Raw genomic sequence first — 72,089 nt, 5'->3', positions numbered from 1 at the left:
GAGCAATTTAGGCTCTCGCTGAAATGTACATTCACTCTTACACACTTCCACCTCTGGCATGAGCAAAGGCCACCAGCACTTGGGATATGAACCTGGAATGTCACCAGGTTCCAATCAAATTTCAGAATCTTAATTGTGTCAATTCTTGGTGTCAAACCCATATAGAAGGGTTTCAAATATATATATATATATATATGCATTTAAATCTAGCTGCTATATGCATTTAAATAGCAGAATTTAGTTTATAAATCACATTTAATAAAGTATATAAATTACAGTTTAATTGGAGAATGTCCTAAACCAAACTTCACTTCCCCAAAACATTGCAGAGAAAGTACAAAGACCGTAGCTCTAGCAACAAAACAGCCCCAGTACACATTTCTGCTGTTCTTTAATCTTTAGGTAGTAACCAAGACAGTTTCACTGCAGCCTTTGGTTTATGCTAACGAGACCAGTGGGAAAGAATCCACTGGTGAAGGGTCCTTGGTGGAACAGATACAGATGAGCTGGAGGAATAACCTCTTGTTCTAGAGGGTCTTGGACTAATCCAGCACACCACTAATGAGTCCATCACATTCCAACACTATTCCAAAAAAAAAAAGGCAGAATAAGACACTGCTGTCTGGTTGCTCAGAGATTATGAAATACAGAGCTCTGGGAAGGGTTTTTGCCAGATTACTGAGTAGCTTTGCTTTAGATAGTAACTTAGAATCCTTTTTGGCAGCAATTGTACGGCATAACGTACAGATGAGATGTGGCACACATTCCACCATATGGGCTAGAAAAAAGCAGATGTCTGGGGAATATCTTCAACTAAAAATATTGTGTCTTATCTGGCTAAGAGAATTGTAAATATTTTAAATGATACTCAGAATATTTAATTGCACTCTTTGAAATACTGGAATTTACATGCAAAATAAACTGACAATTAGATACAACACCTTGAAACTGCACTTTTCTGTGATTGCATTACAATAAAAATATATTCAATATGTGGGGGAGGGTGGGGGGGAAGAAGCAGAGATCTTCTGGAATATCTTCCACTAAGAACAGAGGTGAAGGGAAATTCTAATTTCATCCAAGACAGATTTTGGTTGCCTTCTGGAAGACAGCAAGAAAGACCTGATGAAGGAAACCAGGAGACCTCTTCCGAGTCTTCAGAAATGTCTGGGCTAAAATTAGTTGTTCTTGGAAGCCAGTTGCAGAGTCTTTGGGACACCATGACTTGACGAACATCACCCATGTGCTAATTTAGCAGACAGGAAAGATTTATCATGGAGGATACCAGAGTGAGTCATACTAGAAACTAAAAATCTCTTTCTACGTGGTGGTGCCTCTCAGAATCTGATTTCTTCCACCTGATTGCCTGAGGAGACCAGGCTCAGTTGTACATCAGACAATTCTAAATTTTTCACATGTCAAGTGGTATTTGTGCAAACAATAGAATTTGGACTCAGTCATTATTTGCTCAGGCAATGATCTGGTTTGCATGTGAAAGCCAATCTTTGTAGATAAAGGCATAGGACCAGAGATAGTTGTAGACCTCAAATAACCAAAAGCAATTGTAAATTCTTCCATTATTTCAACAAGTAATTTGGTTGAGAGGGACATTAAATACCTCTGCATCACATCTGGGGAGTAAGAGAAGAGCCACAGTGGCAGCTTTCTATGTGAATAGATACACTCCTGATTAATCAAAGTACCATGGTATCAAAGCATCCAGACCCCAACCACACCCCACAGGGAGTCATGGATGCAGCAAGACAATTCCCAGCAATGGGGACGTAACTAATCACCACAAACCCTTAACATGTACAGTCAGCAGTTTGTAAATCCATTTTCTCCTCCCCAAACTCATGTGTCCGTGGCTCAGATGGGGCTCAGGGGAAAAAAAAATGGCAGAGGGACCTCCTGAAACAGCTACTGCCCTCTTAAGTGTCGGGTCCTTTTACCAGAGCAAGGAGCCAGACAGAGAGTAGGCTCCATTGTGTTATTTTAGCCATACAATTTTGTCCATGTGGAGTTCCCTGCTCAAGAGCTCACTGCTGAGTATCTTCTACCCGGCTTGGATATATCCAGGATGAGAAGAACCCTTCCAGTCTCACTTCACCTCTCTCCAAAGCACCTCTCCTCATCAGGGAGCGCCAGCTACGACCTGCATCTTTTTGAGTTCAGAGGTTTCAGACAGGTGAAGCTACTGCTGCTTCAACGCGTTATAAAAGTACTCTATAAAATGAAAATATAAATATATTGGCTAAAAGAATTTTACAGCTCAGGGCTGCAGTTTAAGACATACTGTCACAAAAGTGCAGCAGCAGTGAAAAATATTGAATTAGTAGCGCAACTTCAGGACAGTAAAAAACAGGATTTAGTATGAAAATTACCCTCTCTTAAAAGGGAGAGATGCCTGCATTAGCTATGCTTTCTCTCCATAGACTAGAATTCCTCTGGTTTATTTGTTGTAGGAAACAGAGACAAAATTTAACTTTGGATTGCTGTTAAGATGGAACTTACACTTTCTTGAATTCTCCAGGTTCATCTGGTTGAGCCTTAACTGAGGACTTTGTGAACAATTTGCTTCCCCTCTTCCTCACCCTCAGACACAAGCATTTACCCCACTGGCCAAATATCCAAAGTTTGGGGAGCCAAAGAACATTTTTATTCCCAAACCTTCTGGAAAGGTGTGCAGATCATCATCAGAAAAGGTGCAGAGTAAGGTACAGGAAAGCCATTTTAATCCCTCTCGTTTCCCCCTCTATTCCATGATAACAGAACTGGTGATCACTCCTATTTCCTTCACCAAAACTCACGGGAACACAGACTTCAGCATTTAGAGATGACCCCTACCATTTCATCTTAAAATTCAGATCAAGCTCTCAGGACTGCCTGGAGACAGCTCACCCCAGACAGAGCTGCAGGGACGTAGGAGAAGCACAGCTGACATTATCCCATCCCATAAATGAAACCCTGGGAGTCAGCAGCGACTGCTCCTGCAGGCTCCCGGCACCCCTGTGGTCCTGCTGATGCATCCCAGTGTCCCAGGGATGCTTGGGAATGGAGGGTGAGATGGCATACACAAGCAGCTGCTCAGCCCCCCTTGGTGCTCTAAAGGGTGGTGAGCTTTGCTGGTGTGTGAGATTATTTCCTCAGTGGCAGCATCCAGTCTGGGCAATAATACCAATAAATCCAAGGCCAAAGCTCAGCAATTGAAAATTTGAATCTAGTGGCTGGCATGCAAATCCCCAGTGATGTTAGAGTCCTACATGCTGAGAATTTTAAACTTCCTGTACTAAAAGATACAAACTCACAAAAGAACACTACATTTGACCTAAAGCTGTAGAGAAGACTTCCAAAATTGATTAACAGTACTAAAATGATGAGGGTGTAGTAGGTTAAAAGTGTGTAATATCACAAAGTAGAAAACTTAGAAATATAAAAATAAATATGAAGCAAGATAGAAGTTTCAGAGTAAAGGTAAGTTGTTCTTCTTCACCTTCTTCTTCCTTCTTCTTCTTAAGTTTGAGTAATGTTTAGTAATTGGACAAAAAAGTCCACATTACAGGCTTCAAGGGATTAGTTATTAAGTTAAAAAAGGAAAATAATCTAAGTATTATTTCTTAATTAGATAGTTTGGTTGTAAAATACCTTGTAACAAGATATAGTTAACTTTTTTGTGCCTTACTAATAAAAAAACTACAAAACTCACAGCTGTGAGGCTGTTTCACTAATAAGAAATAATAGACACCTAAGTCCGAACATAAAACACCATCTCAAGTGGCTTCAATCCCAACCTCAACAAAAGTCAAAAATAAATACAAAAAACCCACACAGTGACACCTCATAATACTCAGGATAACAGGGAGACACAGATGAAAAGACAAATTCAACGCTGGAGAAAAAAAAAAAATCAAAATTAGGGAATGTCTTTCCACCCTCAGCTATGGAGCCTAGACCACTTCTAAAGAAAGAAGGTGAAGATACAGAAGTTGCAGATAATGATTTTTTTGGCTCAAAACAGAATCTCTCCATCAGGTATAATGGGATAAGAACATACAAACAAAGTACTTGGAGAACAAAAGCATAAGACAGAAACTAGAGAAAACTAAAGGAAGTAATGTCTCTATCCCAAAAAAATCTGAAATAAAAACAAAATAGATTCCAAAACTCGTAGAAATCTTGAGCAGGAAAGCAAAATCAATGTGATTTCAGAAACAATTTTTGTTTTCATTAAATAATTTCTTACTTGAAAATTTTTTGTCATTAAAAAATTGGCTGTTACAGAGGTTTTTCAGCTACTAAGATTAATACTGGACCCCTCTATACCTCTTTTACACAGTAATTTCACTGTGTTCTACACCAAATTCAAGAGGTACCTCAGACCCATTTTTGCGTTGTGTGACTTAACAAGCAATGTCATGATGTCCAGCAGAAAAGGGAATTTAACCTCTTTTGAGTTTCAGTGCAGATCACTGAATCATTACTGTTCTATTATGTTTTCAGGACAGTAAATTAATACTGTTTAAAACCACAAAGTCCATGAAAGCCAATTTGCTGCCTATGCCATTTCTTACTGCATTAAAAAGTCTCAAAAAGTAACTGCTGACACTCCTTAAGGAACTTTTTGCTGTTGGTAAGAAGCCAAACGCTCAGTCAGAAGCACCTTTACCCAGACCACTTTTTCCACTAAATGAGAAGTGATACACCCCATTAGCTTTCAGTTCAATTATTTGGCAACAGAAAAACTTCAATCTAAATCCACCTGCTCAGGAGGTGCCTAACAGAAGAATGGTATATGAATAAAAAAGGAGTGAAGGAAAATCAAAAACTGAAGGATGGCTCATACTATTCCTGTCCAAGAGCATCCTGTACCACTATTCTGCTCCATGTCACCTGCACAGCATCCGTGTGCTGGCCATCAATAAAGTGAAAAAACACCACAGGTCTGTCTTCCATAAACAATCCATTTGTAATCACAGATCTGGCTTCTGTTCCCTGCATGCTGGGTCACAGAGTTAGACCAAAAATCTGCACCCAGAATTGAGACACTGCAGGTCTTTTCAGAGCTGGCAGTTAGCTCCTTCTGCTCAGGAAGGAGCCATTTGTCAGGTGCAGAGTAGTTGATGTATGTCTGTTCTTTAACTTCAGGCACAGCTGAAACTTGAAGGTATTCAGAGCCAAAGAATGACTTTATTTGCACGTGAACTGCTACCCTGGCATCTGTGCAGACCTGGCTGATGGAGTGCAGCACACACATGCAGCCACTTTCTGCTGGCTCCAAGTTCTGAATTACTGGCACCACTTTTCCATGCCTGACACATTCCAAATGTACATGAAGGATGTGGCCACTGGGCTTTGATCCCTTTACCATCAAGTTATTTGCCTTCAACAGGGAATCTTGTTTCAAAATTCCTGATGGGAATCAGGCCAGGAAAGTTCTTATTCCTTCCCAATTCCTCAATTACCAGGTCCTTAGGCAAGGTGTACAAAGTCTTGCCCTCCCCATCCACCTGCTATGAAATTTGTGTTACACCACCACAGCCACCACTTCCCCAGTGCTTGGCCCCAGCTGTATCCCACGAAACACAGAAAATGTCCATTTTAACCCAGCTCTGGTCCCAGCACAGCACAGATTAACGGGATGGAAGGAAGGGCTGAGGAGCTCTGCTTTTCCTGTGGTCATCCAGTTTTTTTCCTGCAGTTCTCATTGCAGCAACAAAGGTATAAAGAGCTTTAATCACTGCATCTCAAAACACACAAGTTAGTACTTTCCCTGCTTCCAGACAGTAGATTAGTGCAGCCTTGCTGCCAAACATGATTAATAACTCTGCAAAGGCCTTTGTACTGTATGCAGTGTTTGCCAAAAATGGCAGGAATCAGAAAAGAGAGGATGTACTGCAATGACAGTTATTTCAGAACCAAATGACTGGTTTTTGTGATTAAAGAACAAACTCTATAACATGAAGAAAACTCAGTGACATAAGCTCTCCTCTAGTTCCCTCCTCCCCAGGCCCTATTACCCCTCCTCCTTTTAAGTGCTGCCTGGCATTCCTGAGATTAACTTCAGGGTTTTAAAATAAACACTTCCAAAAATAGTAAGAGGAAATGGTAATCTTGCAAAGTGGAGTTTGTTTGCTTATTTTCCAGAAACCAGCAGCCCTGCCTGCTTGAAACCCTTATTGCTCTGCACAGCAAGACACGAGAAGATAAATGACTTTCTGTATCAGCAAAGACCAAACGCTGCTGTTCTGGTGCAGAGGCTCAGGATCCAGGAAAAGAGAGCAACTCAGGGTTCAGGGCCTGGGGCATACCCCAACACAGAAGACAATCTCCTGTCTATCAGACCCCATTGATGCTTCATGAACAGGTTGGCTACTGCAAGCCCAAGGTGCTCCTCAGAGCCACAGAGGTTCCTGTCAGCATCAACACCAACTTCACCAGAAACATGCCCAAGAAATTTTTTCAGCTTAGTCTGTGAACACCAGTTATAGAGCTGTGAATACCCTCCACAGTCACATCCACATCCTCATTCCCAAACACTTCTGACCATTTAAACTCTGCCCCTCCCTGTGATCTCGATCTCAGCTCTGGCTGTCACACCGAGTAGGAGTTCATTACGCCTAGAGTGGGAAAAGGGCTGTGATGCCAGTCACTCCCTCCTCCAGGATATCCAGCAAGAAGGCAACAATCACTGCTACAGATGAGACAGATGGCAGTGAAAAATGTATGGTGACACTCCCTGGGAAAAGTGCAGCTTCCCAGTCCTGTAGTCAGCTGCCAAGGCCACTATCCCCCACACAATTCCTTCAGGCAGAATAATGGGAGTCAAAAACAAACACAAAAAAATTTGCAAGGGTTTCTTCAGATTGCAATTTCTAAATTGTCATGTTTCTGCCTCACTGTGAACACACAGTAGAACTCTGATAAGCTTGGATGTTGCTTGATAAGCATCAGAGTCTTTGGGATGGGGACTTGCATTTCTGTCTGAAGTCTAAATAACTGCACAATTAATTCTTCATCACATTCTGAGGCAGCAGAGAGGATCTGTTCTGTCAATGGAGCATCCCCATCTACTGTTGGAGAGTGGAAAGGGAGCAGCACAGCCCCCAGAAGGAAGCAAGGTGCAATCTGCCACCCAGCAGGGTTGTCAGGAGCCTCTGTCCAAAGGTTGAGAGCAATTGGAGAGAAACCTTGGGTTCCCACTCTGCTGTGGCCTTCACAGGAGCTCGAGTCCAGTATCTGTAATGAAAACAAATTTCTAGATGCCATAGTTTTTAAAAAGCAAAATTTTAGGAAAAAATTGGTACGTGAGCCAAGAAAAAGCATTGCTTTCCTAATCTTGCAAAGAATCTCAAATGATTGCCTAAGGAAATTTGAAGTCTCCATGTGGGATAGATGATGGTGACAGTTTAGATGCTAAAATACATTTAAATCTTTCACTGCTGGTGATGACGTTAAACATGCAGTAGCAAATAATTTTTAACTTTTTTTTTCATAATATTCATCAAGATTCAGATTTTTTTTTTAATTAAAAAAAAAATTAAATCTCCTGTTACTTAAGTTCCAAAGGGTTTCCAAAACGTATCTAATTGGAGATAAAGGATTTTAACCTTTTCATAGTTCTGAAGTTTACTGAATTCACACTCCTATCTTGGGTCATCTCCTAACTGACAAAGAGAACATAACAAATGATCATACTCAGTACTGCACAGCAAGGTATAGACTTAGCAGGGGACAAATGCAAAACTCAAATTAAGACATTAATAAACCTGCCTGTCAGAGAAGATGTGGAATGATTCCAGACTAAAAACTTCAACACAGCTTTCTAATTACAGATTATTCCTCATCATAGCAGCATGATGAAAACAATCTTGATAAAGTTACCTATTCATCAGCTAACTGTCATTTCCCTATAATAGTCATAATCCTGCTTTTTCAGAGAAAGCAGAAGCTCCATATCTACCATTCTATATTCTCTGATACAGAAATGAACAGAAACTTGAGGGCTGGATTTGGAGAAAATAAGTTATCAATCCCTTTTCTATGGCCCTTTTTTTACTCTGTGTGTGATGTAGAAATGGGCTAAAAATTAATGAGACTTCTCCCATGCTGCAGAAGTTAAGCACCCACTTTAAACAGCGTCCAAAGAAAAAAGATAATTGCTTGCAGACTTGGAAAAGCTTGCTAACTTCAAGGTTTTAATGCTGAGGGAAGACTGAAAGCAGCCTCAGAAGATGCCGTATTTTCATGACAGATTTAACTCAGATATTTTCTGAGTTTAGTCTTTAAAGTGACCCACTGTGATTCTGAGGCTGCAATAGCCATGCATGTGTACACAGCCACAGCTTGAAAAGGCATGAGAAGGAGAAATCCAAACACTGTTTTTAATTCATAGACAGCACTTAACTTGTTCCAAACCCATTGTGGAGTTCTGTGTTTGCATTTACATTTTCTTTCTCCTCTGCTTTATCATGCACTGCACTCATAAGAGAGAAAAAAAAAAAAAGAAAAAAGAAGAAAGTCAACCTAAATAATCTACATAAAGCTATCCCAAGGTCAGAAGATGACAAAGACTCATGGGTCAGATTTTTCACTCAATGCTCCCATCTCTCAAGGATGGAGGGTTTAAGGTTTAAGAAGATTCCTCCAAGTGCTCAAGGAACTTGCTTGTCCCTCCCATATTAAACCACAAAAGAGCGGGGATCTCCCTTCCACGTGTAAAATGGGAAACTGTAACCTTTCAGCAGAGGGTTGGAACTGGATGATCTTTAAGATCCTTTCCAACCCAAACCACTCTGGCATTCTGTGATCTGTCAGCATCCTGCCCTGAGCAGGAGTTTCCTGCAGCAGAAATCCTCACACAATCCTCCCACTCTCATAAATTACTGGCCAATTAAATTAGAGATGTACAGAGGTCCCAGGTGAGCCAACAGATCCACCCCTGGTCCTCAGGGAACACAGGACAGACTCTCTGCAGGTGTCTGTCCTGCAGCACTCCTTGAGCAGAGCCTCTCCTTAAAGACATTTCTAGATGACCCCATAGTAGAGAGGATTTGCATGAAAGGAAGGATACAGCACCAGAAAGGCTTTGATTCATCAAAAGTTACACAGGGACAGTCCCAGTGAAATTAATTTGTAACATTAAACACATGCATAAATGGTCACAGAATTTAGGCCTGAGAGACCAAGTGTTCACACAGCCTGGGAAAATCATATCCAGCAAAAGGATATCCTACTTTTGAATCAAAATAGGTTTCAATAAACTTAACAACTCCATATAAACATTCTCACAAGACTGTATCCATTTGGCTGCTGGAAAGATGCAAAAGGATTGAAATAGAATTGAAAATTATTATTATACCCCTGTGCTGTAAAAGTGATTGTTGAGAGCATCCAAGAAGTTGAGAAAATATTAAGTTTTATTAAACCCTGGGGAAAGTCAGGAGACCAGAAAACACTAGAACAATTGCACAAAGGTAATGAGAAATTCCTAGAAATGGAGGGGCTGGAAATCCAAGTTAGTGAGTGTTGGGCTAAAATGACCTAACGATCTCTCTCCACTGGCAAATAACAAAGGGCAAGGGGACAGTGTTCAAAGTTTCCTGAAAATTGAAACCTTTTTCTTCATTTCTTTTGGAAAAAAAAAAAAAAAGAAACCCAACAACTTTTTGCTCTAGGGGCAAAATGGGACTTTGCTATAGAAATGGCAAACTTCCAGCAGTGGCAAATTAAAAAAATAAGAGAGATGGTGAAAAATTTTCTAATTTTTCACTTAGAAAAGGAGAGAGGACCCTGAACCTATAGTGGAATACAGATACATATATATATACATAGATGCAGATATATATGGTCACAAGAGGCAGCCATCTAGGCACCTGCAAGGGGGCTGCAAACTCACAGAAACTATCTCAGAGTGCTTAATGTGGTTTTGACAAGCAATAATCCCACTTTAGCAAGAAACAGGCCATGGTGGAAGCAAGGACCAGAGAGAAGGGCTCCAGGCATAAGGCTGCATACAGGGGTGTTATGAAAAATATCATTAAAACCAGACAACAGATGCTTCCAGCACCGTGGGAGATGCCTTATGCAGCACAAAAGTCTCAGCAAGGAGGAGTTGCTATAAATGCCACACAGAACAAAGCCCTGAGCTCTGGAATATTCCCCAGTATCAGGTGCCTCTGTGCTGTGAGAGCACATGGCCAGCAAAGCAGAAAGGAGACTTTGTTCTTTGCAGAAAACTACCTCGCAGGCCATTTAAAACATAAAACATCAGCAAAGACCTGGGAGCAGCTGGGATACAATGACCCCCAGCTAACTGCAGAAAGCTGCAGGCAGACAGGTGAGGATGTCCTGATGGCAGGGATTTGGCAGCTTGTTAAACCCTGCCATCACTTCCCACATTAATCCAGACCACAAACACTTCCCCAGTTTTGCTAATGAATAATGAATTAATTCTCCTCTTGTTCTGAGTATTCTTAGGGGAATTCTTCATAAATCTGTAATTTATTAGATACACACTGCATTTCTTGATGAGAAACTCAGTCTTTTAAGGAAAAAAGTGATGGTCCTACTCTGCCTTAAGCCTGACTCAGATTGTGAGCCAGCCCCACCAATGCCCACCCTCACCACAGCTAATCTGTATGTGAATTCCAGTCTAGAGCACAGATAGCACAGATAGAATTTCTTTTGTTCCAGCAGCAGACTTATTTGATAAAATCTAAAACTTTGATGAAAGCAATTTCCTTGTGGGTGAGGATACTTTGCTATGTTGCACACTCTTCCCCCATCACCTAAGAGGTGGAGAGGGAAAGTCAGAGCAATTAGAAGTATGGAGATGTCAGCATGAATTAAATCACCATCAATAAGAATTGTCATGCTTGGCTTATATATTCTCATCTGACTTGAACTGGGCTTCTCCCCTGAAAAACAGAGCTACTGCTGCTCAAGGTTCATACAGGAGAATAATGGCAAAAACAGAGCACATTTATTCTGGAACACAGAGTGCTTTTAGGAATGAGAGAAAATTGGATCAAAACTAGAGGATTATTTTTTACAGCATCCTGTCGCTACCAACAGCAGGTACCAGCTGTTTCAACAGATGATACAACAGTGCTAAAGTCATAGAATAGCCTACCTACTGCAAAAAAAAAGAAAAAAAAAACCCTGTTTGATATGTAAACAAGTTCCATTCTATTATTTTTGCCCTGTCTGCTGTAATTCTGGTGGTCTCTATCAATGGTGTAGCTGTCCTGAATGACTCAGAAAAAGATCAAAAAATTATCTTGTCTGCATCCAGGGGAATGTGGGGTTTGATATATTAGGTGCACTGTGTAATATAACTAATGTTCTCAATAACTATAGCATTGTGTCAAACATGATTTCTCTGTAGGGAATGAAAAACTTCAAAACCAACAGCTGCAGCAGCAGAGCAAGACTGGTCTTCTAAATTACCAGAAAGAAAAGATTATGATGGATTCTGTGGGGTCATTCACCTTTAGGGAGCTCTGCTGGGCACATTAGATTTCACTAACCACACAGCCTGTGGCATTGCAAACATTAGTATTTATTGCTGCAAAAGCAGCATCAATGCTCATATTTACTGCAGTGGTAGTGACTACTGTGACCTCTAACAATTTCCACCAGCATTAGTGGGAGTGGCAGCTTTTCTTCCCCACATCAAGACAGGACCAATACAAATTTTCCCATTATTTTCATGGGGAAAAACTTTTATCAGTTATGTTGTGGGCAATGGGGAGGTTGGACCAAAAGCTTGATAGGCCCCTGCTCAGGGCATTTAAGCCACAATGGTTTTTTTGCCAGCCAAAACAATCCCCGGTTCTCCCTCCTCCACCCAGCACCTCACATTCCACCTCAGTGTTCCTGGCAGGGAGGACAGTTCTGGTGCAGCCTGATGGAAGAAGCCATTCTGAAAGGGGACGTGGACTCCTGCCAGCCCTGTTACTGCTTGGTTTCAAGAGGTTTTCAGCAGAATGAGTTTACAATGCTCAGCAGCTCAGTTTCAGAATATTTGGTTTATTTAGTGTGTTTTCACTGATGCATCAAAAGACAGGCACACTACCCACACATTTTCACCCCAGCTGATGGATGTTTCTTCTCTAGCCTGATCAGATCATCTTCCTTTTTTTTAAAAAGACACTATTCCTCAGTAGTGAAAGGCCAACTTCAACAATCTTTTTTTTTTGTCCCTTGTATCCCTATCTCTCTTTCTTTTCCAAGACTGCTATTCATCACCAGCAAGATTGTTAGGAGCCTGTAGACATTCTTCCAAAAATTTTTGATCAGTCCAACTTGTTCTACTCAGAGGTTTAAAAACAAAATTTCACCTGCCAGGTAGAAGTCACATAACCTTTAAAGGCACAGTAACATCACCCAAATTTGTTCCTTAAATCTCTTGGGGATTGTCACTTCATATCAGCTGCAGAACTGACTCACTTCACCTACAAACCTGACCTCAAAACCAACCTTTTTTTTTTTTCATTTCTTCCATTCAGGGATCTCAATGCACATTTTAACTCAGAGCTCTGCCCAGGTGAGGCCCTTTCTATGACCAAAGCACAACTCACATGTTCAACCACTCTGATGTCCCTTCCCTCCCTGCAGTCAGCCCCAGCAGCCTCCATCCCTGAGCTCCTGCAGGGTTGATATAGTCACCTTTACAAACCAATAAATGTTGTCATTCATGCAGAGTTTTAAGGCTCATACTGCAGATAACACTGACTTTTCATAAGTATTCACCTACAAGGAACATACTGAGATGGAGTTGATTTTAGTGTTCTCCTGCCTTGTTTCCCCTCTAGATTCTGCTCAGCATTTTGACACTTTCATTCAGTAATTAAAATGTCTTACAAAATAGAAACACCCCCAAGGTGCTTTTTATTAGCTCTGTTTCACAGGTTTATTATCCTGTACCAACAAAAACAAGTAACCCTGTGCTGTACTAATGATCAGGAAACATCTCTGGATAGATTTTTCCTAGAGCCCGGCAATAAGTACATGTGAGTATGGGTCACTTTGAAAATCTTTTCAAGATGTGTTTGAGTGTTTGACCAACAGAAGCATTTTCCTTGTATGAGAAATCCAAGCTACATTTGCACTGTAATCATAAAAAAAAAAAAAAAAAAAAAAAAGGGTCATAAATTTTGGAGAGTTTCTGAGCAAGTTCACAGGGAGATTGTCTTGCAAGCAGACAGGAACTGCTGATGGAATGGGATGTCCCTCATCACACACCTCACATTTCCCTGGCCTGTTTTCCTGGGTTGGTTGGGACTCCCTTCCTCAGTTCTGGTGTCTAACATGGTCATTTTGGATCTATCAGACATGACATGGAAAGAGGGAAAAAACCTCAGAGAAATTATCCAAATGACTGACCCATGCCTAATTCCATCCCTAAATAGGGAACAGCTTCTTCAGAGAGCAGAACGACACAGGCAGCCACCATTTCTCATTGAAAAATTTAGCCCTACCTCAAAGGCTTGGGAATAAGGAATCCATGGAGTTAGAGATGGTTTGACAACCAAGTACATTTCCTTAACAAGCCAATTTTTAATCATTTTGTTTTTCCTGTATTAAGTAGAAGACTATGGGGAAAGACAATACAGGATGCAAAAATAGGCATTTCTGCATATGCACATTCATTAAACTCAGGATCATAATGGAAGATAAGAGTCAGATCTGTTAGGAACAATTCTCACCACATGTAGGGATTGCACTGTCATTAAACACACATTTCAGCGGATAATCATGGTGGTTTGTTTCCTTTTGGGCAGACACTAAAAAATCAATGCAGTTATTTGTGCACCGTACAGCACATTCATATATTTGAGAATTTAATGGTAAATGTTGTAACATCAAAGTTTCATAAGTGTCAGGTTTGGGGTTTGCTTTGTTTTTAGTTCCTAGAAAGTTAAGAACACAAATATTGTTTTATTTCACTGAATATTGATAAAAGGCAATCCTCATTTGGAGTAATATGTCCAGGAATATCTGAATGACTGTGCTTTTCTTCCTCCAACAAGATCAAGTCAGTTTTTCCTGGAGATGTAACAAGAGCCTGAGAAACTGGAACAGTGGATGGGGCCTCATCAACTTAAAATTTTTCAGTGCCTGTTGTCTCCATAGGTGACAGGGTTTCCTGTGCTCTCTCTGCTACACGCTCTTCCACTCCTGCAGACGTGTCCTTTTCAACACTTTCCACTTGAAATTCTATTTCAGGATCTCCTCTAGCACTTCTTACATCCCTTTTCACTCCTGAAATGTCTACCATTACATCTCTCAGCTTTGCTGCAACATAAGCATCTGATCCCTTTCTTATGGACCATTCACACCCAGGCCTTTTTTTATTGAGTGTCTTGACTATTTTCTCCTATAATTTTCATTTCACCCACAATTTTTCCTATTTTAATTACTTCCTTTTGACTTTAAATGCCCAGATCTTCCTTTGGAAGACAAACAGCTATATATTTTGTTTCCCACCTGTATTAATTTCAGCTAATGAGCATTTAAATTCTACTCCTGCATTGTCTAATTCAGTAGATCTTTCTACTTTGGGGATCTCTATAGCCAGTGATTTGACTTTGTGCTCTTGAAGAGTCAGAGAACATGTAGGATTTTTTTTTTATAAACTGCTCTTTTTTTGTCATTTTTTGAAGCACTGATTTCTAATTTCTACAGCTCTGCCGAGAACATGGTGAATTGTGAATTATGCAGTTTTGTCCTTCAGCACAAGATGAGCTGTATCTGTACATATGGCTATACCTGGGTTTGGAATATTCACTCTAATCCCTGTTCTCTTTGCAGGTAATGAAATATCTTCTCCCATCTCTGGCAAGCTAACACCAGAACTCTTCATGTAATCTCCTCATTTTGGAACACTTCTTTTTCCAACTGTATTTGTGGTCGCTGCATATGGAAAGCAACTTAAGGAATATTTATTCCAACTTGTATTTTGGCACAAGGATCACCTACCTGAAGCTTTTCCAGACTTCTTTCAATATCAGCATCACCTTTTTTTTTCTGCCTTTAAGGATGTCCAGCCTAATGCAGGTATTCTGTATTTTGGCATTTAAAAATATCTTTGCAGTGCCTTGGTCTCAAATTCGACAGTTTTTATCTCCTATTCTCCTTTTAATTTGATTTCCTTCTCCTTGGGGTTCTCAACACCTCTCTCTTCTCCAGGATCTGACATATCAAATTTAAAGTTCTGATGTTGGAACTTGCACAGAAACGTCAGCAATTTCCAATGACAATTTTAGCTGGGCTTGCTCCACTTCTGGAAAGCAGAACTCAGGCTCTTTCCTTTTTCTTAGGGAGATTCCAGACTTTTACAAATTTCAATTTCATCTTTCTTCCAGCCAGAGAAAGATGATTATGATTCCTATTTCAGAGTTTCTCAGTTCAGCTGAAGCATCTCTTTTGGTTTTTGAATGATGTCTTCATCAGCAAAACTTGAATTTTTTTCTCTGGGAAGTTTCAGATTCCATTTTAGAACTGATGTCACTTTCTGACAGTTAGCTCTTACAGCAAGAAATTCTAAATTTTTGGTTTAGGTTTAATGTATTTTAACTATATATTCTGTGTCACCCACAGATATTTCATGAGATGGTGTTTTCTCTCCTGGCTCCAGGCTTCTTTGCTCCAAAGATCCATCTTCATTTAAAATTTCAAAATCTGTTGCAGATTCGTATCAGGAAGAGATGACATTTTTGATTCAGATTCTGAAATATTCGTCTGATATTTAGTGTTGCATTGCCTTTTGGTAATGCAGAATGCTGTTCAATTCTAGAAAATGAATATTAATGTAGGACAAACCCAAACCAGAAATTCTAAATACAGTATTTGTAGAAGCTCTATCTCCCTTGAAGATGGGAAGAATTTTAGATCCAACACTCCTTGAAAGATTAGCAGGCATTTCCTCTGTTCCTGCATGAGAAAGACACTCTGATTGAAAAACTTCAGTTCCCAACCCAGGCATTTTGGAAGGAGATATGAAAGGATATTTCAGCAAACTAAAATGTCCAGCATTTACAGTTTCATTTACACAGCCATTATCTGATATGCAAGCAGGTTTCATCTTTTCTGGAACTTCCCCTAAAAACTCCTTCCTAAGTTTTCATAGTTCCACATAGTTTCCATAGTTCCACAGACATTTTTCCCCATCCCAAATAATCCAAATTTTGGTTTTCTGCTTGTTTTTGTCTTGTTTCCAGTGTGTGCTGTTTTATCAATGCCATTTCCAATCGTTCTACCTGTATGGATCCTCTTGCTGTGTGGTCCATTACATCTATGTGGATTCCATCTTATAATTTTCTTTTTTCTTTTGTTCATTTCTGTTTCTTCTGTGGGAATTTTGATGAGGCCTGTGGTGTTTGTTTATCTGGGCTTTCTAAAGATCAGGTATTTCTAAACTGAGCTTTGATATCTGTGTTGTTATAGCTGCCATTCTGGTGCAATAAACTTTGATGTTGATTCCTTGTCTCTGTTTTTCAATGCTTTTTTTCAACATCTGGATTTTTTTAAATTTTTTTTTTTTTTCATGGAGGGGAATGCTGGTTTTTATTTCTTTAAAGTCTTCTGTTAAAGTTTCCAAACAGAGCTTGGACTGCTGGGGTGTTCATTTTTTCCATGCTGTACTTCAAGGCTGATTACAGAAGGGATGATTGGTAGCTGGCACTCATTCTGCAGCTGGGAGGAACGAAGAAAGGATCACCTGGGAGGATTCTTGGGTTGGTTTGCTGCTGATTCCCTTGTCTTTGTTTTTCAGCAGAGTTGTCTGGATCTGGAGCAATGCAAATGTGGAGCTCAATGGCCCTGTGTGGTTTGTGTGGTTGATTTACCATGCAGTGGGGCACAGCCATTGAGTCTAGAATAGTGCAGCTGATCAATATTTTGAAAGAGAGGAAAAACTTTATAAACCAGATGCTTTAATCAAGGAATCATTATATGCATCAGCATATGAAATTACCATAACCTGTATGCTTCAAAATCAAATTAAGAATTGATCAGAAACTGGAGTTGCTATTAAAAAACCCCAAACCTACAACCTCTTTTGTTAAACATTGTATTTCTTTTGCTTAAAAATTATATCCTTCTCTCTGCACTTCTTACATTTGGGCTTGTGGCCCTCCAGAATGCATTACTGAAGATGCATATGAAGGTAGAGAATTTAAGCAGCCTTGAGAATGTAACCTTTCATTCCATTACCAAGTATCATCCTTCCTGTAAAATTTTCTCTGTTTAATCTTTTTTTTTTCTTTTTTTGAGGGAGAGAACTGAAATGCTGCTGTTGTCTTGTTTTCCCTACAATATTGATGTAGATCAGTTTAAATTGACAAGAGAAACAATGGTTCCACTGCACATATTTTTGACACAGATGCAATATAAACAGAGATCACCATCAGACAGAGAATCTTTTCTCACTAGAAGAGGTTTCTTCTTGCCTTGCACTGGCTGGCATGAACTATTAAGTTCATTTCAGCAGCTGATTTCTCTTAATAGACAGAAATTTGAGCTGTGATAGACTTGCAAACTTGTGTGTTTGCTCACACATTTATTATGGTTTGTTGATAATATCAAGGCTACAAGTGGTTTGTTTGCCCTACAAGGCTTTTGGTGTTTCATACTCACCTTTACTTAGCTGTGATAATCATGGAATCATAAAAATGATAGAATGGTTTGGGTTGGAAGGGACCTTAAAATTCATCCAGTTCCACCCCCCAGCCATGAGCAGGGACACCTTGCACTAGACCAGGTTGCTCAAAGCCCCATCCAACCTGACCTGGAACACTCCCAGGGATGGGGACATCATTGTCATTGTTGGCACTGTGTTGGACATGACAAAAGATTTCCACATGCAGGTCAGCTGTTTTCACAGGCCTCCCTCATGTTCTTAGAATTATATATTTATCTTATTTTAAATAAGGATGTGCATCTCTGCCATCACCTGACTCAATGAAATTGTGGTATAAATTGGAAAGTCAACCCTCGTATAGCCCAGAGTGAGCCCCACCTCAGGAGCTGCTAACTGAAAAATGGGTCCTTAACACCTTACACTTGGATAAATCTGTTGTGTAAAGTAGATAAACACATCAAAGTATTCACCTTTATCAGAGTATCTGTCCTGTGTGAAGTAGGAGAAATATGAAGGGCAAAAATAACGTGGGTCAAGTTTAGTAAGATATTATTTCATACAATTCTGAACCATTAAGAACAGAGTATGACAGCTCTGAGTGCACAGCCCGTGACAGGAGCCACAGGAATTTTACAGTCTGTGTGCAAGGAATGATGCAGTGACACTTAATGCTGTAGTATGTAAAATTATCATTCATTTAAAAAAAAAAAAAAAGAAACTTCTGGGAGGAATGAATTCCATGCACTGCTTGTTGAACAGAACTCTAGGAATGGAAATGAGAAAACAAATGTATCAATCTCTGCTCAGACTGTCTGTGTTCCATGACAGTCATCGTGGCATTTATTTTTCACTCTCACATTAGGATCCCTCAGAAAAGGGAAAGTGAGAGGGATCTTCCATTTCAGTCCTTCTCCCAAGCAAGGCACACCAGCAACTTCTAGCCAGCTTAGAACTTGGAATTTCAAAGGGCTTGAATATAATTTGTTTCTCACTGAATTGCCTTTTGAAAAGATATGCAGATAATCTATATTCATGCTTAATACCCTCTGAGCACAGCCCATTTTTCTGGCTGAGGCAAGCACCAGGAGAAATCTTAAATGTTTAAATGTATTTTGTACTCACAGGGTCTGATATTCTGAATTCAGAGAGAGCCCCACATGATTCCCAGGTTTGACTGGGAAAGCTGGTTAAAAGTAAGTATTGCATGATTGACTCAGAACAAATCCCAAGGATTTGTTAAGCAAGGATCTGGTTTCTCCTCTTGTTTTCCTTTAACAAGTTCTGTTCTGACACTCATTTGCTTTTATTCCTTTGCTTCTAATGGTATACAATCTGCTTGAGACTTTTTTTTTTATTGGTAGCACACTGTGCAACACAGAATAAAATACATTAGAGGTTTTTCTTTCTCTTCCTAAATGCAGAAACCCATAACAATTGCTGGGCTTTACCCCTCATAATATCCAAACCCTGCCTTCTGTTCCCTTATTTACAATGGGCAGATTCCCACAGCTCTGCCACAGCCTCTGAGGATTCACTTTGATGAAAGTTCAAGGCTGCAGCTCATAGAGACTTGCCTAAGCTTTCTGAATCTGAAATTCAGAAAGAAGTGAAGAAAGAAGTGACCTGGCTTTTGCTGGCTGGACAGCAGGTCAGCAAAGCCCAGCAATGTGTGCACAGCAATGTGCACCAAGCAAGGATGCAGATCTAACAGAGCACTGCAAAATGAATGTTTTCTAATTAGCTACTTTGCCGTTGCAAGCAACTTCCAGTTGGTCAGATGATTATTTCATTTATACAAGTGATGTGGGACTAATTATCAAACAGAATTCAACCAACCTGCAAAAAAAAGGCAATTGCTTATCCAGGAGCAATTAGAAAACCTTTCTGAGCAACACTGGAACCCCAAATATTACATAAATCTGGAAAATAAGCATGGACAGAAAGATTAACTGGAGAGATAGACCCTGAAGTGAATTTAAATATGCATTTAAAATAAAATGTATATTTGAATCTTGTTCCCTGTGCAAAGTAAGAAACTTTCTCTGTTATATCTTTGTCAGAGAAACTGATTTCTTGTAGTGTCCAAACTGTCTGAAGATGTGAAAACTTCTCATGGTGGGATCTGCCTGCAAAACCTCATATGTGTGACACTTCCCCTGCTCTGGGAATACTCCTCCCACAGTGACAGGAATGCACACAATGCTGCAGGACAATTTATCTGGTGTTCATGTGAATACAGAAGATACAATCAGATCCTAATTCATGGGAGAAGCAGAGCTCCAGTGCCAATACAGTCATTCCATGCCTGTGTCTGCCCACAGCCCTGCTGATCCTGCATCCACATCCCCTCTAAGATTGGGGACTTGGCCTTGGCTTGCCATTCCCATCCCCATCACTGGGTACCCAGTGCTCCACTCCCTGGTGAGGTGGTGGGACAGGTCCTGGCTGTGATGTGATGGCCTGTCCTGCCACCCTGGGCAGCCCCCAGCCCTCCCTGTGCCCCAACATTTGCAGCATTAACCTGCAAGCCAGTTTAAACAGCCTGACTTTCAAGGTCAAATCCAAACTGAAACTAAGCATCCCCACCAAAATAAACAGAAATTAACCTGGAGCCTTCTAGACACTTTTTGGCTCTTTGATGGCAGATTCCTGCTAGACTGGAAATTTCCACTTTTTTCTTTTTTCTTTTTTTTTCTTTTCTTTTCAAATTACAGAATTCTAGAATGGCTTGAGGACCATTAAGATCATCCAGTTCCAAACCCCTGTTATGGGGACCAAACCTTCCACTAGACCAGGTAGCTTAGAGTTCCATCTAACCTGGTCTTGAACACTTCCAGAGATTAGGCAGATGTTTTGGGTTATATATATATCTGTCTTTGTATATATTTATTTGCTTGTTTATTTTATATTTGGGTTATATAATTGGCTTTATACCAGTCTGGGGCTTTTTGAAGTCTACAGGAGTAGCTATCCAGGCATACCTTAAACTCCCCATTTCCCATCAAGAATGTAAAATAATTTGTTAATTACTGAACTATCATTTGCAATTATGGTCATTTCAGATTTTCTTGACTTTGACTACAAACTTAAAGTGACTTTTGGGAAGCTGGGAATTTGCCCCACCATATCTTGTTCTTTTACACCCCACTTCCTACAGAAATCTGTTTCAGAGGAGCCATCCTACAATCTCCCAGGTTACATTTCTGCAAAAGTCAGCAGAACAACTTTAAAAAAAAAAAACCCTTGGCAACCCTTTCAGTTATAAATTGCATCTTTGCCAAGTGCTTCCCTGCTGCACAGAGCAGATTGTCGCTTCTCACTTCAGTTCCTTGTGCTTTGTCCCACAGCTTGATAAGCGTTTTTGCAAGTGTTACACGATGGGATCCAATCCCTCCAGACAGACACACACCTCTCTCACGTGCAGAGCAGGATGTGAAATGGAGAGCTCTCCACACAGGGGACTGCCAGACCAAAAAGCAGATGTTGAATGAAATCTGGGATACCACGAGAAACCACGAGTGCTCTTAGACCCTTGCTCAGCACACAAATATCAGGGATCAGAAGGAGAAGACATGAGATTATCAAACTTCATGCTTTTTGCTGCTGCTGCTATCATGGTATCCAAAACTTTTCCAGGCTCTAAGAGCCACACAGCCAAACTGCTGTACTATTTATATAGGCTCCTTGCTTTTTTTCTCTGACAAAGCTTTCAGTGGTGTTAAAGGGTGCCTGATAGCAATAGCATTCAAGCAGAACAGCTTTAAATCAAAGGTTTTGCAGCTTCTCTTGTGGTTATTAAACCACTGCCTCAGATGCTCTCTTCTTGAAGCTGGTTCCACAGGCAAATCCAGGAATGCTTCAGTCTCTCACTCTTCTGCTCCTCTTTGAATACTGTCTTAGAAAACATCATTGTCTCATTGTCTCTGCACAGTCCCACTGAAATGTGACCCTTCCCCAAAGAGGTCTCACCTTGAATGTGCCTGTCCTCCATGCAAAATTTCAATTCTCTGCTATTGTCAATGCCAGGTGGATTTTTCCTCCCCTGCAGGAGGAGTGTTCTTTTTAGTTTCCTACTTTAAACAGGTGAAGAGCCAAGTGCCACCTTCTAATGTGCCCAGAGAAAAGTCCTGGAGTTTGCCTGGTGATGGAAAAGAGATTGGCACAAAAGAGTCATGGGGTTTTGACTTCTGAAAGGAAGAAATTATTCGTAAGTTTGTTGAAATGTCACAGGATTTCATGGATTTCCACAATGACAGACCAGCTAAGAAGATAAATACTCCAGTGCTTTTCTGTAGGGGCTCAGCCCATCCTGCTTTCTGCATTTTCCCCATCTCAGCTTCCTCACTGCTCAAGCTTCAGTGCCAGGGAAAGCAGATGCTAACACCATGCACAAACTGACACTACAAAGTCAGGATCAGACCAACACTTCTGCAGGCTAAAAAGCTGTTCCCACTGCCATTTTTCGAGACATGGAGAATTTTGAATCAAACCTAATGAGTCTGTGTTTTAAAAGGTATCTTCTACTTCAGTTTCTGAAAGCCCCTGTCTTTCAGGCCCTGGGACTGTTTTGATGTTTAGCTAAAAAACTGGTTCTTCTTCCCTGGAAAATTGTTGAGCTCCCATAATCTGCATGCTAATCATGTGCAAGGAAAGGACAGGAGAGGAACACAGAAAGCAAGTTGCTGTGATGACAGCAGTAACTCAAGCAAGCAGAAAAGCCCTGCATGAGAGGGTATAAAACCCTAAGGACCACACCAAGACAAATTGAGTAAGACTGGGACCCTGCCATTCCAAAAGCAGAACATTCCCACCCTAGTGGAGGCTGCCTGGGCAGCAGAGACTCCTCAGGGGTCTTCAGAAGAACACCATGGCTATGTTGCCATCTAGAAGAACACCATGGCTATGTTGTCTACAGAGTGAACAGAGACATTTCACAGTGTGGACATGACCAGAGACAGTCCTGGTGTGCCCCAGAGCAATGTTCATCAGGAAACACGACTCAGTAACCAGGTAGAAACAATTTCTCAAGGGAAGAGAAGTCAGAAGTTTTAAGACAGCAATGAAGACAAATATTATCTCATTTTCTGAGCCTAAAGGACTTCTTTCTTCCCTATAAGAACCTCAAGAATTATAAACCCCTTGCTTTTCAGAAGTGCAACCTCCCTACAGTGGTGTCATGTCCCATTCAGGGGACTGAGTTTCTCAAAAGCAAAGAGCTGCTAATGACTCCCAATTCTGCTAATGACTGCAGAGCTCAGCACTGCAAGACCAGCAGGCTTTGGTACCCCAAAATCCCTGACAAGGTCTCACCAGCACACACCTGTCCTGGAGACACAGAGCCTTGGGCTGAGCAGGTCTGTGTTAGTAGTGAGCTCTCTTTCTTTTTTTTTTTTTTTTTTTTTTCTGAACTCTTTAAACACCTTATTACAGGGTTTCATCTAGGAAGTGTTGTCTGGGAGCTTTTTGTATTTGTGTGACACGGATGATCTCAGATTTTGACAAAGGAAGATTACTGCCTATTGCAGTCGCAGGGAGATTTAGAGGGTGACTCCACATAATGGGAGCAGCACAGAGAAGAAATGGTCCTTGCCACTAAAAAAGTACAATCTGCTTTTTTCTCTGGAGGATAGAGATTACTGTCTTCACCTGGATGTTCTGGGGTGTATTAGAGAGTTGTCCAAGGTGACAGAGGAAGACTGTCACAGAATCAAGAAAAGTATAATGTAATTTTTTCCCCACTTCTTCTGGAGGAAGATTTAGACAGTGGTTGCCAAGAATCAAAGGAGAATGCTCAAATTTACAATTTCATCCTAAATAAATAAATCCTTTGCTCAGTTGAAGGCTGTCATTTCAGATGACCCCACCAAAATAGAGATTATTTGAGGAAGAATAAGGTAGCAGAGCTGAAACTCACTCTTAAAGAGGAAAACAAAACCAGATAAAAATACTTTGTTGCTCCCCTGCCAACCCCTATCAAAAAATAAGGCCGAGAAAAAAAAAATTAAAATCTAGCTCTGCCTGAGCCATCCTTGACTGATTTTGTTTGAAGAATTTAGGGACAGGTTGAATAACAGAGGCTCCACCTCCTATTCCAGTTTTTTTGCTATACTTAGAGACAAAATTCTTATGCTAATTTAAACCTCCCTTGTTTTAATTTAAATTCATTATTACTGATTCTACCCACCATGTACTTGAACAGATTATTCCCCCGCTCTTTGAAGCCACTTACACACTTAACACAATTGAGGACTGTTCTCCTTTGGTTTTCTGTTTTCAGGAGAACCCATTCTTTCCATCTTCCCATACAGAAAGTTCACTTCCTATGTCCACCATCAGCACCACAGTTCCCACCTAGACCATGTCTCACTGGTCACATCCCTCTTGGATTGCAGTGCCCACAGGATTTGTAGGACTTCCCTGCTTCTCCTCCCTTGTATTGGTGTAGCTGAAGGGTCCTGATCTGAGCCTTTGCCTTGGTGTGTGCTGTGCTGGTGCACCCCACAGGACATCAGAACCACGTTTTTGATGCCTGTATTTCCAGCCACACCACCACACCTGGCTAGGTGACAATCCATGTCCTTTAATGACCCTCACCCAGGTACCTCTTGCACTACTGTGCTTCCTCTGCCTATTAACTGAGAGAGCAACAAGCAAAGTGACAAAACCTTCAGTTCCTGTGCCAGCCCGGGTGGGCAACATCCCCAGGGAAGGAGATGTGAACATTTCAGACTCTGGATTGGTGGTTTAGGTAAAAACTGGTTTTGATTTCCAAACGTTGGCACGCGCAGGGCTGCTGCTGATGCTCTCCACCTGTCAGAGCCTGGCAGGGCCCTGCCTGGCTCTCGGTGCCAGCCTCTCCTTAGACATCACATTCTGCAAACCTGCAGATGGAGTTTTCCACAAGCAGAAGCTGACATGGCAAAAGCTCGACCACGAGCTTTTTGGGATCCGCTGGCCACGATCCAGCAGCAGTGTTCCTCCCTGTCAGTGGGCTGCAGGCTGAGCAAACAGGCAGCTAAAGCCACACTCTTGGAGGGTTTGGACATACCCCAGCAATCCCTGGTTCCCTCTTCTCCAAGGGAGGAAATGTAGCAGGCTCTTTGCAGGAGAGGCGTTTATTGGCATGCATTTATTGGTGCCATAGACAAGCAGCTACCAAGATGACACTGTAGCCTCCAGATTCATTCCAGCCTGTTGCTTCACCACACTAGCTACTAAAACCAAGTGTCCTGGTTTCAGCTGGGATGGAATTCACTTTCTTCCTAGGAGCTGGAACCTGGATTTAGTATGGCAGTGATGCTGACAGCACGCTGAGTTTTTAGATGTTGTTGAGCAGTGCTTGCCCCGAGTCAAGGACATCATTTTCCCATGCAGTGGGAGGGAGGAGATGCAGGAGGGGACACAGCTGGGACAGCTGACCCAAACTGGCCAAAAGGATATTCCAAACCACAGAAGGCCATGCCCAGTGTGTAAACTGGGAGCAGTTGGCCAGGAGGTGATGGTTGGTGGTTGGGGACAGACTTGGCATCAGTCAGTGGGTGATGGGCAATTGCATTGTGCATCACTTGTCTGTCTTTGATTTAATTTCTTTTCTTTTTCATCTTTACAACTATTATTTTTGTTATTATCATCATTAGTATTAATAGATTTTACTGTGTTTTGTTATTAAACTGTTTTTATCTCAATCCATGAGTTTGAGGGTTTTTTAAACAATGTCTCCTGATTTTCCTCTCCATCCCAGCAGGGCAGGTGGAAGTGAGCATTTCTGTGGTATTTAGTTGCCAATTTAGGGTTAAACCACACCACCTAGGAAAGCCAAGGCATTGTCATTCCTGAAAACTGGCAATGGGACAGGGACAGAGCAGCACATTTACTTCTGCTCTCACAGACTGCCTAATTTTGAAGCCAAGCTCAGTGCAGACCAAGCTATAAAAGGGATGGCTGAGGGATATATCAATGTTCTTCCAGCCTGCAAGAAAATTAGTTTAGAAAATGCTTACCAGCATTCCCTTTAGAGTGTCTTATCCATTTGACTTTTGAAAATAAGTCAGATCTGTTTAAACTACTATATTGCAGCCAACAAATAAAAACACCTAATAAATATCACTACAGTAATAGCATTTTGGAGCATGCATTTATATCTCTTCTCTCTGGTTACCAAATATACACTCATTTCTAAATATTCAGGAGATAATTTGATGTTTCTGGATATGACACTGTGAACAATATTCTTCTCAAAGTGGTGGGAATACATTATGACTCACACATGACATCTGCCTAAGGAGTTATTTAAACTGGAGTATTTTATCAGGGGATTATTAATTTTGGTACCTAAATTAATGAGCATTAACCTGGGAGAATATCTAGAAAATATTACGAATGAGTGGGAAGGGAGAAAACCTACTTGGTGACTCAGAGCAAAGCTTAAAATATCACTTAAGTGAGTATAATGAGTACAGTAATGATAATTTGAAAAGCTGAGCCAGATTATGTCTGAAGTAAAATCTATTAAGGGTAACAGCAGTGCCCCCCATCACCACAACAGGCCTTGTGCCAGGACACCACAAGCAAGGAACAAAACCCCCTTTTTTCCATCAGCCCCAAGTTTGTTATGATCTGAATGAGAGATTGTCACATTTTAAGGATACCTAAGCACTGAGTTTGAGAGCCAGAGTCCACCAAAATAATTTCTTAATAAATGGCCAGAATTCCATTCCTACTCCACCAGAATAATTTTATTTGGCAGCATGAAGGGACCTAAAAGGGGTTAAAAATCAAACATGCAGCTCAGCAGGTGGCAATAGGCAGTGACAATTTTCCACCATATTTAGAGAATTTATGAAGTACACCATCAGAGGGTGGTTGTGTCTCTCACATACAGGAATGGGTCTAATTAGAAATATTTAACTTTTTCATCTTACACTTGGAATAGGCCACCCAGGGCTCGGAACGTAGGTGCCACCTGACAAGATTTTAATGGGAACCCAGCAAGCCCTCAGTTGTTTATAAGCATGACTACTAAACTGAACTTCCCAAATGTATTTCTTGTCCTTTATGAAAAAATAATGACGTTTTTCTCTGCGAGTATGTATAGTACTTCATGAATTTGGGATGAGTACTAGCAAATAGTTTAACAGCCAGTGAGACAATAGTAAATAAATGCATAAAGACTTGGACTTAAACTTCGGGTGCAATGGTTGTCCCTTGGCTCTATTAACAAAGGGCAACTCACATGTCAGGCCTTGAAATGGGTGGTCTTTTACACAAGACAGTCATTAACATTTCAGGGACTAAACAGAAGCTCCTGTTCTTTGTTTTTCCTGCCTTGGTGCTCACTGACTTATAAAGCATTAGGAACTACACTTCTGCTTAATTCATCCGGCACCAGGAACCCCAAAACTCAGAGGTGGTGGGGAGCATTAGTGCTTGGAGTGTGAGAGCCCCAAGGGCATGATCTCCAGGGATTTCAGGTTTGTTCATCCAGCTGAGATCTGTGGTGATTTAAGCCTGGAAGAGAAAAAAGTACGAGGGGAAAGAAAACTCCTATTGGAGGTACAGAAATTTCAAGAGTGTCACTGGAATTTTCTGCCACACAGAGTTGCAGAGAGGGATATGCCCTGAGGAATGAGCACTCACTCTTCTCCAAGCCTTCCTCAGCAGCCATGGTCTGAATTTCCCCATGGGAGGAGAAGAGCAGCCCTGGAATAAACAGTGCACAAGGCTGATCTGAACAGCCCCAGTCCAAAGCCCATCCAGATCTCCACATTATGAAGAATATCCCTCACAGGACAACTCTCTATAAACAGTTTGAGGATTGAAATGCAGAGCTTCAGCTGCAGTGTGCTAGACACTTATTAGACTCCAAAATAGCCCATCTCAGGTAGGAGCAGACACAGGTGGTGCTTGCAGTGCCCTGTCCTCCCAAGTGCCTCCTTTATTGGCACAGAAACATCCACAGCTTATTTGATTATTATAAACAAGATTTGTTTGCAATATCAGTGGCAATGCCAAGCTTCCACAGAGCCTTGTTTCATTTATGAAAATATATTGGTTTGATTTGGGTTTATGATTTTTTTTCTCTGAGTCATATATTTGCAGCATGAGGAGCAGCAAAGCTTTCTCAAAGCAGGAAGAGGAGCAGAATTGAAGTGTGAGGCTGTGGAGCAAAGGCAATTTTGATGTGATGCTGCTTTGTTGAACATAATTATTTTTTAAGATGACGAGGCCTGAGAAAATGTATTTTAAAAATAATAATACCCAAGCACTTTCATGGCAGAAGCAGTAAGTGCACTAAGGTAGAACACACACAAAATCTCTCCCAGGCACTTGCAAGTCTGTCACAGCTCCAGAGGGGAAATTGTTACTGATCCAATGACCTTCCTCCAAAACCACACAGAGTTATTTGCAACACAACAGTGTGATAACTAAAACAAAGATGAGGGCAGGATCCTCAAAACTACCTGTTATGCAAGTCTGGACTCTGGTTTCAAAGTGCTTGTGGTGGCAGGAAAGACAACTGGCAGGGCTTTTCCTTGCTGAGAAAGGCTGGGTGTTGGTAAAGCTCTAACTCTCCTCTTTGCATAGCCATGGTTGGATGCTTTTAGTAATAATTTTCAACCACTCATAAATATTTTATCTGAAAGCTGTACAGCAACCTCTTCTTAGCATGCAAGCAGGCATTTGACAGCTTGCAAAATAGGAGGTGAGTGTGCAAGGTGGGCTGAGTGCCAAGACTTGCAGAGAGCTGGGGCAATGCCCTTTATTATCCTGAAAATCCAAGCAGCCTCAGAAGAAGGCTATGGAAACCCTCTGGCCAGGTCAAGTGAATTTTCACAGCTTACAGATTGAAGAAAGCGCTTCCATCTTTCCACTGACCTGAGAAAAATCCATAATTAGCAGGGCCTGAATTTGGATGTCAATCACAGAGTTTCAGATCCTGAGAGTTTTGACAGAAAATGCAGGAAAATTTGACACAACGGCTCCAGTTCAGGCTCAAAATGCAGTATTAGCACACACCCACTTGCTATGTTGTCTAGTCCTAAATAATTCCTGAAAACTGAGGAGTTTAAGTTAAGAAAAGTGGGGGGGGAAAAAGATGCTGTTATAGAAAAGTGATTTTTCCCAAAGCACAAGATGCCACCAGTCCGGTACTTCTGCCACAGCCAAGTCCCATTACTTTAAAGGAATAGTCCAGGCAAATCAGGACAAGCAAAGCCAGGCTAAGCAAAGCAAATGGAGCTGGCAGAGCTGCTGACAGAGGCAGGTGGGTCCCAGCACCATCAGCACAATGCTGCAGTCCTTGCTGCAAGAGCAGCACTGAGCTTGCACTAATTTTTACACTCTTTATTTTCCTCCCCTCCTCCTCGCACGGCGTGACTTGTTAAGCAGTGGCCTGTCCAGAAGGAAGGGGAATTAATAAAGTGTCAGCTTTTCCAGACCCCTGTTTTGAGGAAAGCTGAATTTCCAAGCTCAGCCAAAGCCCTCCAGAGTGCTCACCTCTCCCCCTCCCCATCTGACCCAGCCTTTGAAAGCAGAGCTGCTTGGCTTCAGCCATTAGGCTGTTAAGAGCCTGGCACTAACGCTATAAATATCCCATATTCAAACATCATCATTGAGCTCCCAGAGCAGAAGCTACCTTGATTGAAGAATGGACTCATTAAGGGAGCGAAGTGACAGCTCTGAGCAGGCTCTGTTTGCAGTTTCTAAATGCATCTGCTCTGATGGGATTAAAGATGTGTTCCCCACCGGGAGCAAAGAATGGCCTTAATGCCAGGTCTGCCTCTGGCTACATCATTAAGCAATAAGACATGACAGGCAGTGCATTTTCAGGGGTTTTTTTGCATACTCAGGTGTGCAGTGTCATAATGGTCATAGCAAAGCAATCTTGGCCCCCAAGAGCTGTGCTTTCTGCACTGCTACATATTAAACACAGCCCTAAGCCAGCCAAACACTGTGCATCTTCAATCCAATAATAGCAGGAGCAGGGAGCACCATTTTTTGCATGCCAAACCATTTTTGGGTGCAATTCTTCCCAGCTGCCTAAACCCCAAGCAAACAGGCTTTAGATTGAACACACATAAGTCACTGTATCTATTAAAAAGGATTTGAGAGCAACCATCATTTCAGAATTGTTAATAGCAGGCCAAATCCTGGAGAATTCCCTGAGCAAGTGCCATGCCAAAATATTCACAGGTGGGAGTAGAGAGCCAGCAGTGATCCCACAGGGCTTTGACACATCACTGAGCACAACTACAGCAAATCAAGATGTGCATCCCCTTGTGTAACACTCTTTAGGAGGCCTGAAAGGGTGGTACTTACATTGGCAGGGGACTCTGCATCCTCTCCTGCTACTTTGGTGGAGGTTTGCCCTCAGTTAGCACCATTTCTGTGTGAGAGTGTCACCCATCATCACTAAAGCAAACAAAATGGTTTTAGAGCAGTTCACCTTCTACTACTGCATACACAGGGGAAAAAAACATCATTTTTGTCCATGCAGGAGGTGCAAGTGCAAGCCTTACAACCAGGGAATGCCTACAGATCCATGACTGCCAAAGAGAGCAAGACAGATCCTGGTGACTGGATTAAGGGTGGTAAGTTCTCCTTAAAGAGAACAGGGTGGTCTTGAACCTCTCAGATTCCAAATTGTGGTGAAAAAATTAATGTACCAGAGTCTACTGCTAATAACTGCTTCCAATGTGTCAGTCCTTTTCCACACATGAGGTCTGGCAGCTCTCCTTGCCTCTGGACTCACTACTGACTGCAGCTGCTTGAATATTCATAACCTGTTGCTTACTCAAATAAATTTTTTCAGAGCAGAAATTCTTAAAAAAATCCCTCAAGCCAGACACATAAAAATGAAGATATTGAAAAGTACCTTCAAGATGCTTTCCAAAAAAGCATGTACACTTTCTTTTGGATCGCTATGACTGCAAAATGCAAGCTACATATTTCATATCTTCACAAACCCAAAAGCAAGTCTGCTCCACATGCAGTTTGGCTGTGTGATTTATGTGCCTTGTGTGAGCAATGTAGGAAAGAAAACTACAAAAAAAAAAAAAAAAAAAAAAAAAACTTAGATAGTCAATGGGGAAATTATTTCTTAGCTCACAAAGGGCCAATCATATGATCAGACACCATACCCTGAAAGAGTCAGGTGCTCACAGCTGCTCTAATATTCTGACCACAGCAAATGTTCTCATCAAACAAGCACCGTTACTTCAAATTGTAAGGGCTTATACCATACCAGCAAGCTATGAAATATGTAGGGCTTTTCTTACAAGCCTGGGGATTATTCTAAGTTGCTTAAATGAATGCATGTGGTTGGGCTTAGGGCTGGCCAGCCCAGCACAACCTGCAATGGGCAGCTTTAGAGTAATTTAATACAGGAAAACACCACCTGAACTATCTGAGGGCTTAGTACTCCACTCCGAGAGAGGCTTGGCCAGAACACATAAAGGATATTTGTCTGCCAGGTCTGAGATTTGCAACCAAAATGTTTCCTAACAGTGAGAAACCACATAAACAGGGAAAAAAAACCCAAATATAACCAATTAGTCTTTTTTTTTTCTTTTTTTTTGGATGGAGCGAGAAAAACTTAGATCACCATTTTCTCTCATGGCTCTGCTCAAACAGAAATCTTCACTCCAATGTTTTAGGCAAGAGGTTTCTGTTTCTACCTGGGGGGGGCAATTCCATCCACAGAGAAAATGAACTCAAATGACACCCTGGGAAGCCTCCTGCCCTATCCCTCCTGTATGTTTTTATGAATCACCCGGGTTGGTGTGTGTCAGGGTCCAGGACATCCCTCTGGCTGCCCTGGCTGTCTCGAGACCCTGGCAGGGGGCTCGGAGACCCTGGCATGAAGTTAAAAACATCTGTGGTTTCGATTTTGGCCTGTGGAAAAAGCTGTCAGTTTTGTATGAGGGATTACAAGCCACAAGGGTTTGAGTAGTGTGACAGTGAAATTAACACAGGGTGAAAAATAGAATTTTAGGGTTTTTAAGATAAGGGGTTCAGAGGACAAGATGGAGGGATTTGGGCGTGTCCTGACATTCTTCTTGTTCTCCATGTCTTGGTGTGATGGTGACACTTTTCTATTGGTTTAAGGTAGAGACACACTGTCCAACATAGATCTTAGGTATGGGTATGGGAGCTGTAAATATGGTGCACATAATTTTGAGTATATAAGGTGGGAGCCGCCTGAGGAGCAGAATACCATGGCTGCCTTGCTGAGAGGATCTTGGCAGGTGAGAGAAAGAACACAGAGATAAGAAGAAATAAACAACCTTGAAAGCACAATTCCAGACCTCTTCACTGGCGGCTTGGGCTGGGAGAAAAAGGACTTTTACGATCTTGGGGTCATCAAGACTTCACAGAGACACAGACCCTGAGAGGCGTGCAAGCTCCCAGCCCAATCCCCCACCGTAGTACAGCCACAGCCTCACATTAAAGCATGAAAATTTAAACTCCTCCTGTTCTGCAACATTTACAAATCTATGAGAGTAATGCAAGCAAATGGCAGTTGTCTGGGGCTGAGGGGAACTGCTGAGCTTTCCACCAGCAAATCTGTTCCCATCTTTTATTTACAGGAATTTAAGAGATTTCATTAGTCATAGAACAATTCACATTTCAAGACAAGTGAGGCCACACAATTGAACTGCACTCAGTAACTCCACAAATGCTCCCACATTTTTGTAGGAAATGCAGAGGCTGAAACTGTTCAGGCTAGAAAGCCCCAGTGATGAAGCCCAGCAAGGAACCCTGCTGCAGAGGGTCCCACCCAGGCTGTGCTACACAAACCTCTCCAAGTGGAGGGTGTCCTGCTGTGGAGTCAGGAGCTGGCCCTGCAAAGCAATCTGCCTCTGCACCATCATCCTCTGAAAACTTTAACAGTCCCTTCTCTGCTACTTATCTCCCACTGGCATGGGAACCACTTTGCTAAATTCATATCTGTGCAAATTTTTAAAGCTTATGCAATATTGGATAATCTTTCAATTTTAAATTGAGGTGGATTTTTAAAAAGCTGTTTAAGTTCTGTGCCACTCAAACCATTTTTACACATTTGCTGTCATGTTCCTAGAAGCAGAAGGGCCACATTGCAAGAATATTCCAATTTCTTTTATTCACAGGCAGATTTGTGTTACAGGTTCCTTTGGCAAGAAATACCAGTAATATGCTTCCATCCCTGAAAATATTCATCTGGTGGGAGATGTCCCTACTCATGGCAGTGGGGTTGGGCTAAATGATCTTTAAAGGTCCTTTCAACACAAATTATTCTATCATTTTATGCTGGGACAACTCTCTGCCACCAAATGGAAAAGTGATTTCTTTGATAGCCATCACAACCCACACCACCATCATCCTTTCTGAAAATATGTACCCTTTAGGGACCAGGCAATGGAGAGAACCTGATTCATGCCACAGGCAAATTACCTTCCTGAAAATGCCTTGCTTGTCTCAATGCCATTTGCTGTCAGATAGGTTAAAGCACCCTTTGGGAAGAAAATGCTGATGCTACAGAAGCAATGAGATAAGTGTGTATTTACCAGTAATTTATGATTTATATAGGATGAGAATCCTCTTGTCTGAGGATCTTCAAAAACATGAAGTTGAGAAACAGTCAAAGTTTTCCAATTACAGAAAACAAGAAGACTCATAGCATTTGAAATGGATTGGTTTTTAACAAGAACATTTATAAATCCAGAATATATAGACAACTCAGAAACCTCCTTAACTTCAGCTGGCTTTAGCTTTCTTTATAGAATTACCAGGGCTGCTCTTCTTTCCTCCTTGCCTTTGTCTCTTTGTCTCTTTCCTTCCATCTTTTGTCTCTTCAGGACTCTTCAGAAACATTTTGAGAGCCCAACTCACAGTCTATGAACCACATAGCACAGTGAGCCCTCTTCTTGATTCACCCATAGATGTTACTGGAAGGAAACAAAATATAGCCTCCTCATTAGCATATGAGTTATTCCTGGAAGGCTCAAAGATTTTCCCATCAAGCTTGGACTGTTTTGGTTTAAAAGGTTTCAGCAATGTTCTGCCAGCTTTTCTCCAGCCCAGTCATAACTTATTAAATGAAACTGCAAATCTACTTTAATTGCTGTTCCTTCCCCTCATCTCCTCCTCCTGAAGGGGTTTCAGAATAATCATAAATTTGCTTTATTCTTGCTTGAAGCCTTAGAGTTGTTCTCTACCTTCCTGACATCAGAAATCCAGGTAAGCACAGTCAGCCTTCAGGAAGCCATCTGAGATGGGCACAACTCTGATGCCTCATCTTGGAAGATGCACAGAACAGAGCAGGCAGGTCACCTCCACAGGACAGGAATTGCCCTTGGTGTACAGCCTGCATGTCCTTGGCATGGTGACCTCAGCAAGTGCCAAACCCTGCCTCAGACTTCAGATTAAAAAAAAAAAAAAAAATCACCCCATTTATCAAGAAGATACCTTGCAAGCCCTGTGGTACAGAGCAGAACTGGCTGAAACCTTCCTCTCCCCTCAAATAAAGATCAGTCCTGCAACAGGGGGCACACACAGCATAGTTCTGTCGAGAGTCCCATGACAGAATGACAGAACTTGGAAAACAATTATCATACAAGAGGAAATAGCTGGCTTGCTCTGGGAATATCCTGCAGCTGTGACTGCAGCAGCAGCCCTGACAGCCTGGGGAAGTGTTGCCATCGCTGCCTATCTCAGTGCTATGGAAGAGTTCCAGCCAAAACACACCCTGGTTGTTGTGCTTGATGTGAGAGGACACCCAAGCACACAGCTGCTTGTGAGTGTCACTGCCACTGCACTGGGGAGGTGTCAGCCTCCAAATCAGGGTGGAAATCTCAGAAGATGGGACTATTTTGAGACTTGCAGTGTGTCTGGACTGTCCTAGAAGAAAGCCATCTCCCTTCACTCCTGTGTGTGCTGGTGGACTTCCACATGAAGGTCCCATTCTATCTTTGGATTCCCTGTGTTCAGGAAAATTCAGCTGCTGGGGCTGGGCTGGAGCTCAGCTGGCTCCAGCCAAACCTGGTTGTCAAAACCCACAAAAAGAAGAGTTCCAGCCCAGGCCACTGTGCTTGAAAACACACACATAGAGCCAAATTCTGGCACTCACACAAGTCTGAAATCTGGAAGACTGGCAAACCTGGCCTTGAAAACAGTCATGGCTAATTAAAAATGAAGACACACTCCTGAGCCAAGAACTGAGGTGGGGAGACATTTCTGTTGGATGTCTTATCCCTTCCTGCACCCCAAATGATTCCACATTATTGGTTTAACAGAAAAAAAAAATCATCCACTTTCTTTCAGTTTACCATTAATTCTTCAATTTGTTTACAAGGCAGCAAGTGGAAGACTCTTTCTACAAGGAGCTAAAATGCTTACAGATCACTGTGAGTTCAAAGGATGTGTCATGGAAATACACTGGGGAGAATTACTATTTCTCATCAGTGGGATAATTGCAGGCAATCCATCTGAAGGTTAGAACACAATATTTGGAAGAAGTTATTGCTTCTACATTTCTTTATAGTCTGACATGAAAGATCTGAAACTCCTTCTGCATGTGACTCAAATATGAATAAAGCTCATAACAAAACATAATAGAGGAAAATGAAAAATTCCTGGCTGCTATAGAGGCATCTGTGCTGTGGTTAAATTATATTTTGATTTTCAGCTCATTTGTTTATTCCTCCTGACAGCTACTGCCCATATTCTAGAGGATCTCTACTTTGTTGAGGACCCCACGACTTTGCTGACTTTTAATTGCTATTGGCTATTTAATGAAAAAACACTGGAAGAAGGTGCATGCAGAATCTACAAATTGCTGAGGATACAAACAGAGAGCTGAATTCCTCATCCATGGTGCAGGCAATTCCTCTGCTAAGTCAAAGCCTACCCAAGGGGCTTGGGCTACTTAAACCAGCTTTGCCAGAAGCTCTCACAAGTTTCTCTGTGTGGGAGCTCCTGTGGTGACTGAACCAGCAGAAACATGAGCAGATTGTTGTTTTGCCAGGCTCATCATAACAAAGGACCACAAACTGAACTTACCTGGGAAGAAGAGTAAGGCGGTTTTTCCTTCTCACCCCCAAGAGTTCACCTCTTACAGTTCAGGTCTAAAAGTCCCTCTCTGGAATCCACTAAAAATATTACTGGTACTCATCTGAGCTTTTCCTCCTTCCTGCTTGAAGTATGTGTAAGAGATCTCTTCATCTTCAAGCCCAGAGTGGTTTCTTTGCTCAGACCTGGTCTCCGAGCACAGAAGTCCTCTGGAGTTCAAGGTGTCTAGGAGTCAAAAAGCCAGGCCATGGAGAAAGGCCCAGAAGAGCTCTATTTCACTGTCCTACGTCATGCTAAAGCCAGGGGGGCAAACAACAGTCAATCCCCTCAGAAATGCTGACCAAGCTTTCGCAGATCTCAAGAAATGCATGTCCAACACAAGTGTGTTGGAAGAGACTTAAACAATCTGACATCCTCCCCAGCCTTCACTCCTCAGCATTTATTGCTGGTAATTGGTGCAGATTCTTGCCTCCAGCAATTTCTCACCCAAGCACTGCAGCTGAAGATACTGACTCCCACCGTGCTGGGGGAGCACAGAACAGCCTTGGGCACTAAACACTTCCCAAGAACATCCCCCAGCAGATGGCATAAATTTAGTGAACTGTGGATGGGAAAGGGAATCCCCAGGAGATGCAGTGACAGCACAGACACTGAAGAGATCTTTTTTCTGTGTCCTCACACTCCATTTCCATACAGCTCTCAACTTCTCTCCACATAGTGTTTGGGAACTTGAGCAGCTTTAGGGAATCACACTTATTTGAGGTAGGGATGAGGAAGAGAGGAATAAACAGCATTTTCTACTCTTGAAGAGAGATCACTGAGACACCAAAGGCCTTTCTCTACCATATGGGGTGAGAGATGCTGCTTTGTGTCAGTATGTAGGTGCACCAGCAGGATTGTATTAGCAGCAGCAGTGAAATGCCCTTTCTGCTGCCTCCAGGCCTCAGTTTTCCCCTTGCTTAGCTCCAAGCTCTGCACCAGATACACAGCTGTCTACTAACTCCTCTGGGCTCTGCACACTGGGCTGCTCCAAGGGCTGAGACACCTCCAGCAATCATCATGAAGTACCTCTCAAGTACAAGATCACAGAGCAGGATCATAGCCATGGGAGAAAACAGCTTTCTGTGCCCAGCTGGACTACCTCAAACAACCTAGCTACATTTAAAAGGTGTTTTCTGCCCTTTTTATGAGAAAGCCACTTTCTCATACCTCCATGCTCATGGGCACAAAAAGCCCCAGGGTTTGCAGATATGCAAGTCAGCTGCTGGACAGCAGAGCTGGGCTGGCTCCAGTGCTGCAAGGTCTGCAAAGCTCTGCCCATCCTGGAGCAGATAACACCTTGGGTTATCACATAGCACACCTGGGCAGGCGTGGCCAAGCAGGAGGCAACCAAACAGAAAACAATACAGCCCCTCAGGACTGAGAGGAGGAATCCTTTCTCCTGTTGGAAATGTTTGTGGTTGGGCTACCAGACCATCCTGATGAGTCACACCTTAAGGGAGCCTTTCACCTGAACCAAATGCTTCAGCATCCCACAGCACCAATAACCCCATCCAGAGTGAAACCTGGATAAATGACCAAAAGAGTGCTGGCATTAAAAGTGGCACGCTGAAGTGAGTCACTCAATTAGCAGCCTCTGTGCAATGTTTAGTGGCCAGAGAAGGGCTGTCCTGTCTCCTAAGTGACTCACAACATGAAAGAACATTATACTGTAATGATCAATCACAAAGGTGAATAGGCAGCAGTGGTTTTGTCCAGAGGCTGAGTAACAAACCCAGCTACACATCAATCTGATCCATGGCCCTGCTCCTTTCCTCTTAGTTAAATGAGCACTACTGAGTGTAAGCCCATTGTATCAGGCAGGGTCTTGTCTAAAGGATGGAGATCAAAGAGCAGCAGAGGGAGAGGTTTTCACACACTCCTCCTAACTTTACTACTGCCAAACCCCTATTGCAACACTTGTCTGACTCCAGATATGCTTCAAAAGATCACAGGATGGAACTGTACAAATTCTACCTGAACTGAGACTTGGATCAACTGGGAAAAGGTAACAAAATATTATTTTAATTCAAGATAGCATTTTTTTACCATCTTTTCTAGAAATAAAGTCTGTCCTTTCTCCTACCCCTCTATGTTAAATCCTGTTATAGAATAATAGGACTGTTTGGGTTAGAATGGACATTAAGCACCATTTATTGCCAAGCCCTCTACCATGGTCAAAGTGCCTTTTCACCAGACCAGGTTGTCCAGGACACATTTAGATGGGACTTGAACATTTCCATGGATGGAGCATCCACAGCTTCTCTGGTCAACCTGTGCCAGTGCCTCACCACCCTCACAGTCAAGAATTTCTACTTAATATCTCATCTAAATCTACCCACCTTCAGTTTAAAGCCATGACCTCTTGCCTCTCAAAACATGCCCATGTCAAATTCCCTCTCCAGCTCTCTCCCCACCACCTCTTACTGTAACTCAAGAGCTGACCAGCAGCAGGAACTTCAGAACAGCATAACCAGGGGAAGGTAGCCGAGTTTTCTCTCCTAAAAAGATAAAGCTGCCACACACCCTCCCACACTGCAGTTCTCTCAGTGTTCCTGAAAGCTGAGGACAGCTGGTGGCTACTTGGGAAGAGCTGGGTTTGCACAGCATCAGACAGGAACTCACCAGGCAGGTGAAGAGTTTGTGCTGTCAAGGCACCCTCCAGCTAAGCCATAAAATCCTCCTTTTTCTCTCATTATGAGGAGCAGAATGGCTTTAAGAAGCAGCCAGCATAATGGAAAGGAGAGGGGTGTTGGGGCAGGTGGGCACTGCCTTGAGCAGATACAAGTTCCTTCTGTGGTGCTGCATGTGTTTGATGACTCCATGCAAGGCAGGAAGGGAGATATGGACTCAGTGTAATGTCAGATCTCTGCTTTCTTGGTAAAGGAAAACCCAGCATTTCATACCACAGGCAATCAAATTCAGGAAAAAAAAAAAAAATGAAAAAATAAAAGAAAAGCAGAACCCAGAGCCAAGTTCTTTAGCACTGAAAGTTTGACTCTACAACCTTAGTACCTTTGCTTCCTCCTGTAAAGACATGCAAATACAGATAAAAATACTCCAATGATGCTGATAGAACCTTTACAATGCTGTATCTGGGGTGATCACATTATTCATAGGTTAGCAAGCTTTACATGAATAGTGCAGCTCATTTGGTTGATTTTTTATTCAACTTTAATACAGCGGTAGATAATGGCACAGCATGTCATAAATCCTTTAGAATTCTATTTTAATGTCTTCCCCAAATATTTCTGACTTAGCATTATAACAGTTGCTTTCAACTCCAGAGACAAATTCTTTGGAATGCATGAAGGCAAATGGGCAGAACTCAGAAACAGCCTCAAGATAAACTAAGAAGCAAGAAAAATCCTTTTTTCACACTTACAGACTTTGTATTCACTCAGAATTTCCAAGGATAATGATGTTTTCTCCCCTTCAACAGCACACAGGAGCCAGATCCATCTGCAGAGATGCTACAATCCAAACCAGCTGACGTTACAGTCTGGTGTTCAGGGGAAGACACCTCGAGGTCTCTTTTCCACTCCCCCACCTTATAAATCCATTGAGATGTGAAGGCACAAGATAAGAGCTTATTAGGCTTTTTTAATCAACACCTGAGGCAAATGAGAGTCTGTAAATCCCATTGTTTTGTTATTAATGCAGGAGTATTTTCACATCCAGCACTATGATAGATTGGAATTTAGCCTGAACTCTTCCATTCCACATCAGTGCCTTCAATCTATTAATTAGACAGGAAAAACCCTAACTCTTCTCCTTTATCCAGACAAGCTCTCACTTTGATAGATTTCTGAGCTAACTTTAAAGAGTTGCACAAAAGGCAGCTCCAAGGAAGGCTTCCTGTCTATCTCACCAGCAGTGCCCAGTGTGTGCTCCAGACAACAACTCACACAAAAATGCAGGCAAAAGACTGAATTCCAAAAGAGCTGTCATGACCTAGTTCCATATCAACCTTCAAAAGACTCCAATATGTGCATTCTTTCTACATTTTTACTTGATTCAGAGAAAACCAACACTTTGTTTCTAACCCCAGCAGAGAGGCCAAGGCAGTTTTGGGTTACTGCAACATGATCTCCCTATTAAGTGATGGTCTGAGTTATTGGTTTTAGGACAGTCTTTCCTTTGGCTGAGTGCAGAAGGAATCATGTCTATAACACTGCAAATTCTCCTGTGCCTATTCTGCTCAAACCCAGATTACCTTATTGATTTACCTTTGGATAAATCAAGTTCTCTTCCAACTTTTCTCAGTGTAATGGAATCAAGCCTTGGAGATTTTCAGCAGACCATGCCTGAAGACCACTTGTGTTAGACCAGGATCTCCAGAGTCACATCATCCAAGTTGTGTTTTGCCTGTTCTTATCCAGCACCACGTCAACTTCTGCATAACAAAACACAGGAGCACTTTCCATAGTGCAGGATAATAAGGCAGATGAACAAAAAGTATATTTAAGCAGATTATCCTCAGATAGGAAGAGTTGCTCTGTATTCAGGTTTTGTTGGCAAAAGCAACACTGTACACTTATGAAGCACACTCTCCCAATTCTTTCAACCAGAAACAAGATCATTTGGATCCCATATACCATTAATCTGAGTATTAACAATCCCAAAAGAAGTCAAAGGGAGTATAATACTTGTGGAACAGCAGTCAGGCCCATAATGTACCAATTGCTCATTCAGCATGAGAAGAAAGTATTTGAGTCTTTAATGATTTGGTTATGTTAATTCCACTTTCAAAAGATCCTTAAGCTACAGGGAGGAACACAGGGTACTCACATAATGCTGCAACTTGAGTCTCTTAATCTCTTCCTTAACACAGGCCACATATTTACCAAAATGCAGTGCCACATCCAAAAAGAAAAAAGGTTTTGAGAAAAACCTTTCTAGAAAATGTTAGTGACCTTACCATAAATATATACATTTTATAGGAAAAGCTTTGACTAAATAATTTTTTGTTCAACCAATCCCAAGTATCCCAGATTTACACGTCCACTTAAACAACAACTTCGGTCCTTATATCGTTATATCTGAGACCTAGCAATAACCTTTCATAATTGCTTTTCATTTTTTAAAGATTCAAATAGGGAAAATAAGTGTCAAAATATGAAGACTAGTTTGAATATATTTTTGCAGTGCTATAGGAGGATGAAGTACAGAGAGGACCATGAGTTTGTGCATCACAAAAATAACCTGCCTGTTTAAAAGCCTTCATTACCTTGGCCACAGACTTTTTGAAGTTTCCACCATATTTTGAGCTGTTGCTTTGCCCATGTTCATTAGTTAGGAGGAGATCTCCGAGTCAGGAAAGAAAGCAAGACAGAAAGAAAATGGGAGTTTCAGCTTTCTGCAAATCTGATTGTTGAACATTTTCAGCTGATTGCATTATTCCCTGGCCTAAGCCAACTAATTGCTTTGGCTCAATTGAACGATAATTGGATTGTTCCCTATAGTTGTGGTTCAATGCCACAGCATTGTGCTGTCGATAATACAGTAAAAGCCTATTAAATCCATGGCCTTGCTGTGGAGAATGGTACCTTTAAAACAGACATTTGCTTCTATTGCACATATCAATGCTAATTTTCTTCTTACTTAAATCATAGGAACAGGACATTAAAAATGCTGCAGCAGAGTGAAAGAACAGAAACTGTGCCCAAGGTTCCTTCCAGACAGCAATCATAGAAGACCTTTCTCTAAGGTTTCAAAAGGTCTCAAAATTCCAAAGGGTTTCATAATTGTAATTTAGACCCTTTGCCTGGAAAACTTGTATTTAAGGAATTGCATCCCAAATTTTTTCCTGTTCCTTGTGACAGCAGTCAAAAATTCTACTTGAATTTGGAGCTTTAGCTCCAGCTCTCCCTTTAATGCACAGGTTTCCCTGAGTACTCTGCAGAATGCAGCACACCCAGAGGGGAAACTGTGTTCCAGGTGAGCATTGCTAATGCAGACTTTTCCATTACAAAGGTGGAGAAACTGATTTTTTCATACGGCACTGATTCCAGCCTTTGCAGAGCCCAGGTCCCACCAAGGTGTGAGCAGGGGAGCTCTCAGGTGGGTGAAAAGATGAGCTGTAGCTCAAGTGGAAAAGCCACAACTTTAGGTGGCAATTCACAGCCCAGATGCTGCAGAAAACCCACCTGTGGCCCTTCCACCCTCCTCCCACAGGCTGCTTCTCCTTATCAAGATGCTCAAAATTGGGGCTGAATCTCACAGTACCTGGTCCTGACAAAGCAATATTAATTCTGGCAAAAAAGTACTCAAATACAGATAATTTTAATCAGAATTTTTAATAGATATTTGTGAGACAGCAGGCAGCCTGGGACAGCCTTTGTCATAAAGTTTAATGTAAGTTCACCTCAAAAAAAGTCTCTAATGTTTTACCATATTCAGGAATCATCTCAGGGCAAGCATGCCTGGGTTCATTTCAGGGTTAAGAAGTGTTTGCCCCTGTAATAAATGAGAACTTCAAACCCTCCTGCACCACCTGAGATGAAAACTCTCTGAATTTCTCTGGACTCTTGTTAGCATGCTGCGGCACAACTGCGCTTAAACCTACACCTCTTCCAAGAGCAGGCACTGAAGGTCTCTAAAACCCCTGCATGAGGTGATTAATTAGATGATTATTCACACACAGAGCTTAATCCCAAACCCAGGGAGACCTGTGGGAGTTTACTGACTAACGACCTGCAAGTTGCTACCTAGAGACTCCCCAAAGATTAATTATGTGCCAGATCTGCTCAGATTATGGGCCTGATTTACAACACTGGTATTAAGCTTGCCCAACTCTTTCTGGTTTTCAGTTTTGTGCTGAAGGGTTCTCATTGTTGCTTCAAGGAGCACTTTTGGAGGATGTTCAAAGCCAACTAGCTTAGTGGTTTCCAAGGAGAAAAAAAGAAATTAAACCAAGAAAATAACGTAAAGATCTTGGCTTGGTCCCTAGTGCCAGACCTAGGGGAAAGGAAGGGATTTTTATTTGAAAACCTCAAGCTGCAGGATATCAGCATGTAGAAAGAGGACTAAGAGACACCAACAGCTGTTCTTTACTTCAAGGTCAAGGTCCACATTTGTAATTTTTGGTACTTCAACTCCTAAAATACTGAAAGACCCCATTCTCAGCTCCCATGGAAGATGACATTTTCCCTGCCACTCCAAGTGGAACATCACTGTGGGCAGTTCCTGGTGTGGATGGGAGTGATGGACCTCTCAGTCAATGACTTGCATCAGTATTTTCCTTCTACCTGCATGGTGTGGCAGGAAAGGAGGTAAAGTTGCCTCTGAAGGCCAAGGTGACTCACTCAATGGCACCTGGTGTCACAGAGAGAGATGGCCTGAAGCAGTAAAGCTCCTCTGCATGAGTTATCTTCTCATGTATAAACCACTCGAAGAGCTGTCATTAGAATATTTCTGAGGGTTTTTAACTTTCTGACTAGCCTTAATTGGGTTGGTACACCAGGAGCAGGATCAAGGCACTTGCTCATTTGTAAGAGAATGGGTTCATGGCCCAGCGTTTTCTGTTTCAGCCTGTGCTTGGCTTCAGTCCACCAGCTGGACCATAAAATACTTGCAGAGGGAGGATCCTGTTTCAGCAGTCCCTTGGGCTGGAATTTGTAAGTGGAGGTTGCCATAAGACCATTGGGAAAGATAAAAGAGCATCTCTAGAACAGAGCTGGATTCACAGCTGGCACAGATTACAGCCTGTGAGGCAGTCCTTCATCCCTTGGGAGTCTGCAGTAGTGAGAAGTCTGGAAAGCCTGAAATAAATGTCAGGGATTTCCCTAATAATAGGGTTACTCATCAAAACAAAGGGACTGAGTTGGCTTCCTCTCCCAGGCAGGAAAAGAAAAAAAGTAAGAAAGAGGTAGTGAGCACACATAGGTACAAAACTGGGGCTTCACCAAAGCTGCTCTGTCCAGTTTCTGGGGGACTTGGATTTCATCAAGCCTCCACTTGCACTCTTTAACCACAGAATCCATGTCTGCAGATCTAAGGGAGGCAAGGGGAGAGCATCCAGGAGACAGAGCTGTCCTTATCCCAAATAAGTCATTATCCACCTCTAGTACAAGGCAGAGGTAAAGGTTTTCCTGTAGAACACCACATTGACCATGGACAGTATTTATTTTGCTGTGCAAGACAGTCATATTGGGTCTACATCCTCCCACCAGCCCCAGAAGGCACATGACAAAATACTGAAATTATTAAATACAAGATGCTGGAGCTGTACAGTTCACATCAGGTACAATACAAGGCAAATACAAGGACCTGTGTGTCCTTGCTCTTCTGCCTAAATTGCCCACAAACCCCTTTGGTGAGAAAGGACTGTTTCCCAGAAATATGCTGCAGCATTACACACTCGAGTGCTTTGCATTTTCTCACACCATTTGTCAGCCTCTGTTGAGGGCAGGACACAGGACTGGGCAGACTCTCCTCACCCAAGAAACAGGCATTCAGCCCTGCACAGGCTTCAAGTCCACAAATTAGAAACTGAACTGGGGAAAAGTGTCTTTCCTAGATTGTCTTGCTGATCATCTCCCCGACTTCAAAGCTCACGTCTGTCTCGTGAGGTGAGGATGGTTTCTAACTTTAGTTGACCCAAATTACTCCCAGCCTTCCTCTGCAGCACACAGCAACACTGAGTCTTTGTATCATGCCTTTGATCACTGCATCTGGGAAATAAACTGGTGTCTCTGCAAAGAAAGCTTTACAGGCAAAGGCATAGAGGTGAAGCCCATGGTTGAGTCAGCTGCCATTAACAAAATTATTCTGCTTTGGAGAGGCTGCAGGGGGAACCTGAGCACAAAACACAGTTTACCTGGAAGGGGTTGAGCTTTTGGGCTCTCCTATCACACCCAAGGGCAGATCCTCACTTTAAGCAAGAATCATGCTCTGGTTTTCCACAAGGTGGTTCTGCAGGTAGCAGAGAGAAGCTTTCCTGAAGTTTTAATTAGTAAAATTATGCAAAGACCTCATACAGCTGTCCTCAGTCCTGGAATAACTTTTAACTTCCTCAGGGATGGGAGGCTGGGACATTCTTCCTTTGTATCCTGAAATCCCATCCCTCCTCGTCACAGTGCCCTCAACAAGCACAGACACTTTTTTAATGCTGAATTAACATACATACCATTAATTCACCATTCTGAAAGCAATATGGTGTCTGGTTCAGAGCAGACCTATGAAAATGATGCTTAGAATTAAAGAATGTATCATTAAATTTCATCATTACCTATGAAAATGATGCTTAGAATTAAAGAATTTATGGCAAGATATTTAGCATTCATACTTTTCTCTCAAATTAATTTCTAGTGTACTTTGCAGTTGTATTCCTGCTCAGCAGGGTGATTGTGGTGGTTGTCCTTCAGTATAAGGATGATTTTTGGCCATCCTCTACACTTAAAACTTTGCTGACTTAGCCACAATAGCAAGAAAGTAGCTAAAATTCTCAGGGATACTTGTGACTTTCACTTCTGTTTTTTCAAAGAAAAATTAAACTCAAGCTAAAAAACGCAGCATCTTGGAAAAGGGCAAGGCCATTTTTAAACACCACAGATTAGCAGAACATAGCACAATTCAAGCTTTTGCCTATTCATAGACATGACCCTTCTAAAAAGTGAGAAAAGGAAGAAGAGAATTATTTTGTTTTTAAAAAAAAAAAGTTTGAACTCTTAAACAGCAGGATATTATGTACCTGCTATTCAGCTCCATCTGGCACTCACCATGCAGGCAAGTGACAAGCAAAGACAACTTTTTTGGGGGGGGTGGTGAGGGGTGGGAAGTGGGGGGACAGACTGATTTTAGCAAAAGCTGTAGAACAAAAATTTGTTTGAAGTGCTTCTGTGCAGCTTTTTGTCATGCATTTGCACTTTTAAAAACTATTTTAAGATTTGGTGGTAAATTCGTTAAATAGGTCACTGTCTGTGTCCAGCACACAGATAAGAGGCTGTTTATAACTCCAACAGCAGAATTTTGACTTTTGAGCTCAACTGGTAACTGCTTACATGGCAGTTCCCCAGTGCTTGCCCAGAAGGAAAAAGTTACAGTCAGAGAAAATAAATAAATCTGACTGCTCTCATGTTCAGCCTCGCTCCAGCTCACCAATATTTCTATATATGGCAGCCCTGGAGCTCTGGTGCACAGACCCCACTAAGGAGCACATGATGAGTGGGAAAAACAGTCCAAAAATGTTGAAGCATCAAGCAAGGAGGCAAACTGGATGGTTTTGCAAGAAGATGATGAGAGAAAGTAGGCGACATTTCTGCCAAAGAGGACTTGGGTTCTGCAGCTGCTCCCAGAAGTGACACGCAGTGACGCTTTTTGTTTGATTCAAACAGGAGCTGCAGGAGGGGGCCTGAAGGAGAGAGACACCCAAGAGAAGGGTGAAGCAGCATCAACATTAATCCAGCACTGCCTAGGCCAGGACAAAACTGAAGACAGGAGCAATGTGACCCACTGAACCGGTGTATTTTGGGGTGGGCACAGCCTCGGCATCCACCAAGGAAAAGATTCTGGCCAAAGCATGTGATGGAGGAGCTGGCACAGTGTAAATGTGCTAAATGGCCCAAGCACAGAGAAAAAAGGCTGATTATAACCCCATCTGCAGAGCTCTAGAGCCCAGAGCCACATTTCAGTGGGTCTACTGCCCTGCCAAGTGCTTTTACAGCCCACTGAGATTACTCCTACCTCTAAGCTGGACTAAAGCCTCACAAAGACTGTGATTGAGACTTGTAGAAAGAGAATTATAAAACAAGACCTCTACTTTCTCTCCCCCTTGTGCCTCCCAGAGGAAAGATTTTAAACAGGAGCCCTAAGTTCTGGTCTGGCCATGAAGAATCCATGACTGTCATGGCTTTGCAAACTTCCAAGATTTCATTGTGGTTTGTACCATTTTGTCATAGGCCAGTAGTGGACTATCAGCCCATCTGTGGACTGCACTGCACCTTGTTTGTCATTCAAGAGCAGGGGTTTAATCACCTCTCTGATTGCCCAGGAATTAGCTAAACCACTACCTACCTCCTGTGTGGGCCAGGTGTAGCCACAAAAAGAAAGGAATCCAGGAGGTTGTGTTGAACCAAAGTTCTGAAAGCAACACAGTGCCTGGTCCAGAAATACCTCATTTAAGAAATAAATCCTGTAGGAGTTATCAGGGAGCATGGGCAAGAAATACTTCAGACACTGAAACTGAAAAGTTGCAGCTGATGGTTGAAATAATCTTGTGTGATGTTTCAGAGGAGCAGGAGACCAAAGGAAGTGGTGACTATACAGGAACAAGAAATTAGAGCCATAAATCCTCTCGTCACATGCAGCCCTCCCTGACATAAAAATATTATGAAAAATACCCAAAAGTAAGGTCTGTGGGTGGTGAATGCTGTTCTGGGTCTTCACATTTCTGCTGCTCCTCTGCCCTTTTGTTCCTGCTTTTGGGCACAGCAAAAGAAGTGTGGAAACAAATCAAGAATCAGTCATACACAGGAGGAGAAAAATCTCTGACAGCAGCTAACAGGAAGCAGAACATATGTTTACTGTCATCTTCCTCCCCACATTTGAAAGGCCACCTCACTTCCAAGGGGGAGAAAAATCCTTTTGTTGAGTCCCTTGGAAGTGAGCAGAGCACCTCATCAGCTGGCTGCTGGCTCAGCTCTCAGCAGTGGCTCATTTTCCTTCTGTGCCACCCTCCCCAGGGCTCTGATGGAGCCTGTGATTAATTCAGCTCTTTACTCGAGTTTAATGCTGTTCCACAGTCATTTTGTGCAAGTCGTTTCTCTCCCGTGGCAGAAAGCATCACATTCTCATGCACGCCTGTGGGTTGTTGTTTCAGATTGATGGCTCGTTGTGCTGTCAGTCGCTGAAACATCCCTTGCACAATCCACATCCTGCCACTGGGCAGGGGATGGCTCAGTCCTTGCTGCACAGGAGGGCCAAGAGCCCATCAGAGGGGTGGGACTGATCCAGGCTGGTGCAGGGATATGGGACAACACAGCACCCTAAAGCCAGACCCCACAAAGCAGAGCACAGCTGGCAAGCACAAACCCACCTGCACATCACTGCCTGGGGAGGGAGAGGGAGGAAAAGGAGCAGTGAAGAGCAGAAGTAGCAATTTCCACTACTGACACTCTCATTTAAGCCCAGACTGCTATGTAATCTCTTTATTCCACAATCAAACATTATCAGCAGCCCTCAATTTACCCCGCAGGGGTGACCTCTCCTACCCAAGCACAGTGCAGGCATCCAGGCCATTTGCACAACCAGCTTACTGGGAGACCATGAGGTTGTTCAGCTGTGGAACTGGCCCCAACTGGAATTCATTACAGGCTGCAGGACCAGGAGGATTAAAACTGGACCATGCACAAACTTCAAGCAAATGACAGATTGCAGTTCTGGGGCTCCTGTGTATAATGCAGCACCAGACACACAAAGCAAGGAGCACTTTTATGTACTTAATTCCTTCACCAAAAGTATAATAAACAGACCATTCCATTCCATCACTTGATTCTCTGGTTTGTTTCTTTTTTTTCCCCAAAAAGTTCCCTTGGCCACAAGATGAAGTTATCTGTGGAATTAATTATCCTGAGACAGCAGCACTGAGAAACAGAAATGTAAAGCTCTAAAGTGCTTCAAAAATAGAAAAGTATTAAGTCAATTTAAAAAGAAATATCAAACTTAAAATATTACATTTTAAGGCAAGGGCTACTCTGTTCACTGTCACACACCAGACACCTCAGAGCAGAACTTAATCCCACAAATGAAAGGAGACAATCTTTCTGAGGAGCCAACCTTTCCCAAATATAGTCCATCCATATTTTCTCCTGTCTGCTCCAAAGAGAATGAAGGTTTCAGTTTTTAGATGAGTAGTTTTTACTTCATATTCTGGATACTGTTGTCTCCTGGACAGTCCCATTTCATTTAGCAGCTCCACAGCACTGCCACAGTCATTTCTGTGTGAAACCAGAGCAGAAAGTACAAGGGACATTTGGCACCATTGGGATTACACAAGCTTTCACATCTGCAAATTTATCTCAGCTGGGATAGAAAAAACACGGTCATCAGGACATCTTTTTTGTTGTTGCAGGAAGATTTCATGGCATTTCTTTTACTACAACCTCAAACTGAACAGGAGCCTAAAAGATTTTCAGAGAGAGTAAGAATACAGGATTAAAGGAAAAGAAAAACACCTTGAGCTGACAAATTAATGAGAGTATATGAAACAAAGAAGAACAATATTTAATGAGTTGTTATGGGACATTGTGTTTTGCAAATCATCCCTGGCCACGTGGTAACCACGACATGTCACAGCCAACACTTGTTGTGGATGTTTGGCTTCAGCTGCTCACCAGAAAGATGGAAGGTGCCCTCAACAGAAGGACCATTGCTAGGAAATGAAAACCTGCTAATTGTTACAACTCACCAAGAGAGACTTTTTAGTAGTGTGAAGTCGTATTTATACATTTCTGAACTGTTCACTTTCATATCATAATTTCTATTATTTCCATAGTATCCAGAAGGAAATATCTCTATTTTATTGACTTCCTACTAGCAAATACACAACCACACATGCTTCCTTTACCCCCAGAAAGGCAATCACAGTGGTCAGGAGCACAGCTCTGCCTTTGGCATCATATATAGTCTTTATATATCTGGGGTTTGTTTTCAGTCCTTGACCTCTCCTTAATTTGGACTTGAAAAAATAAGTTGGCAGCCACAGATTGCTTGATGGCTTTTCTCTCCCACACAAGTTTGGAGAGTTTATCTTTTTTTTTTTTTTTTCCTAGTGGAAGGCAGGGGAGTTACCAGGAAAAAAGTAAAAGGCTTTGCTTGTTATGTTTTTGCTATAGTTATTAAAAATCTTGGAGCTTTATTGTTACTATATTTGATAAAAGACAAACAGGAACATAAACCATTAACTGGAATGAAAAGAACCCTACTGGTTCTTAGAGGGAACATTATATCCTTCCTTGCATCCTGAGATATTGTTTAGAGCATAAGTAGACACACACCAGATCTGTGTTATGTGCCACCATAATTCTTATTTTGGACAAAGCTGTTTCTCCCTCCCTGCATTTCTCCTTCATCCCCAGGCATGGATCAGCCAGCAGCAAACCCATCTGCACAAACTCATCCAAGTGACAAGTCACCACTAAAATGGTTTCTGGTCTTCCCCTTGCTCCTGCACTGTCACCACACATCCCAGACCCCCACTTGCACTGCAAGTCTGCACTGCATCAGTGGAAGTTTGCTTCACAGAAAGGATCCAGCACGCCTCAACAGCTACTTGAAGTCATCTGAGTTTTACACACACCAGTTTTTCCATGCAGGCATGTTCTGGACAGCATTAGTGCAATAATTGGGGCATTCCAGGGGGAGCAGAACCAGCTCCTGCAACAGGAATCAGAATGAATTTTAAGTATCAGTGTGAAGGCAGATTGTCTCCTCATCAGTCATAGTGCTATAAAAATGTTAAATGTTGATTTAACAGGAGTTTCTCCTGGTCCTGATCTGCAGTAGCAGCTCCTAGCATTGACTACAGAAGCACTCAGGAGTTTCTGAAGTTCACATTACAGGGACAGAGTATGATTTCCCAGGTTTGAGATTTCCTGATTAACACTGATCTGTAACACTTGGGTGGTCTCAGAGAACTCTGCACTCACTGTGAGGACAAGGCTTTTGGGACTTGCATGATCCCCTGAGCTCTGACACTATCACAACACTGAGGGTAAGATTACAGACAGCACCTTGAGCAACACTCAAGGGGACAACATAAACTATTTCATCTGCCACTTTTCCTTCCTGTGTTGTCCACCCTTTTATATTTTTTTTTCTTTCAATATGCAGGTGTTTTTTTTAATTACCTTTGTGGTAAAGGGAAAAACAGAACTCTTACCTGTGAAGAATTTCATGTCACAAATTCTATGCTAGGAAAACATAATGTGAGGCAATGAGGAACTGTTAGGAACCCCAATATTGGACCAATATAACCTTAATACCTCTTGTAGCCATCACACTAGCACTTGCAGCAGCCAGAAGGAGCATGAGGCTCTCCTGAGTTCAAAGCTGGGCTCTCTGTCTCCCTGACCCCTTCCAGCAGGTGTGTGTCCTTTCACCTTCTCTCTCCAGAATGACCCAGAATTAACAAGAACATGAAATATTCTGGGTTTGACAAAGGGATCTGCACCCCAAGCCAACAACCTGTCTCCTGGCACTGTAGGGTGATACATCCAGAATCAATTTTGCATCATAGAGTCCAAACCACTGAAACAAACATAAAGGCAAGAGTCAAGAAACCAGATTAAAAAAAGACTACCCTCTGTACAGGACAAGAAATCCTTAATGCTTCATGTTATACTTTAGAAAATCACTTTAGTCCAGGACTCACTTAGTGATTACAGCCCCATTTCAGGCCCAGATACCCAAGTGAAGCTCTGATGGAAGGTTTAGAAAAGGCCTTTTAGCCACAGACAGGGAGATCAATCTGTTTAGTCTCAAAAGGGAGAGAGTGGGAGGCAACTTGATTACACTTTCTTCACATGGAGAAGAAAACAGGCTCTTAAAAGGGATTTTTAATCTTGGAGTGCAACTTAACAAAATGCTCCTGGCTAGAAGCTGAGTCCAGACCAGGTCCAATTAGAAACAAGACACTTAAAAAAGGAATTTAAAAAAGTAACCTTTTTTAAGAGATTGTGACCACTGGGAAATCTACTTGGAAAGGACAGTCTCCAAACCAAGACTGGATACTTTCTGGCAGTTGCCCTTCTGTCACCGCTTAAGGAGCTCAAAAGGGAAAGCCAGCCAGAATTTACCAAAATTTCACCTACCAGCTCCTTCTGAGCTTTTCTAAGCCCTCAAAATAGCTCAACTAAAAAAAAAAAAAAAAAAAAAAAATAATAATAATCCTTGCTAGTAGTGACAGTGCAGTGCTATTTAGGTCCACATTTACCTGGGCTTTAGCAGCATTTGTGCCTCTATCAAAATTATCCTTGAAATGAAGAGACCACCCAAAACAGCCAGTCCAGTGCCTTTTCACTGTGTTAATACCTTATCCCAACTGTGTTAATACCTTATCGTGACTAGTTCTTGCCTGCTGTCATCCCTTTCGGTGTATGTTTGAACTGGAAAATAAGCTGTCTTCTGAAAAACAAACAAACAAACCAACCAACCCACCAAAAAAAACCAAAAAAAAACCAAACAAACAAAAAAAAAAAAAACCCCACACAAAAAAACCTACCCGCCCAGAAAAAAAAAAATAAACCAAACAAAAAAACCATTTACAGCCTGCTGCAAGTCTGTCCTGCTCCCACCACCCCATAGGCAGGAAGGGCAAAAGGGGGTTAAAGAAATGCATGCACAATGGGCATGCTTTTATTTCACTCCATTTATGCCCATTCATAGAATCATAGGATTACCAAGGTTAGGTCATCAACCTAATACTGACAAGTTCACCACTAAACCTTGACCCTAAACACCACATCCACACATTTTTTGAGCATTTCCAGGGGTGCTGATTCCTTGAACAGCCTGTTCCAATGCCTGACTACCCTTTCAGTGAAAATCCTTCTTAATATGCAGTCTAAATCTACCCTGGCACAACTTGAGGCCGTTTCCTCTTGTCCTGTCCCTTGTTACCTGGGAGTAGAGACTGACCCCCACCCTGGCTACAACCTCATTTCAGGGAGTTGTAGAGAGTGATGAGGTCTCTTCTCAGCCTCCTTTACCCCAGGCTGAGCCCACCCCCAGTTCCCTCAGCTGCTCCTCATGGGATTTGTGCTCCAGAAGTTTCAGCACTCATTTCTGCTGTTCAGTAGTGATCCCTGCTGGCATTCCTCATACCAGCATCACTCAGTATAGAGAGAGATGACACCACCACTCTCAGGTCTATGAAAGCTCTGGGACCCAGAAGGGGTTCAGCAGGAACCAACACAGCTGCATGGCTGTTCGTTTCTCTTGGCACGTTCCTCCTGTGTGCCAAAAAGAAAGTTATGCCATGGGTTCCCAGGGAAATGAAATGTCTCAAAGAATCACAGAATTGCTTCAGCTGAAAGGAATTTAAAGACCACCTAGTTCCAACCCCCCTGCCATCAACAGGGACACCTTCCATTATTCCAGGTTGCTCAGAGCCCCATCTAACCTGGCCTGGAACGCTCGCAGGGATGGGGCAGCCACAGCTCCTCTGGGCAAACAACTCTGAAAATATGAATGACAGGAGGACACAAGATACCTAATACAACTGTTCCCCTTTCTGCAAGGGTTTCAAAGGGAGCAGTTTGGTGTCTGACCAGTGTCAGATCCCATTAGTGATTCTGAAGCACAATGCTGTTTGATTTATTTATCAAAGCTTTTATTTTCAAAGGAGTTTAAAGGGAACCCGGTCATCTGGGAGGGGAGGGAGAGAGACACAGAAAGGTGAGTTCACAGCTTGAAAGGCCTTTTCAAAATTTGAAGTTCCATGAAAGATTTCTTTAAGAAATCCCCAAAAGCTTTCATTGAAGCAGTTACACACTTCCCTGCCCCACTCCTAGCAAGAAGCACAAACACCAAGGTGTAGAGGGACTTGTGTGCACATGCAACACCTGCAATCAATGCAGAAGACTTTATCCACGGAGAACTTTCCTGTGGTTTTAACCTGGCAGCCCTTCCTTGCTTACTCCTCTGTCTTTTCAGGGGAGAGCACATAGCTACATGGGGGGAAGGGGGGGGGGGGGGCAGGGAGGGAACAGCTTTAAATATCACACCATAGTCTGGAAAACACAAAGCACAGTTTTCCACCCCAGGTAGCTTCTACTGGCATACACACTTCCTCAGGAGTTTGTGGAGAAGAGCCACAGGTTACAGCAGCCACCCTCAGCGAGGGAGGGACCCTGCTGTCACTTGGTCCCTGCACTGGAGCCCCATTCCTCTTCTCGGCTGCAGGGAACTTCAACAGAGCTGCAGGTGCTGAAATAACCACGGCATGAAGCCTTTTGTATTCTGAACGATTTGCTGCCCTCTGTAGTCCAAGCAGAGCTTTATTTAACCCACGGCAGGAACGCTGCTGCTTTTAGCCGAGTTTCTCCAGCAGCCCTTGGAAGTGAGAGCCCAAGGCGTGAGAAAAAGGTGATGAGTCCAAGAGGACAAGCAACAAAGTCACTCTGCCAAGAGGGAATCTTCACCGGGGCAGTCATCCCAAGGGTTTCCCATCCCCAAGGAGGCCCTGCCTGAGAGTCAATCATCAAACTTCACCACCCTGCAGTTACAAAGGGGACAGGCATGGCTTAAGGCAATACCTGTCTTGCAGTTCCTAGTGGCTCTGCTGTGTCTCCAAGCTACAGGAGTTCAAAGCTAGAATAGAAACCTGCAAACTCTGTGTGAAGCTGAAAAAAAAAACCCCACAGCAGTCTGAGCAGAGAGCCCAGAGAGGCCCAACTCTTCAGCACAATGTAACACATTGTAAAATAAGATAAAATATTTCACTTGTCAATCTCCTGCTCCCCAGCTGCACCTTTTAATCCTGAGGGTTAAGCAGGAAAAGGGAGCTCAGCCATTGCCAGGCTCTGCAGAAAGCTGATCCCAAGGGGACCAAGAAGGGCTTGGGTTTGGAGACCAGAGGGGCTGAGCCTCAGGGAGCCACCATCCAGCTCAGGCACAACTCAGAAACAGATGGCTGGGAGTAAATTCAGGAGATCAAGGACCTCTTCATCTCCAACAGCACTAGTATTTAATTTATGAAAGAGGGAACACAGCTCAAAACAAGCTAGAGCTTCTATTTTCACAGCCCTGTTATCCTGAAAAAATTTTTCCCCCTTCCCTCCCAACTCACTGCCTTTATTAGAGCTAACCACAAAGCTTCCAACAGGGAAAAAAGCACTTTCACTGCAAACCGATGAAGTTTACAGCAGATTTTTCCCAAAAGAAAACAGTTTCTGCTTGTCAGCCTTCCCCAATTACACTGCACAACACATCTCTCGAAGTGACAGGTGCTCTGGGTTTAGTGTAACCTAAATAGAGTCTGCAGGTAGATGCAGCCCTCCAGTGGTGAAGAGAAAGACACAGAGATAGGCGTTTTGTGTGTGTGTGGATAGAGACAGAGTTATCCTAATGAGTAAAGAATTCTTCTCTCTCTTGGTGGCCTTTGGGGGTGCCAATGAACAGAAAACTGCAAATCCAGACCCAGCTCAAGACATCACTGCCAGTTCACCCTAATTGCAGTCGGTCTCTCGTCACCCTTGCAATGAAACAGAGCCAAAGTTGATGGCCAGACAACAGATCTGGGACATCTTGGTCATCCAGGGGCCAGGGAAGGTCATCATTCCCTTACTGCAAGGTCCAATTCTTACCTGCACAATTTAGGGATCATTTGCTGCTTCTTCAGGTCCTCCAAGAAGTGAAGGGAAGGGAGAGCAAGATCCCAGAAAAGACAACTTCATTCACACTTTGGCTCTGGCCACTGCTGTTTTACTTGATGTGAGCACTGGGCAGAGCCTGGGTCACATTCCCATCCACCTTCTAACCACCAGAGCAAGAAGGGAATTGTCTCTTTTGTAAATAAGAGCAGCTCCTTGAATTTTGTCCTGCTTACAGCAGACCCCCGCAGAGCTCAGAGAACAACACACACATTTCAGCTTCTTGAGAGAGTTTACACCAAACTAGCAAGATTTGGGCACTCTCTGGGGCCAAAAGCTAAGGAAAAACTCAGGATGATGTTGCAAAGAGGTACAGAAACAGTTTGGGAGTGGCCTGTCAGAGGGGAGCAGGGTCCTTTGAGCCCTGACCCAGCCAGCACCCACCACTGCACCCTCACCTGAGCTCCCCTCAGCTGCTCTGCCCACCTGCTTTCCACGCAGCTCCACGACAGCAATTTTCCAGCAATCCTTCGATGTAGCAGTGCCATCTTCAGGCACAAAACCTGCCCTGCACCGCTGGGGGAAGAGCGACCTGCCCGCGGAGGAAGGGACAAGGTGTCCTGGAGGGCAGGCTCAGTCCCCAGGGTACCAGCATCTGACTTTCTATTGCCCTGTGCTATCTGCAGCTTGCCCTCACTTTCCAGGCGATCCCAGCCTTGAGAACTGCAAATGCAAGATCCATGTGGGCTTTTCCAGCGTCATGACAAGTGTCCCTTCCACCACTGATTTTGTTATCCCACGTGGAACCACCTCTGAGCCAGTCCATCAGCCCCTGGTCATGTCTTCACTCAGACCCATCTCCCAGAACACAAACTGCCAGCTAAAACAATCCCAGGAGAAGAGCAACTCCTTGGTAGCAAGTGCAAGACTTTTGGGAATTGAGAACTTCCAGCCCAGGATTTTTGTCCTAATTCAGGTGCTCCCAAACCAGCCTCTGCATCTGTCTGAGCAGCAGCCAGACACAATCCCTAGCTCTCCTCCAGGGCCGACTTGTCTTCACCACAGCTATCTGCACATATACCTGTGTTCCTAAAGGGTATGGATATGCCCATTAGCCTTAGGCACAAAATTTTGCAGAAGAAAAAAAAAGCTATTTACACTAATGCTGTAAGCCAGTGACCCATATCATTGGGATCATCAGGAACAGCACTCTGATTCCATTATCAAAACATCCCATGGTGGAATATCACACTCTACACCTGGCCATGCAGGACCTGCATTAATGCCTATAAACACAGTGCAGGACCTTATGACCCTGTCACACTGGGTGCATTCACAGAGTGCCACCCTGCAATTCCATCTACCTACAAAATCCCAATGTTTCCCTGGATAACACAGCCTTGAGATGCCACCCCTGCCTGCACTAGAGAGCTCTGGGAGAGACCCTGTCTGGGGTCATGGTGCATCCAGCCTTTTGGAATGCTTTCTGTGTATGGGATTGATGAGCCCAATGGGGACAGGTTAAAAAACTCCTGTGGCTCCCCCCAGCATCCCAGCAAGGACTGTGGGATGTCCAATGTGGGCTTGTCAGGTGCCCAGAGTGTGCTGGGCTGCCCTACCCTGGCACTGCCAGCCCAGATTTGTGGAGCAGCTGGCACAGGACCCAGGGAACCCTGTAATGGGATGGTGTCAGCACACCTGAAATGTCTGCATGGCCCTGAGCCTCAAACACAGGAGAGCAATTACAGCTTCCCCACTATGAACAGGAGATTCTGGCACCTTACAGGGAAAAAGACCTTTTCCTTTCCAGCCAGCCTTCCTCTCCCCGACAGCAGATGTTGCACACAAACCTCCTTGCAGCAAATTGGCATTGATGTCCACTGAGCAGTTTATGTCACAAAAAAAAGACTCTTCAACCAGTAAGAGCTACAATTTGGCACCACTCAGCCGAAGTGGGGACAGTTTCTCATCAGTGGCACATCAGCCTGCAGGCAGCAAGGCAGAGCAGAGCCCCTCGCTGGACTAGGGGAGCTGGGAGGCTGCAGGGCTCTGCTCAGCACTCTGCAGCCAGGGGCTCAAAGCATCACCTGGTTTGGCCATCAGCACTGCTTATCTTGGGGTCTGAATTAATTAAGCCCTGAAATGCACCGAGGGTGGGATGCAATGATGAGTTACAGCTCTCAGCTGGGTTCCCTGGGTCCTGTGCCAGCTGCTCCTTAGATCTGGGCTGGCAGTGCCAGGGTAGGGCAGCCCAGCAGCTACTTTAATTCAAAGTGGCTGTAAAGAGCTAAAAAGAAAATTCAGCTGAGTGCAGAGCAAGCCAACGATGGTTTGGCCATGGTATTTTCATCACCTCCTTAAGCAGCAGAGGAATTGGCATAGAGGAGCCCACCTTAAGTCTGCAGCTGAATTTGCTTTGTGGCAGGATGATCCACACGACCTTGAAAAAATCCATAGTGGGAAAGTGTTTGCCTGTCTTGGACAACCCAGTGCCTCTGTTCTGGGAGCTGGGAGGCTGCTCCAATGCCTTTTGTTTCCACACTAAGGCAGTTCTCCCCACAACTGGGCCAAGGAAGCCTCAGCATATCTTACCTGTGTGGTGAATCCTCAGAGGTGGCAGCTCCTAGCAAGGATCCAGGTTTCACAGCACATGTCACAGCTGAGATGGCCACGATACACAGCGAATCATCATACAATTTCAGAAAGCTTCAACCCATACACAGCAGCATCACACCACTTCAGAAGGCTGCAAGAATCTTCCCTTCTTTTTCTTTAGCCTTTTATACTCCTCATCATTCATTCAGTGCACCTGAGTGTCCTCTGTTACCTTTGGTGGTTGCTCAGTGCCCCTGGGCACTCCATGGCTCATTGCTGTCAGTGCTGCTCACCTGCTTCTCACAGCTCTACCCACTGGGGATGAGGCTGGGCCACAGCCCCACTCCCAATTACCACAAACTGTGTGCCTACATCCATGAGAAATTTTGGGCATTTGAATATATTTCTCTATGCCAGAGACCCTTGGTCTTTCACACAAAATATGTGGCAAAAAAGCAAGTTAAAACTGCAGATATGCAGCAAGCCCATTCCTTAAGTTATGCACATCCCCAGGCCAAGGTCTAGGTATTGCTTTTTGGTTAAAAAGAGGAGTGGTTCAGAGACAGATAAAGGACTGTGATAAGGAACACCCCAGGATCTGAGGTGGCTGTACTCAGGTTGAAACATCCAGCTGCTGTCTCCTGACGCAACAGCTTCAGAGGGGGTGACTGATCTGCTGCTGTGCCTATGGCACCTGGTTGGGATGTTCAGTCTTTACAAAACTTGGACCTGCAGCCCAGGTGGTACCCAAGTCCTGGCTGCACATGGGAGCTGAAGCACCTGGCCCTGGAAGATGTTTCCTTGTGACTGCCTCAAGAGGCTCCTGCCCACAGGGGAAAGCCCATTCTTTGTAAATATTTCTCCTTTTCAGTATCTCTTCAATATGTTCAGTGTTTCACTTCAGCTTCTTCAAGAAAAGAATCCTAAAGAAAATTCCTGAGGATAAGGAAGATGGTGATCTTTCTGTCATAATCATGGTTTTTAGTAAAAAAATCCCATTTTCCAGAAAGGCTCCAAAAGCTAACTATTTTAACTTTGACCCTTTGGCAGCATCTGGAACATACCCTGCAGAACATCATTAGGAAAATGGTTCCTTGCAGAATTTGAAATAAAATACATAAACAAGGAAAAGAAGAAGGGTCTTGCAAGTCCAGAGGCAAGTTGGGATGCAAACAATGGGATCAGGGCAGGACAAGTGAATGACAAGAAGTTACCCCAGGTTTGCTCTCTGATCCTTCAAAGAATCTGTGGTTGTAAGTTTTTTAGGGGATTGATGGAGTTAGAAACCTTTCTTTAGAAACATTACATGTTATCTTGTAAATCAAACAACATACAATCAACAAGACTCCATCTGGTTCAATAGAAATAGATCTTTATTAATAACATGCACATCATACGTATATTTAAAATACATATACATTTTTTCTACTATTCACTTTAGAAAACAATTTCATAAAAACCTTCAGTCAGGTCCCAGGTAATTTTAAACATTAAAAGGCTTTTTTTTTACAGAACCAGTAGGTATTATTCCAATTATTTGGTGCATAATCACCATGTATTTAACATAATGCAGGCTCATGCATTTCAATAGAAATAGGTGTTCCTTTCTCTGCTTTGTCAATTGTGTCAAATATATGATGATATACTTGACAACACCTGCCACAGTTGTCATATGCAGCTGTGATTCCCTCCTGGGAGTGTTCTACAGGTGGTGTTTAAAATCTGGAGACAACTTTTTTATAACTTTCAGAGTTCCTGCGAGGAGCTCCTGGTACTGCAGGTGGCCCAGAGCCCAACTATGGCAGAAACCAGACAAACAGAATTTCATGAATGTTGGAGAGGAAAGCAATCTGAAAAAAGAAAAGAGGGAATTGGCAAATCCCCTCTCGTGGTCATGGCAAACTGAGGTCATGGTTGGGTTTCCCAAGGTCCTGCCAAGTACCAAATCAGATCTGTAGAGAGTGCACAGAGATACCAGCGATAGACGGTTTGCGGATTTACAGAACATTTACAAAGGCTCATACGAGGATGGGACTTTAAGGCACAATAGTCCATATACTCCACACATTCATTGGAAAACAGAAGTTCAATTTACAGTGCAAGAGAAATGTATTGAAGAGCTGAAGCAGCAGCTCGGGGGTCACTGTCACCGATAAGGCGGCGATTGAGGGCGATCTGCAGCCCCAGCCCCACACAAGCTCATGCACATGCTGAGCATCAAGCACACGAGGAGCCTCTCGGGCTCCAGAGTGAGGAAATCAGGTGATAACCCAAGCATTTACAGGATCAGGGCCCTAATGTCACAGAATCATGGGGTCATGGAATGGTTCGAGTTGGAAGAGACCTTAAAGACCGTCTGGTTCCAACCCTCCTGCCATGGGTGGGGACACACCTGCACTAGAGCAGGTTGCTCAAACTCAGTGTTGGGATTCTGCACCAGACCCCATCCACACCCACACTGTGGCCCCCACAAAGGTACCTCGTGCACCCTTCACCAGCATGTCCAGCCAGAAAAGCAGCACAAAGAAAACTCAACTCATGGAGACACTAATTACAGCCAAGTGTGCTGCTATTCCCAGGTGAAAATGAATTGTCCTAAGCCAGTCATTTTCAAAATGATCAGCTCTCCTCACCAAGTCTGTCCTGCTTACCCAGCTCATCTATATTCTCTCTGATGAATATTCTATCTCCAAGGCAACTGAGTCAAAGGGAAGCAAGGACTTTCTTTACATCCAGTGCAAACATAGCCCATATGTAGGAGTTCCTAATGCAGTCATAATAGAACATATATATATATATATATATAAAAATCTATCTCAGTGAAAGTTGACCACCTACAGACAGATTCTCACATCAGAAGCCAGAAGAGCTGAACTGTAGCTACAAACCCAAAAAAGAAAAATCACTGTATGTAGCTGTATTAAAATGCTGGTACCCAGTAACTTGGCAACTAAATGTTAAAATCAATGTAAGTATAAAATTCAAAAGGTGTCAAATATTTCGGGAGTCACTTGCAATGTTATTGCACATTTGTACTTCTTTATCACCCCATAAACTATTTTTAAGCATTCAAATCAAAATTTTCAGACCCACTTTTCAGCAGCACCAATGCTGGGCAAAGCAGAAGCAGTAAAAACTGAAGCAGACTAAAAGCATATAGAATAGCGAACCTTTGATTCAATTCCATATCAAAAAGTCATCCATAAAAAACTCAATTTGTTCTATAGAAAGAAATAATCCATTTTAACAACTCCTGGAGCAAGTGAAAATTAAAAAAAGAGACAATGTTGTTTTCTTCAAGAAGACAGCACATGAGAAAAACATGACTAAATTATCATCCTCTTTCCTAGGTAGCCCAAGGAGTTTTGTGACCTGATGCAGATTTTTGTCTGTTATATCTGTTCAGTTATCACAACGCCTTCACAGAGAAGCTTTCAATAGGCAAGAAAGTATCTTCCTCTTTCAGCAGGCACAAAACCTCTTCAAAGGTGAATCTGACAGGGCCAATGTTTTTTTGTTCAGGTGAGGTTAAAGACTTTGATCCTACTGAGCTTTTTCATTTCATTGAAACATTTCTAATTCTAAGTTAAAAGATTTGTTTATTGAAGCCAGAACCATCCTATGAATATAAAAAGTCAGTCAGCGAGAGAAAAGAAGCATTTAAGCATTTCCTGTACATGCTAGATTGTTATGAAATCAGATGAAAACCGACATGAAGAGGGAAAAAAAAAAAGCATAAATCAAACCACTTCAGAGTGGAAAATTACATGGTTTGAAAGATCAGAAGACAGGAGCAATTTTCCTTCACCATTCTCCCAGCCCTGGGTTGGCACGAAGCGTTCCCGGTGCCGCAGAGGCCAGAGGGCTCCTGCGGGATAATGGCACCTCTCACAACAGCAAATGGGCTTCTCTGCCAGCTCTTACTGGTCACACTGGGGCTGTCCTGTGGACCTGATCAGCAGCCTGGGCTCCACCAGCCCCCTGTTGAAGTGGACATGGCCCCTTTCCACTGGAAATTTCTCAAACTACATTGAAACCATTTCTCAAATCATGCAGCTGCACCAGCTACATGATTTTGGGCTGGTGCAAGCCCAGGGAGAGCAGGAATCAAACCATGCACAGCCAGGAAGCTCTGAGGCTGAGCTGCACTGGCTAAGGATTGAAAGACACTTTTCTAAGAGAGAAGTAAATATGACTTGTCTCAAAGCAAAAACAGAGATCTGAACAGTCATAATGACTAACAGCACCTCCCAAACAGCACTGCCCTGTTTTTTCAGCCTTCCCACAGTATCTGAGATGTTTATATTCTCCAGTTTGCAGGTTATCCTTGTTTTGAATTACACTGCTGACATTAATTTCTTTTTTCAAATTAAAAAAAAAAAAACACAAAACTGGATTTTACTGCTTCCTTCTGTCTCCTAAACCTCTACTGACTTCTAACTACTGATACCAGAGTTAACTTTGTTCTTCACACCTTTTTGCTTTTGCCTTTCTGCCTTTTCTCCAGCGCTAACACGTGCCTGGGAGCTGTGACGATATGTGCGACACACACGACCAGGGCGCTCTGAGCAGGGTGACAGGAGGAATCTGACACAAAAAGCACATTCCTGGCAAGCCACGGTATTTGTTCACACTATAGAATGCTTCAGAAATAGCATCAGCCACATCTGCAAGAGCAAAGCCTTTCAAAACAAATAAAAAATTATGTTCTTAGATATATATGTATATATATGTATATATATATATCTGCCTCCAGCTGAGTGTGCGCTATTATTTACTTTGTTTTAAAGCTTTAAAGTGGTGATAGCCAGCGAGGCAAAGCCAGCAGACCTGTAGGACTTTGACAGGCTTTGAACCATCTTGTGTTTGTTCAGCAGTTCTGGGATGCAGGTCCCTAACAGCTAATTTACAGGCTCGTTAATCACATTCCCCCAGGTTATAGTGCAATCTCTGCTTCTGACCCCATTGCTGGAGCATCATCTTTTCCCTAATGTTACTCTTTGGTATTTTCATGACGTAGCTTTGGCAGCTATGAAACTTTCCACTTGTAGTCATTCCATTTGCTGAACATCCCACATGCCATAGCTTGTGAAATATATATATTTACATATTTTAAAATTAATTCCCAGATTGAAATTAGACATTTCACTTAACCTGAAACATTATTACTAATGCTGAGCAGTTTCATCAGGAGAGCCTCTGAGGTCTTACCATCATCTGTCAGATACATTCATTCTCTGTCTATGAGAGTTGTCATTGTTTTTCTGCCTTTTATAGTCCACATAAAAAGAAATTGCTGTCTATTCCCTAGCACCAGTGTGAACCTCGGGCCACACAGCAAATTAGCATGCAAAGAAGTATTTGGGGAAACAGCTAGGGAAAGAGGCAAATGAAGTTAAGGGAACACTGATGATGGGCTGAAGAAACAATCTTTCCTGTGAGTCATTCTGGTTTGTATTAAAATAGCAAAGTAGATACCAGCTAAGAGATAATATAAGTAAAAAGTGAATGCAATTATTTTTAAAAAAAAACCAACCCACAAACCCTTGCAAATCTCAGTATAGAGTGTCTGTAAGTAGCAAGCGAGTTCAGTCTCTGAAAATCCTAAACTAAAGACTGATTCCTTTGGCACTGACTCCTTCATGGTCAAAGCAATTCTCAAAGAAACTTTCTGTCTACACTTTTACAGCAGATAACTTGTGTTTTACTCCTCACTGTTAGACTACTCCACTGCTTCAGGGGCTCCCCTTGCACCGGGGATGGTGTAATTTAACTGCGGGAGTGATTTGGAGCATCCGTATCTACACACAGGTAACTTTAAGCGCAGCTTTGTTTCCACAAACCGCCTTGCACGCAGTCTCTGCAGGTTTAGGACCTCTGTATTGCACCTCTCTGTGTGTACAGCAAGGTGCTTCACACCGGGGGTTAACAGCGGGGACTGCAGAGCATTTTCCAAAGCACCTTCCACTCGGCTCCCTGGCCTCCGCCTCCATTGCAAACACATCTGCAATTAGTGCCTCATCTCAACACCTCAACAAGCAGTCCAAGCATTCAGAAACAAACATCAGTGGGTCTAACAGCTACTTTAATTCATTTTATAAATAAGCAACTGAGAATTTTGCTCCAGGTGGCTGCCCGTGTAGCCCATCCCGTAGACGGCGTTCTCTGCAGAGTAAGGCACGATGCGATACGAGTGCAGCTCTTCATAATAGAGCGACTGGGAACAGCACTCCTGCACCATCAGCTTCAGCCGTTTTCGTGCGTCAGAGTAGGCAGTCCTATAGCACGGAGCCTCCTTAAAGTATTCATAGCTCTCCCTCTCTGTCTCTAGGTGAATCTTCCTCAACAGATTGTTAATTAATACAGACCTGCGGAGATAGGCTTCGGGGTCGTCCAGGAAGCGGAGTTTCTGGAGAGACAGTTTTAGGATACAAGTCCGGTCCTCCGGTAGTATCAGGTGCTGGGGAGTAAATGGATGTTGTTTTGATTTTTTAAGGTTTTTTAAAGCTTTTCGAGTTTACATTTTTGCAATAAACTTTTTTACACACTTTTTGTAAATAACGTATCATTTTTACATTCTTTTATAGAAGTAGAGAAATTTAATAGACTAGTAGTTTGTCCAGTGTCGTTGGAGAGGTGGCACTTTCACCCTCCAATCCACTGTCACCTTTAGAAAACTATAAATGCTAGAGTCAGAAAACAAACTTACCTTTTTTACCTTTACAATAACAACAACTCACATCATATTTTCTAGTATCCTATAGTAACAAATGGATGGGTCTTTAGCCTCAAGGAATGAAATTAGTGGGAGGGTGGGGTCTGGAGTGAGAGAGATACTCACTTTTGGACAATACTCATGGTAATCCTGATGTAAATGTTCTTCTTCTGCATATTTTCTCTTAAAGTAAGCTACTTTCGACGTCGTTAGTGTCTTTGGTAGGCCCCGAGCAGATCAGCTCTGCACAAAAGAGGAAAAAGAAAGTCAGTATTGGCCAGGATGGCTGCAGCATCACAGTCTGGGGTGTGCAGGGCAAGGAGGGATCCAGAGGGGGAGTGCAGCCAGGACAACACTCAGCCTCTGCCTGCAGCCCTCAACCCACTGGAAAAACAGTTGAGAGGCTGGAAAATGTGAAGCTGTCTCTGAAACAGCCACCCTCAGGCTTGCCAGCACAGCCAGCCCCTCTCCCTTGCCTGGAGTGACCACCACAGCACCGGGCACAGGCAGATCTCCTGGTCCTACAGCTGAGTGGGGTGTTGGGGCCAGCCACGGCCCCAAAGAGCAGGCAGGAGATGCTCTAGATGGGAATGTCACCGTGCACTGCAGGAGGGACCAGGATGGGGCCACCTGTGTGCAGGACAGGGGACCCTGTGCCCTGCTGTGGGGTGTGCGGGCCGAGGATTGGGTTTTGTTTTCCACCCATCATGCCCGGAGCTCCGCGGCTTCCCTGGAAAACCAATGCAGAGAGCATTCACTAGATGGTAGTGTTGTCTCAGAAGAGCCCCAGTGCAGCGGGAGGGTGATGGAATTGGTTTGTTCTCCGGGTGGCCTCAGTTTTTCAGGGCACAGAGGACAGAGGTTCAACATTTAGGATAAGAAAGGGAATTACTGGGCTTTTGTCCGGTGACAAGAGCCACGGCGAGGTCGGTTCCTCCAGAGCTGAGCCCTGCAGAGGACCAGCAGAGGGCACTTGCAGCCAGGCCTGGCTGCCTGATCTGAGCTTGCTCATCTCCCTGGAAAGGTGACATGGTCCTAATTCAGCACCTTAATGAGGTCCATAATTCCAGTGGTACTCAGCCTGGGGAGCACTGGGTCCCTCTGAGAGCCAGGACTGGGCTCTGCTTGGCTATTCACCAGAAAACATGAGGAGCCCTGTGCATTTCTGGGAAGCACAGTCTCCTCCCAAACCATCCCTTTTATAAGAAATTTGTTATTTGCTTTTAAATGTACTTAAAAAAAAAAAAAAAAAAAAAAAAAAAAAAAAAAGGAAAAAAACCAAACAAAACAAAACCAAACCACAAACACAAACAAAAACAAAACAACCACCAAAGCTTTATTATACTGATGTCTAAAGGCAATCCAGGGGTAGAAAGTATCCAGAGACACTTCACAGATTAACTCAAAGTCGGGTCCTAAGGAAAATATTTTCTTCCCCAAATTGGGATCTCCTTGTGAGAGCATTTGAAACTTAGATTTTCTGAAAAAATAAAGGATTTGGTTCCCTGACACAATAGAAAAGCAATAATCTATTGCACAGACAGAACACAGACCTCATATTGCTGGAAGGATCCTTCCATGGGGCATGAGAGGCTCCTTGAGCCTTAGCTGCTGCTGGGGGTGATGAGATACCCACACAACCATTCCAGGGACTGACAGCATCTCTTCTTCACTGGCAGGAAGGAGCAATGTTGTCCCTTCCTTCTTCTACATCAAAAACCCACAAGAAGGGGCTGAAGAAAAAATCCCTTCCATGAGAGGATTCTTGCATTTTCTCACTGAATTTTAAGTCTGTGAGGATGGAGGTTTTTCATGAAGGATTCTACAGATCTGTGCAGAAAACTGACTGGTGGAGCAACACCCCATTTGGAGTCAAGACCCCTCAGCCCTGCTCTGGGTCCCATCAGGACATGGATGGCACTTCAGAGCAGCATTTCTCCAGGAGAGGGACTATTGCTCTTACAGTGGGACAACACTGCCAAGGTTGTCAGGGTTCTAGTTGCCCTGGACCACCACACACATCAGAGATGCTCCCAGCACCCACCTCAGCTCTCAAGGGCAAGGGCAGGGCTGTGGTCTTCACCATTCCACTGGCACTGAGTTTAAATCACAGGTTTAAATTCATATGCAGCAACCTTCTCTGCTTGCAGGTTTCATTCCAATATTTGAGTTACACCAGAGCCTGGGCAGCCTGGATATTTAATTACTCTGATATCGTGTTCTCCCAGGTGGAAACCACACTGTGCTGTGTTATCTGAGCACAACAACAAATGCATTTATCTCCCAATGCCATGGGATGGGAGAACATTACAGTTCTCCTCACACTGCTCTGAGGAAGACAAAGGTACAGACAGATGAAGTGACATTCCCATAGCCACCCAGGCTGTCAGGGCTGGTGCTGGCTGGCAGGAGCAGACAGAAAAATTGTATTTTGCTGAGGGACACACATGACCATCCTGGCAGTGGGTTCATTGAGTACCCAACTGGCATCCCCTTTCTGGGGTTAGGTTCAACACCAGCCTGGGACATACCCTTGGTTGCCTGAATTTAAATTTCTAAAGACCTTATGTCAACTAAAGTAGCAAAGTTGTCATGCCCTCCTCACCCCAACACCCATAACATAGTTTTGAAGCAAGGAAAGGAAGGGGAACAACGACCAAGCAAACACCAAGAGCGTCTCTAGGCTGTAAGTTTGGCTTGAAATGTGCTCTCAGTTTTAAATGAAAGACTACTTGAGGAGCAAAGTAGCCCCAAGCTGCTCAACACCACACCATCTGTCAGCAAATCCCAGCAGCTCCAAATCTGCAGAGCTTGGAGCACCCACTTCCCCAGCTCAGCAGCTCCCAGGGGCGGTCACAGGTGGCTCAGCTCCCCGGGAGGGAAGGGGTGCTGCCTGCACACCTGCGGGGTGAGACAGTGAGCTGGAAGCACTCAAGTCCCATCCCAGGGCTGCTCAAGAGAAGTTCAGGGTCTGTTCTTGTGATCAGTGCAGCGGCCATCCCACCACCACTCATTTCATCACCATCATCTTCTGTGGCTGCCGCTGGTGCCCACACATCTGTCTGCAGGTTCAGGGGAACAAGAGCACGAACTGTGACCTTGCACTGTGCCCTCAACACCAGCAGCGATGCTAAAGCCCTCGAGGGACCCCTCTCCATGCAGGAGGCTCGCAAGGACCAAGCCTTTCTCTAACCCTTATTGGAAGTCAGCACTCCATGCCTCTGTGCGTGCCTGGGAGCTGCTTGGCTGGGGTTACAGCCATCCAAGGCTGTAGTAATGCCGCAGTGAATCAGACCCTTAGTGTTTTGTTTAAATATAAACATTGAATCAGTGCTTTTTGTGTAGAAGGCTATTCTCGCGAGCCAAGTGTTTTGACAGCTCCAGCAAGGTGGTATGAGTCACTGCCTCTGCCTCACTCAAGCTCAGAGACAGATACATCTTAATCACATTACGTTTTTTCCAGCGCTACACCACAAGTCAAGGCACGGGGCCAAATCTCCCCACGGGGACCAACCAGCACAGCGCTGAGTCCTGAGCCTGAGGTTTGTCCTTCCAGCCTGGATGAGCGTCGGGAAAGCGCATTCAGCGTCCCGGCAGCGCTCAGCCGCAAGCCCTCTGCCGCTCCCCAAGGGCTCGGTGCAATTTGCAGCGGCGGGCGGTGCTGGGGGGCTCGGCAGCTCCTGCTGCCCGGTGTTTACACCCCGCCGGTGCGTGCCTGCTCGGAATGCACAGCACATCGGGGCGCGGCGGCTGGAGCTGCCATTAGCGCTAATGGAAGTTCGGAATATAAATCCCACGCGCGGCAGTGAGGGAATAGGCGCCTGTGTCTCAGGCTTGGAGCTCTCAGAGTCAGCTTCGCAAGGGCTTTAATTGTACTTTCAACAGAGCAAAATGTGTCCGTTCCTGTTTATTTCTCCAGGAATAATTATGGTGCTCTGTGGCGTGGTACTCGCAGAGTTATTAGGCATGTTTGGACAGAGGGCTGTCTTATCTAAATTGGATTGGAAATAGATTTATATCATGGCAACTTCCCATTTGAACTGCAAATTGCAGCAAAGTCACTTCACCTGCGCTCCTGCATCGCCCCAGTGACAGCAGCCCCTCTTCTGCATGAATTAATGCCGGGCGATTTCCACGGGGCTGCAGCCTAGCCGAGACAGGAGCTAAGACGGAGTTTAAAAAATGATTGAACATCCAGGAAAAAAACACCTGAGCTTGTGCTTTTGCATCTCAAACAACAGAGAGGGATCTGCAAGCCCCGGCTCTGCACAGCAGCCCCGGCACAGAACTTGTGCGTGAGCCCTTGGGAGCATTCCCCTCACCTGCCTGCTCCCGCACCTCCCCTACCTTTCCTCGGGAAGAAAATTCCTCCCTGCCTGCTCAGCGCTGCAGAGAAAAGGCTCGTCCGAATCGATACTCTTTGGTTGTTGATGCAGGCATCTGCAGGGGGTGAGCACGGAGCCGGCTGGCCGAGCCAGCCCCGCCAAGCTGCGCACCCGAGGTGGTGACTCAAATGTGCCGCTGCTCTGCAGGGTTCCTATCGCAGCCTAAAGGAGAGTGATCAATATGCGAGCTACAGCTGCCTGAGACGGAGACCTTCGCTGAGCATCTCTTGCGTGCTCAAACACAAAACCTGAGGCTTCTGAGCACACAGAAACTGGCCTTTATTATCAGCGGGAGACGTGACTTTGACATGGCAGGACGTACCATCACGTCCTTGCGACTGCTGTCAAACCGCGGTGATAAACTCCCCCGTCTCCAACCTTCAGAGCGCTCGCAATTAGGGGGTGCTCAGCTGAAACGTGCGCCTGGTTTCACATGCTCTGCTGCTGCTTTTCTCCTTTCCTAGGGCAGCATAAGCAGCTGGTCCCACTGTGGGACTCCCAGCTGATAATGCAAAGCTACCGGACCACAGGCAGAGGAACATGTGGATCGAAAACACATGCCAGCCCCAGGATTTCACGCGGCTGCCAATCGATGGCAGCCCTTCTAGCATATCAAGCCTTATCAGCCAGAGCAAGCCCCCTTTTCTTGACTCACGGCGAGGTGGGGACCCCCAGCCGCACTCTTGTCTGCTGGCTTTGCACTTTAAACCCGCCTTTTAGTTTGCTGATTGCTGTGCAGATCTCCCTAATTGCAGATTCTCCCTGGGCACAAGCATCTGAATAGCTCTCGTGAGGGCATGAAGGCATGAGACTTAATGGCTGAATGACTATTCCTGTCTCCATCCTTAGAGTCCCACTGCTTTCCCCAAGAGAATAAAAAAATAATTCCAGGTTCACCCCCTTTCGACATTAATCCAAATAAATTCCCTCACTCAGCCCAACCAGCTGAAGTTTGCAAACTTGTTAGTTACCTGAGGATGCGGAGTCAGTCTGCAAAGGGTCTTTCTGGGGTAATCTCAGCAGTTCTGGTAAGATTTCTCCCTTGCACGGGCTCAGCGAGCATTTCTGGCAGCACGGCACTGCTGAACGGTCACCTGCCGTGGTGGATCAAGGAGAAACACACATGGCTCAGGTGGCAAAATCAGGACAAACACAGCGAGCAGCTGGACCACAAGAGGAGAAAGTGCTATTTCAGCATCCCCACAGGGCTTAGTAACAGGGATAAATAAGAGTCCTGATGTTACACCCAATTCTCTAACTTTGACCTTGCTTCCTGGAGTCCCTTTCACACATCAGGAAAGGAGATAAAACATTAAGGAAAAAAACGTGTCAGTCTCTCAGTGGTGTAACTATAATCCACTCAGAGCAAATGCTGCAAAAATACAGCTTGCTCCTCTAAATATCCGGATGTTTCTGGAGCTAGAACATTAATTCTGCCCCAATCACCTCTTAAAATGGCACATTACTTTCTCCATTAATTCTTGTCAACCTCAGAGGAAAGCTAAAGGGCTACTATTAAAACCATGCCATTATTTTGAGTAGCAGCATTAATTTTCCATCATACACTCTCACACTGCCCGCAGAGCAGTACAGGTCTGGGGAAAGTCAGATTCCCATTTCCCTTTAACAGGGTGCACATTTCAGAGTTTGCCTGACATACATTTTCCAGGCGGATGCCTTGCCTTCCGGGTGAAGCATTTGGCACGCTGTAGTAAGAACATCTCCCACTCTCATGGGGAAATACGATCACAGATACATGTGTATACTTAAACTCTGCACTTTTACATGTGTGTGCCAGAGACACTCAGACTTTTTGAGTACATGAACGAAATTAGATATATCTAAATCCTGCAAGAGAGAAAGGAAAAGAGAGCTCGTGTGTGTGTGCATACTCGCGTCTCGCAGCTCTAAGACAACTAAATTTAGACAGTTGTGTCATCCCAGAGGATGACAGCATTAACAGGCGATGGAAAGAGGAGCTATGGTTACTTTTCAGAGTTCAGCTCTGACCGTAAAAAAAAAAGGACTCTGATTGAAACGACCTTTTGTAGAGTCCGGCAGAGCAGCAGCACCTCTGCCCGTGGCACTGCGGGACGCGCGGAGCCTCCCTCTCGGCTCTTCCCTCTCCCACGCTGCAGAAAAGGCACGAGAGCTCCCAAACAAACGCAAAACTTACTCCACGCCAACAGCCACCTGCTAAACCCTTTGGAGCAGATCCCACCAGCAAAGCCCCACACCACCTCGCTGACACGGGCAACCCCACAGCTCGCTGCCCCCAGCCGCCGCCGGCTCAGCGGCACTCACCCCAGCGAGCCCCGGCTCCAGAGGGAGGGCTGCTCCGTCCTTCCCTCGCTGCTCCTGGACGAGGTGGCGGCGGTGCTGCTGGTGGCGGCGGCGGTGGCAGCTCCTGCGGGTCCCTGCAGCCACTGAGGAGCGCATCACCTCCCGGCCGCAGCCCGCGGAGGTGGGTGCCCAGATGTTCCCCGCGCGGATTGGTCCAGCGGGAGCAGATGTTGCCCGGTTGCTAGGAGCGTTGCTAGGAGCGCTGCTAGGAGACGGTGACGCTCTCTCCATCACTGGCGCGACTCGAGGCCGCGGGGAGGGAGGGAGGGAAGGAGAGAGAGAGGAAGGGAGGAGGAAGAGGGGAGGAGGGAGGAGCGGGTCCCGCCACCGGGATGCTCCGCGCCGGGCCGGGCCGTGCCGGGCTGCGGGGTGAGCCGGAGGATGGAGCGGGCGCCGCGGCTCAGAGCTGGACAGGCGGTGAGGAGCTGCCTGGGGCTCGCGGCAGAGGATGGGGACGTGAAACGCCAGAACCGGGAGTGGGGAGCAGCCTGGGGAGGGGGTGGGCAAGGGGGACCATAAAACCTCCCGTCAGGGCGGACTGAGGGATGCGCGGAGCGGGCCGGCAGCCGCGGAGGTGCCCAGCGCTGTTGCGGCACTGAGAGGGAGAGAGCTCTGCTCGCTTCAGGGCAAGACTGGGAGAAATACAACCCAGCGCCTGGAAGGGCTGGAGGGAGAGGAGTTCAATTCGGTCCTGCTGGCAGAGAGCCGAGCTCTTCTGCTCTCTTACTGGGTCATGCTCCTCTTCCCTCCTGATTTATGATTCTTCCTTTTCCCTCCATGCCCACCGTCAGATCCTGGCCCACTTTTTCCCCTGAGATTTTGGGATGTTCCACCACGGTGCCCTGGGTCCCATCCTGGCACTTACACCCATGATCCCATGACCAGAAATTGGATTGCTGTAGGGAAAAAAGCTGCACAGCAATACAACCCAGACCTCCTCTCAAATGAAAGAGCAGGTTACTGTGGGATAGGACAACTCCTGCATCTCAGCCAGATTTTATTGCTGA

At 43.8% G+C, this 72,089-nt stretch overlaps 1 long non-coding RNA gene across 1 annotated transcript; it reads right to left on the bottom strand.

Moving 5' to 3' along the window:
- Positions 1 to 58,994: 58,994 nt before the first annotated feature.
- Positions 58,995 to 71,219, bottom strand: LOC128809519 (uncharacterized). Its single transcript, XR_008437749.1, has 4 exons — positions 71,044 to 71,219; positions 69,711 to 69,833; positions 64,481 to 64,597; positions 58,995 to 64,099 (listed from the first exon to the last, which is right to left on the bottom strand). It is a non-coding gene; the product is annotated as an uncharacterized LOC128809519 (long non-coding RNA).
- Between the last annotated feature and the right edge of the window lie 870 nt (positions 71,220 to 72,089).

The sequence above is a fragment of the Vidua macroura genome, chromosome 6, assembly GCF_024509145.1.
Source record: "Vidua macroura isolate BioBank_ID:100142 chromosome 6, ASM2450914v1, whole genome shotgun sequence".
Taxonomy (NCBI): Eukaryota; Metazoa; Chordata; class Aves; order Passeriformes; family Viduidae; genus Vidua; species Vidua macroura.
The sequence above is the reverse complement of the archived record's forward strand: the minus strand, read 5'-3'. Positions and strand labels throughout refer to the sequence as shown.